We start from the raw sequence: 72,089 nt of genomic DNA on the forward strand, positions 1-72,089 counted from the left end.
AGGAAGTCGGCCGTGCTCTTTCAAAGGAACCATCCTGGCATTTGCCTGAAGCGATTTAGGGAAATCACAGGAAACCTAAATGTGAACTGTCAGGATGGCCGGACGCTGGTTTGAACTGTCGTCATCCTGAATGAGAGTCTCCAATGTGCTAACCACTGCGCCACCTCACTTGGTACTGTTGGTGATGTGGCAACTGGAAACATGGAGGAACAACCACCACTAAAGCAGACTGAGGGACTGAGTCCCTTGAGCGCTGTGGAAGGAGGTTGTCAAAAATCGCATGAAATCAACAGTGCTACCAGCAGCCCAGTTAGCACAATGAGTGTGCGTAAGAAGTTAAAAAGAACGAAGTACTGTGGTCGAGCAACATATTTGTGTACTCAGTGCTATATGACGTTGAGGTGGTGTAAAGAGCCTCGCCACTGGTCAGTGGATGACTGGAAAAGACTGATTCGGACTGATGAATCCCGCTACGTCGTGTGGCAATCCGATGAAAGTGTTTGGGCTCAGCGAACGCCTGGAGGACGTTATCTGCCAACAGTGAAGTACAGAGGTGTTATGCTACTGGGGTATTTTTCGTGGTTAGGGTGTGATCCACTTGTTGTGCTTAAGAAAATGTCGCTTGGAAGGATCCAAACACATTTTGTACCATTGTGTACTGCATACAGTAGGGCAATAGTTCAGAGATGATGGATGTTTGTATCAGCATGATAATGCACCCTGTCATAAAGCAGAATCTGTGAGGTAACGGTTTTTGAACAATACCATTCCTGAAATGGACTCGACTGCCCAGAATCCTGAACTGAACCTTTGGGATGAGTCAGAACATTGGCTTTGTACCAGACCCCAGTGTACCACATTGCTACCTCCTGTGGTTTTGGCTATTGCGAAAGAATTGACTAATATTGCTACACAGACATTCAGACACCACTTTGAAACTATCCCTAGCAGAGTTAAAGCTGTCATAAAAGTGAACTACTAATGCGCAGCATGTGAATGTTCACCAATAGGTCTTGGACCCTTCTGATCACATATTGTATGATGTGCAACCTATAAACAACTACATGCCAAGTTTGACAGGTATTATTATTATTATTATTATTATTATTATTAACATCATCATCATCATTATCATTACTACTTGAATATTCTGCGTTGCTCTGATATGTATTTATTTCAGTTTTATTAGTCCATCCCTCCACTCCTCTCTCTCGCTCTCCTTCCCCCATCCCATTCTCTCTCCACTTTCTTAAGCCATGCTCTCTGTCCATCTGGCCTCGTCTCTGTCCATCTGCTACTCCCCCCTCTCTCTGTCCATCTGCTACTCCCCATGTCTCTGTCTGCCTGCTACTCCCCCTCTCTCTGCCCATCTGCTACTCCTCCCTCTCTCTGTCCATCTGCTACTCCCCCTCTCTCTGTCCATCTGCTACTCCCTTTCTCTTTGCCTGCCACTCCCCCATCTCTCTGTCTGCCTGCTACTCCTCCTCTCTCCGTCCATCTGCTACTCCCCCCTCTCTCTGTCCATCTGCTACTCCTCTTCTCTCTGCCTGCCTGCCACTCCCCCATCTCTCTGTCTGCCTGCTACTCCCCTTCCCTCTGCCCATCTGCTACTCCCCCTCTCTCTGTCCATCTGCTACTCCCCTTCTCTCTGCCTGCCTGCCACTCCCCCATCTCTCTGTCTGCCTGCTACTCCTCCTCTCTCCGTCCATCTGCTACTCCCCCCTCTCTCTGTCCATCTGCTACTCCTCTTCTCTCTGCCTGCCTGCCACTCCCCCATCTCTCTGTCTGCCTGCTACTCCCCTTCTCTCTGCCCATCTGCTACTCCCCCTCTCTCTGTCCATCTGCTACTCCCCTTCTCTCTGCCTGCCTGCCACTCCCCCATCTCTTTGTCTGCCTGCTACTCCTCCTCTCTCTGCCCATCTGCTACTCCCCCCTCTCTCTGTCCATCTGCTACTCCTCTTCTCTCTGCCTGCCTGCCACTCCCCCATCTCTCTGTCTGCCTGCTACTCCCCTTCTCTCTGCCCATCTGCTACTCCCCCTCTCTCTGTCCATCTGCTACTCCCCTTCTCTCTGCCTGCCTGCCACTCCCCCATCTCTCTGTCTGCCTGCTACTCCTCCTTTCGCAATAGCCAAAACCTCAGGAGGTAGCAATGTGGTACACTGGGGTCTGCTACTCCCCCCCTCTCTGTCCATCTGCTACTCCCCCTGTCTCTGTCTGCCTGCTACTCCCCCTCTCTCTGCCCATCTGCTACTCCTCCCTCTCTCTGTCCATCTGCTACTCCCCCTCTCTCTGCCCATCTGCTACTCCCCCTCTCTCTGTCCATCTGCTATTCCCCTTCTCTCTGTCTGCCTGCTACTCGCCCATCTCTCTGTTTGCCTGCTACTCCCCCTCTCTCTGCCCATCTGCTACTCCCCCTCTCTCTGTCCATCTGCTACTCCTCTTCTCTCTTCCTGCCTGCCACTCCCCCATCTCTCTGTCTGCCTGCTACTCCCCCTCTCTCTGCCCATCTGCTACTCCCTCTCTCTCTGTCCATCTGCTATTCCCCTTCTCTCTGCCTGCCTGCCACTCCCCTATCTCTTTGTCTGCCTGCTACTCCTCCTCTCTCTGCCCATCTGCTACTCCCCCTCTCTCTGTCCATCTGCTACTCCCCCTCCCTCTGTCCATCTGCTACTCCCCCTCTCTCTGTCCATCTGTTACTCCCCCCTCTCTCTGGACATCAGCTACTCCCCATCTCTCGGCCATCTCCTCCTCCTCCTCTCTCTGTCCATCTCCTCCTCTTTCCTTTCTGTGCCTATCCCACCTTCTCCCCTCTCCCTGGGCACCTCCTCTTCTTTTTTTTTCTCTGTCCATCTCCTCCCCTCTCTCTCTTTGTATCTGCTCCTTCAATAATACCTCCTGAGCTACAGTCGAGCATTTCCTCATAAACCACACATTTCTCTACTCAGTGCCATATGGTGTTGATGTTACTGGGCAGTGAAAGACAGGAAAAGACTAATCTGAACTCAATCGCGCTATATTCAGCAGCATATGTGGATACTGTCTATTAAATATGTTGCGAATAGGGTTAGTAGCATTGAAGCAATAAATGAAACGTCATGATATCATGACGTCATACCTGATGTGTGTGTTTTACTGAATGTATAATGAAAATGTAGTAAGCGCAATATCTTTTTTCCTTTCATAATTTTGTGGGGGTTGTCAGCAAGAGTCACTTTCGTAATGGTGTGACATTATGTGTAAGGTTGGTTAGAAGTCAATGAGTTCTCTCATTCTGAAATACTCTATACGGTCAATCTGGGTAACTTTTTATCAGTGAGGGTATCTTTGCATCCCTTACCACTTTTGCTTATTTTGTACTAAAAGTAAGAGTTTTCTTATCTTTGTGACTTCTAGTTAGTATTTCAGTTGTCTTTAGTTGTCTTTTCAACTTCCTACAAGCTCTTAGACTTTTGATTATCCTTTAATTGCGTTGGCCATGAAGAGAGCTTCTGCCGACAGTGATTTAAGCTGAACAATGCCAGGGCGACAGAAATACCTTGAGATCTCAAAGCAAAACTGCTCTCCTTTCTTTATACTTCTCATTAACATTTGGTTTCCTTCTGGCGTGATCTAAATTTATCCACAGCATTAGGCCTACAGATAGTTTTCTAAGACTGGTCTAAAGCTACCGAGAATGGCAGTGTAACTTTGAACCAGTATTAAAATTAAAATTTTACTCTAATAGTGGATAGCTAGCAAACAGCTTCGCCTTTCGAAGCACTTGGTAACAATAGATGTAAAATGTTACAATGTCTATCGCAATACGTAATTTATTTTGTAGCCAATATTTTCAAAAAATGGTTTAAAGATGTGAAACGTTACTCCGTTTGACTGTAGTGCGCTTGATAGCTACACATTATGCATCGTGTACATTATGCAACAAATAGTGTGGAAATATGGAACAGACACATTGAAAATTCGATAAGGATGGACTGTCTAAGCGTTGTAATCATTGCTTTGAATCGTGTCATGTAGCACGTATCAACCAAAAACAGCATTTTCACGAATATAATAAAGGTCAAAAGTCAAAGAGTAAATAGCTTTAACACAGAGTAAATATTTTTCCATAATTCGCGTATTATTCTTCAAATCAATAAGTATCTAGTTCTGCACACTTTCTAAAGTAGCTTTTGTTCTTCCTCAAGGTTCAAGCTACCTCCTTAGCAAGTTCCATCGATATCAGCTCAGCAGGTTCAACAAATGGTAAAAATCATGAAAAGAAGTATCAATAATGGCAAAAAAGTCCAACACCGAAAACATAGCGATCAAGACAGCGTATCGGTTACTACATTAGACTTGTAATTTAAGATTTCCTTAAATCGCCCGAAGAAGACCAGCTCGATTCCTTCAAAAGCCGCTTCACTGCCTACATGTTATCCTTCTGAGCTTACACTGTTTACAATCACCTCAATGGCGAGCGGATGTTATCAACAGCGAATTAAGACCATAGAACCTTCAGCTAATCGATACACTTTGCCAGCGGAGAACTGGTATACACGTCGGCTGTGTTCTACTTTAGAGAAATGTCAGTGTGAGGAGGATACACGTTATGTCATCTACAGCTGTGGGAAGCGCTGAGAATTGCTTCACTGCAACTTTCACCTGCAGCAACGCGAACCACACACCGCTCTCTTCCCTGTAATTTTGTGCACTTTGTTTTTCCGCCACGGTCAGGTGAGTGTTTCTTAAGCCAGTAACCACAACGCTGTTTCGTCAGACTGCGCTGGGCAGTAGATTTTGCACGAGTGCTTTCTACCAGAGTAATTACGGACGGGTAAAAGCGGAGCTGCCCTCAAAGGTCAGTAAGAGGTGCAAATGACGGCGCCCAGCTGTAGGGGCGTGGAGCGACGGAGACTGCTGTGTTCCAGGACACAAGAAGGCCGCTGCATGCTCTGAAAAAGAGGCCGGGGGATGGCAACTCATCGTGCAGATGGCCTTCCTCACAACGAAACAAAGAGGGTCACTTATATCTGTTCGGCGCCACTGTCCCTAATTCTGTGTACGCTCCTACAAAACTTTCGTGCTTTGAGAGAGGTATACATAAAGGGGAATCTCTGCCTACGCAAGTTAGTCGATTTGACTCCCAGGGACTAGAGTGTGTCATTCCGTCCCGTATAGCTTCAAATGAAAAAGTAGATTATCTAGATTTTCGATAGTCGTTCGAAGCTGTACCACACTGTTGACTATTAACCGAGAAATGATCATTTGGAGAATCTTTGCAAATATGTGATTGGTTCGAGGAGTTTTGACTAAGAATACAGGACATTGTAGAGCTCGACTAATGCGCATAAAGGAACTGCTGCGAAAGATGTACCCCTATATGAGGTGGAGTGGGGGGGGGGAGGGGGAGATGGAGGAGCAGGGATGATAACACCTTTTTTCCGTGGGAGGAGGAAGGTGAGAAACTACCGAAATACTGTGTTTACCAGTCGCTAAACATAGTATGGTTCAAATATCTCTAAGCACCATGGGACTTAACATCTGAGGTCATCAGTCGCCTAGACTTAGAACTACTTAAATCTAACTAACATAAGGACATCGCACACATCCATGCCCGAGGCAGGATTCGAACTTGCGACCGTAGCAGACGCATGGTTCCGGACTGAAGTGCCTAGAACCGCTAGGCCACAGCGACCGGCTGCCAAACATAGTAAAACGGACCACTTTACACTAGGTGCTGCCCACCACCTTCAATGAATTAAGTGAGAGAGTATACTGTGTATAAATAAAAACTGAAGTCCGGCCGAACAGGTCTCGGAAGGCCCAATGGTACCGGCCGACCGCCGTGTCATCCGCAGCCGACAGGCGTCATTGGATGCGGATATGGTGCGAAATGTGGTCAGCACATCGCTCTCCCGGCCGTTGTCAATTTACGTGACCAGAGCCGCCACTTCTTAGTCTAGTAATTCCTCAGCTGGCCTCACAAGGGCTCAGTGCACCCCGCTTGCCAACAGCGCTCGGTATACTCGGACGGTCACCCATCATAGTGCTAGCCAAGCCCGATAGCGCTTAACTTCGGTGATGTGACGGGAACTTGATACTTTGTATAAGATTAGTACGTTTTTCCCTGTAAGGAAGAAATATTAAAGGACTTGAGTAATTTTTTTAAAATTTACTTACCTAGTGATTTTTGGAAATGGTTGGAAACACGAGATAAATAGTTGAGAACTGAATGTACTCGCTTCTGGAAACTTTCAGAACCCAGAGCAATATGGTATTTTGTCTTGCGAGGGGAATAATAGTGAATAGTGAAACTGCTTTGAGATTTCACGACAAATGACACTGGGAATACTTGCCGCTAATCCGTATTCGTTACGTATTACATGTTCAAGATGCAAAGAGCTGTATGGGGATGGGGTGTTGGGATATGGCGGGGGTGTGGAGGGGAGTGGGGGAGAGGGCTGTCTTTCCCCAGTTACCAGTGTAGAGTGTGTCCTAGGGAAGCTCAGTATGATCTTTAATGTTCTAAGCTATCCGTCTCTGTAGATCACTGGTCAATGTCTCTGACTGCTATGTGGAGGAGCCGGATTCAATTCCTGGCACTGTCATGGGTCTTTGCTTAGCGGGAAGACTGGAACCGAGTGCCTTCTGATGCCAGCTGAGGAGCTACTCCAGTTAGATGTAGCGACTTCAAAGTCTGGGAAGCTGACAACGGCCGGGAGAGCGGTTTGCTGACCCCACGCACTACCGTCCCGTACCCGAAAGACGTCATCGGCAGAGGATAGTACTGAATGGCCCGACAGAGCCAGTAGACAGAGCTTTAGCTTTTTTTAAGTGTTCTCAATACGTATAAAATATTTGTGAGATAGTCAGCATCACTATAAGAATGTTTACCGACGTCGTCGTTTTCCACAGAAAACTATCGTCGCTGTTTGATCATGGGGACAGAATGACTTAGACAGTACTTCCACTATGTGTACCGAATGGTAACTGTCTTTAAAAGTAGGCGAGTGCAAGCCAATCACCATTAAAAAAGAAAGAAGCCGACTGTTACAAAGTTAATGGTAAATTCTTGGAGCCCGTTACATCGTTTAAATATCTGGATGTAATACAAACAAGTGATAGGCAGGCGCCACCTGAAATACCTGCTCGTGCGTGACTGCCAAACAACGGGGACCGAGCAAAGCTGTAAGCATCAACTTACACAGGATGAATAATTAAAACAGCCTGACAACCGTCTTCGGCGTTTCCAAAAAGCGAGAATGTCTATAGACAACTATTCAAAATGAGTCTGAAGAAAACAGAATGGCTCAGGAGTCTATCCTGAAGACAAGTCGGGCAAAATACACTGATGAGCCAAAGAAACTGGTACACATGCCTAATATCATGTAGAGCCCCTACGAGCGCGCATAAGTGCCGCAACACGACGTGGCACGGACAAGACTAATGTCTGAAGTAGCGCTGGAGAGAACTGACCCCATAAATCCTGCAGGGCCGTCCGTATATCCGTAAGAGTACGAAGTGGTGGAGATCTCTTCTGAACAGCACGTTGCAAGGCATCCCAGAAAAGCTCAATAATGTACATGTCTGGTGAGTTTGGTGGCCATCCGAAGTGTTCCTGGAGCAAACTCTGTAGCAATTCTGGACGTGTGGGGTGTCGCATTGTCTTGTTGGAATTGCCCAAGTCCGTCGGAATGCACAAGGGACACGAATGGATGCAGGTGATCACACAGGATGCTTACATACGTGTCACCTGTCAGAGTCGTATCTAGAGGTATCAAGGGTCCCCATATCACTCCAACTGCACATGCCCCGTACCATTACAGAGCTTCTACCAGTTTGAATATTCCCCCGCTGACATGCAGGATCCATGGATTCATGAAGTTGTCTCCATACCCGTACACGTCCATCCGCTCGATACAATCTGAAACGAGACTCGTCCGACCAGGCAACACGTTTCCAATCATAAGAGTCCAATGTCGGTGTTGATGGGCCCAGCGAGGCGTAAAGCTCTGTGTCGTGCAGTTGTCAAGGGTACACGAGTGGACCTTCGGCTCCAAAAGCCCATATCGATGGTGTTTCGTTGAAAGATTCGTACGCTGACACTCGTTGGTGGCCCAGCGTTGAAATCTGCAGTAATTTGCGGAAGTGTCGCACTTCTGTCACGCTGAACGATTGTCTTCAGTCGTCGTTGGTCCCGTTATTGCAAAATCTTTTTCCGGCCGCAGCCATGTCGGGGATTTGATGTTTTTACAGATTCCTGATATTTACTCGTGAAATGGTCGTACGGAAAATCCCTACTTCTTCGCTATCTCGGAGAAGCTGTATCCCATCATTCGTACGCCGAACATAACACCACATTCAAACTCACTTAAATGTTGATAACCTGCCATTGTGGCAGCATAACCGATCTAACAACTGCGCCAGACACTTGTTGTCTTATATAGGCGTTGCCGACCGCAGCACGGTATTCTACCTGTTTACGTGTCTCTGTATTTGAATTCCCAATGCCTATCCGAGTTTCTTTGGCGCTTCAGTGTAGTAAGGTCCTTTAACTGTGTGATTCAGTATTAAAAGATCATCGTGTTAAACTTAACCAAGTAACGTGCAACTGCATGTTAACATTCCCTTACATTAAAACGTTAACTCAAAGATCCTGATCAATGTAAGCAGGTGTTGTACTCTACGTGCTGATAGAAGAAGGCTTTTACGTCACATGACAAAGTGATCTAAACGGCAAACAGGTCATTTCAAGACTAAGCTAAATCACGAAAGAACCTGATCACATCCACACTATTGGAGCCCTCTATCAGGTGACTTCTGGCTCTAGCCAAGTGTATATAGGCGAAACTAGGAGCACAATAAAGGAACGGGTTAAAATCCACTGAACGCCACATGCCTTTAAAAACAATACTAGGTAGTGCAACATCAGGAGAACGGTGGCCAGGATATATTATACCTGTATGATGGAACCACTTCGATCACAGTAGTCTGGCACTTTTATGTCTTTAATGCACCATATATAAATTAAATTACAGGCCAATTTCAGCCTTAGGGCATTTAAAAAGGTTGCAATCTAATACTAACCGCATAGCGAACAGGTAAAAACAGATCTCAACATCGTATGAGTGCTAGTCGAGGAATACATTTACAATACAGCCCTAGAAGCGGTAAAAATATCTAAGAACGAAAGTAGTTTGAATAGAGACTTAGTGGCTTCTCGCCACCAGGAAAGTGAATGTCCGGCCACGGTTCGCGAGGAATACAAACTACCGGGAAGCCATATCTGCCACACAACAATATTTTGGTAAAAATTCCCCCCTCTCCTTTTCTGCCTGTGTTCACTAATTATCCACTGACGATGGCAACTGAAAAACTTTAGCCCAATAGCTCCACTTTTTCATAACAAATGCAGGAAAATACCCCCGTTATAAGTGAACGTGGCACTGATATTTGACAGTATTTAACTTACTGGGGCCACCAGATAATCATAAGGAAGTTTTTAGCAGATGAGTCGAAGCGACGACTGCGTAAGAAGAAATCTGAACAGAAGCACGACGCTGTCTGACAACCAGAACAACGCAACACAACATCGCTCATGTGAAAGAAACACCAAAGAAATATCCGAAAAAATTATACTTAGTACTTACAAGCTATATGTCGTGCACGAATTAAAGTTCCAGACCAATATATGAGTGTTAGGTCCCCGGCACAAATCCGCCCGATGGACTTGTGTCGAGGTCCGGTGAGCTGGCCAGTCTGTGGATGGTTTTTAGGCGGTTTTCCATCTGCCTCGGCGAATGCGGGCTGGTTCCCTTTATTCCGCCTCAGCTACACTATGTCGGCGATTACTGCGAAAGAAGTTCTCCACATGCACGTACACCACCATTACTCTACCACGCAAACATGGGCGTTACACTCGCCTGGTGTGAGACGTTCTCTGGGGGGGGGGGGGGGGGTCCACCGGGGGCCGAACGCACAATAAGCCTGAAAGAGTGGTTCGGCGTGGGGTGGCAGAGGAGTGAAGTGGACTGCGGTAGTCGTCGTGGGGTTGTGGACTACTGCGGCTGCGGCTGGGACGGAGCCTCTCCGTCGTTTCTAGGCCCCTGGTTAACATAAAATACAATACAATACAATATATGAGTGTTGAGTTACACCAGTTGCTTCTCAAAGAATTGGTATTGTGACATTAAGTTTTTCTTTTTTTTTAACTGGTGTCTTATTCAGCCTGTCCATCTAAATGAAAGTCACAGAGCATGCTCAGTTATGCATCAGAAAATTCTGTAACGGCCTTTACATTATGTCAGGGTCGATTATTAGTGCGGAATTTATGGGTCAGTTTTATTTTCGCCATACCGTATAACTTAAAGTACATTATCTTGTGATAGTACCTGTACACCTATTAGTGGACACCTTCATGGTGGCTTCAGTTCTGCTCGCAACATTTGCGAATGATGTGCCCGAATGTCTGTGGAGGAACGCCGGTCCATTCTTCCTTAAAAGCCGAAACGAGAGAAGGTAGAGATGCTGTATGGTGGCGTCTGGAGCGAAGTCGACGCTCTAACCATACCGAAGCTGTTCCGTTGATTTTAATCGGGACTGTGGGCAGGCCTATCCACTTTCTGAATGCTTTTGTCCACATATCATTGCCTGAAAAACACTGCTTTGTGACAGGGAGCACAGTCATGCTGATACAGTCATTCTTTCACATTTAGCTTTTTTGTAAGCAAAAGAAGGGGACCACACCCTAACCACGAAAAACATTCCCATACCTTAACACTACCTTCTCCGTATTTCACTGTTAGCATTACACATGATGGCAGGTAAGGTTCTACAGGTACCCACCAAAACCCAGCTTTAACATCGGATTCTCTGCCTCGTGATGACTGGGTGTTGTGTGATGTCCTTAGGTTAGTTAGATTTAAGTAGTTCTAAGTTCTAGGGGACTGATGACCTCAGAAGTTAAGTCCCATAGTGCTCAACGCCATTTGAACCATTTGATCTCTACTACATCATCTTCCTCATCGCTTCCTTACATCATTGCGTCATAAAATGTGGTACCTTGTGGCAGAGTAACATGTTCCAGCAGAGAGCGAACATCATAGTTTACCTTCTTAATCTTCCGGGACTTATCTGGTTTATTTTGAGCATTGTCATATGCCCATTATAATGCTTGTAGTGCCACTCCTCTCTTCAAAATTGACTGGGGATGATAAGTGTTGTGACAGTGTCTGACGAACTTCAGTGCATAACGTCGCCAACAGTCTATCTGGACAGCTTTAGAAGGGCTGAAATGACCCTGATGCAGTTTATTACTGAACTGACCTCCAATGACTAGTCCACGTTCCAAGTGCATCCTGTTGTTGCTGCTTCTCTGCTGACAACACAGTACTCACCGCTCCCTTTCATATTGGCGGGTCCGCCTGTCGTGACATCTGGTGGTCCGTTCCGTATTACGTAAGGGTACCCGGATACTTTTGGTCAGATAGTGCATACATCCTTGTTCGTGTCACACTCAGTTGTTGTGTATCATTTCCCGGTACGTCAGCCGGCCGATGTGGCCGAGCGGTTCTAGGCGCTTCAGTCTGGAACCGCGCGACCGCTATGGTCTCAGGTACGTATCCTGCCTCGGGCATGGATGTGTGTGATGTCCTTAGGTTAGTTAGGTTTAAGCAGTTCTAAGTTCTAGGAGACTGATGACCTCAGATGTTAAGTCACGTACTGCTCAGAGCCATTTGAACCAGCCGCTTCGTCATTCCAGAAGTCGTTTACCAAAATGGTTGAGATTACGCAGTTGCACTGTTGCGCTCTGCGTCTACATCTGCATGTTTACTCCACAGGCCACCGCGCGGTGCGTTGGGCAGCACACTTCCAGTACCATTCTCACTTCCCTTCTGCCCTGTTCCACTCTCAAATGGTGCAAGGGAAGAACGATCCTTGGTAAGCCTCGGTATGAGCTCTAATTTCTCATATTTTTTCGTCATAGTCATTTAGTGAGATTTGAATGGGAGGAATAAATACGTTGAGCGCGTCTTCCTAGAATCTACGCTCTCGCTGGGGATTTTAACACTGAACTTCTGCGTGATGCACAGCATCACTCGGTTGCCAAACGAACCCACTATGAAACACTCCGCTCTTCACTGAATCTTCTCTATCTCCCTCATAATTCTGCGGATTGGTCGAAAGAAGTATTTAGTAAATCACTCAATTCATGAATGAGTTACATTTCCTCAGGGTTCGCCCAGTATATCTCAGTCTCGGATCTGGTTTTCCTACTGCATCTCCTCACTCGGTTACCAAACGAACCCACTATGAAACACTCCGCTCTTCACTGAATCTTCTCTATCTCCCTCATAATTCTGCGGATTGGTCGAAAGAAGTATTTAGTAAATCACTCAATTCATGAATGAGTTACATTTCCTCAGGGTTCGCCCAGTATATCTCAGTCTCGGATCTGGTTTTCCTACTGCAAGTTTCACATGGTCGTCTCCTACAGTCCACTGGAGACGGGTACGCCAGATTATTACTCCTAGGCATTTTACGCTCGCTACTGTTTTCAGCGATTTATCGATAACTGTGTAATCGAGAACTTGTCTCTCTCACCTCTAATTTGTCCACAACACGTTACACTAATTTTAGTTGAGTCACTATATCAGGGTCCTCCAAACTGTGCTCCTGGGGCGCTAGCGCCCGCGATCGCCCGACGCCAGCGCCCCGGGAGAATTCGTATGTTGTTGCAGTGGCCGAGCCGTATCGCTTAGCTGACCGTGCGATCCTCCCGCAGTGCCTCGCCATGACACTGCACGCGCGCTTCGTACGAAAGACAGACCGCAGCGCCACCATCGGTCAAAAGCATTGATACTACACAAAGCCGTTAGTCAACAGTCGTTAGGTTACAGCGGATCGAGATGGAATGTCAACAGCAACAGGAAAAAAAAAGCGGCGCGTCCGCACCATTTAAACCCGATTGGGAAATTAATTTCTTTTGTACTGCAGTCGAAAATCATGCCAAATGTTTAGTATGTCATCGGAACCTCATTTATTTAAAAAAAGTACTCGTTTGAACGGCGCTTTAATACCTCTCACAGATATCAGTTCGAAAATTTGTCGCAAGAGGAACACCAGTCAAAGCTTGAAGAACCGAAACAAAATTTCAAGCAGCGTTACACTGAAGTATTTCCTATCGTGTGACTCTTTATTATTTATAAAGATGATAAATGAAACTATATTTTATAATATGATATGTCACTTAGCAATGTGCCAGTTATCGGATATCAGATTGTCAGCAACAAGGAACATTCCTTTACGGTTAATTTTTATATTTGGGTTGCATTAAATCGCACAGCACAGACATAAGAAAAAAATTCAGGTGCGTTATTTTTTGCCACTTTCTAAAAAGCAGCCACAAACGCTCTCTCGGACAGCAAAGCGTCATTACGAGTCATCCTTTGTTTTTGTGCATTTGTGTTTTGATGGATGGGAAAACATATGTTGTAGCTACATCTATGTTTTCAATTCATTAAGACGCAAATATTCCAACAGATAAAAATTTATTTTGTGATTACATTTCGCTGTCTTTGCTAGCGTCGATGAACGCTTTCCTGGGGAACTGGGGGGAAAACTCACCTTAGACCAATCTTTTTTTGTTAGTTTTTGTTTGGGTTTCAATGAATGAAACAATTAATTGTTAAAATGATAAAGGTGTTTTAAAAACAGGATTGTACAAAATTAATTGTAAGGTTTTTTTGCCGTGGTACGGGCAGGAAATAGATGGGCAAAGTTTTCGCGTAAATTACAAATGCTCGCTGAGAATTGCGAAAGCAGGGAAACCCTTTGCGGCTGGGAATCTCATCAAGGACTGCCTGGTCGACTCGGAGGCTTGTATTTGCCCAGCAGACCTCACGGAAAGAATTGCTCTTTCGCCTCAAACTATTGCCTCAGATATGTAGCAGCAATTAATGGAGAGACCGGCAAACTTCGTTTCATTTTCTATCGTTCTTGACGAGTCCACAGACGTTGCGGACATATCTCAGCTCCTCATATTCATTATGGGTGTCGACGAAAATCTGTGTGTCACAGTAGAATTTCTCGACCTTATGTCATTAAAAGACGCAACCACGGGTTTGGATATTTTTCTGGCCGTGGAAAATATGTCCGAGTCAACGGGTTTAAAATGGGAACGCGTTACCAGTGTAACAACGGATGGAGCCCCCGCGCAACGAAGTGTATGTACTGGATTCCTGGGTTACGTCAGGTCAAAAATGGCTGAAGTCGGCTGTCCCTTATTCGCAGCTGTCCATTGTCAGATACACCAGGTGGCACTTTGTGCGAAGATTGTCAACAAAAAATGTAATGGACACATCTTTTTTAGCATGGACTCACACATCGCCAATGTCGTAACGGAACATCCGGACATCCCCTACCACGCCGAAGTAAGATGGCTGAATAGAGGGAGGGGTGCTTCATCGGTTTTACTACTTGAGGGACGAAATCAATACCTTTTTGGAAATGAAAGGACGTCCAGTAGAATACTTCGAGATCCTAAGGGGGTGGTGAATTTGCCTTTTTAAAGTGATATAACTGGTTATTTAAATACTTAGAACATTTCACTCCAAGGCGAGAATCACACTGTTGTTATTTTGTGCAACGATTCAAGCATTTAAAAAAAAGTATTTTGTGGGAAAAATAGTTGTGCGAGGACAATTGTCGACACTTCCCTGCATAAGACAGCGTTAAAGAAGATGTCGATTTTTCGGATTATGTTCAAATCGTTTGCGAATTACAAGAAGAGTTTGAAAACAGATTTTTGGAGACAAGCGAGATTCAATATATATTTGTTCACCCGTGTTCCCTTCGGGCTGAGGACGTCTGACAAGTGTTCCAACTAGAGCTGATTGACCTGCAGTGCGATATCAGCCTGAAGGACCGATATTTTATGTGTAAAAATTTGGATGACTTCCACAGCTATTTTCCACGAGAGAAGTATCCTCTTTTACACAAGCACACGGCCGAACTTCTCTCAATGTTTTATGAGCGCTTTCTCGCTTTTAAAACTTGCTAAAAATAAGAACCATTCACTACTTAGCGATAAAAATTTTACTAATTCTTTGAGGCTAGCAGTCCCCCGGAATATTGTACCAAACCTAGACAAAATCATTTCCTCGAAAAAGAAAAACGTGTATAATGTTAATAGTCTATTGACTGTAAGGATTAAAGGTCTATATGAACTTAATACTATTTTTTAAATAAGTGTCCAAACTTGGCCAATTAAAATTATTGCGTACAAAACAGCAAACTAAGGATCCGATGTCTTAACTCTAAAAAGGGATACAAAAAGCTGTAGCACGAAGTACAACTAAAAATAATTACCTGTAACTAATACCAGTAAGAATGAGACGCTATATCCCTTACGTAAAATTATTTCTAAAATAGAACAACTATGACACTTCCTTGGGTGGCTCAGTTGGTAGAGCACTTGCCCGCGAAAGGCAAAGGTCCCGAGTTCGCGTCTCGGTCCGGGACACAGTTTTAATCTGCCAAGAAGTTTCATATCAGTGCACACTCCGCTGCAGAGTGAAAATCTCATTCTGGAAACATCCCCCATACTGTGGCCTTGCCATGTCTCCGCAATATCCTTTCTTTCAGGAGTGCTAGTTCTGCAAGGTTCGCAGGACAGCTTCTGTAAAGTTTGGAAGGTAGGAGACGAGGTACTGGCAGAAGTAAAACTGTGGGGACGGGGCGTCAGTGGTGCTTGGGTAGCTCAGTTGGTAGAGCACTTGCCCGCGAAAGGCAAAGGTCCCGAGTTCGAGTCTCGGTCCACCACACAGTTTTAATCTGCCAGGAAGTTTCATATCAGTGCACACTCCGCTGCAGAGTGAAAATCTCATTCTGGAAACATCCCCCAGGCTGTAGCCTTGCCATGTCTCCGAAATATCCTTTCTTTCACGAGTGCTAGTTCTGCAAGGTTCGCAAGAGAGCTTCTGTAAAGTTTGGAAGATAGGAGACGAGGTACTGGCAGAAGTAAAGCTGTTGGGACGGGGCGTCAGTGGTGCTTGGGTAGCTCAGTTGGTAGAGCACTTGCCCGCAAAGGCTAAGGTCCCGAGTTCGAATCTCGGTCCACCACACAGTTTTAATCTGCCGGGAAGTTTCATATCAGCGCACACTCCGCTGCAGAGTGAAAATCTCATTCTGGAAACATCCCCCATACTGTGGCCTTGCCATGTCTCCGTAATATCCTTTCTTTCAGGAGTGCTAGTTCTGCAAGGTTCGCAAGAGAGCTTCTGTAAAGTTTGGAAGGTAGGAGACGAGGTACTGGCAGAAGTAAAGCTGTGGGGACGGGGCGTCAGTGGTGCTTGGGTAGCTCAGTTGGTAGAGCACTTGCCCCCGAAAGGCAAAGGTCCCGAGTTCGAGTCTCGGTCCGGTACACGGTTTTAATCTGCCAGGAAGTTTCATATCAGCGCACACTCCGCTGCAGAGCGAAAATCTCATTCTGGAAACATCCCGCATACTGTGACATTGCCATGTCTCCGAAATATCCTTTCTTTCACGAGTGCTAGTTCTGCAAGGTTCGCAAGAGAGCTTCTGTAAAGTTTGGAAGGTAGGAGACGAGGTACTGGCAGAAGTAAAGCTGTGGGGACGGGGCGTCAGTGGTGCTTGGGTAGCTCAGTTGGTAGCCGGCACGGTAGCTCAGCGTGTTCTGTCGGAGAGCCGGTTGGCCTCTGTAATACAAAACTGAGTGGAAGGATCAACCACCGAACTTGAACAGGATGTCTTGCGACGTCCGCAACGACCAAACACAACGATCAATAACGGAAAAAAAAGTTGGTAGAGCACTTGCCCCCGAAAGGCAAAGGTCCCGAGTTCGAATCTCGGTCCAGCACACAGTTTTAATCTGCCAGGAAGTTTCATATCAGCGCACACTCCGCTGCAGTGTGAAAATCTCATTCTGGATCTATGACACTAGTTCATTTAAGGAATTGATATATTTTACAGAAGACGCCTACTACACATATGACGAGTGTGCATGTGCAATACTAATAGAATCAACTTGTGAGTCAGAAAACTACTAAGTTGTTCTTCGATTCTTGTTTTGGATATTGCGTTCTGAAGCTTTGATTAGTAATTCTGCCACACGAACGCTAATTGTTACCTAAACATTAAATGGTTTGCTTGTTTTACCGCTCATCGACCACTTTTACAGAGCTGCGCTTCCTCTGTTATTTTGTTTACGTTGGATCTCACCGCGGGACAGACCAGAGCAGGGGAGTTCTGTGTCGTCTCTCTCCCTCCTATGGCGTCACTAACGACACACGGTCGCGGACGGGGCGCTGAACTACACTGCCTTGCGCCCGCGGAGACTGCACTACATAATGCGTCGACTCTCTCCCTATTTTGTTACGTACACTAGGTGTTTCACAATTCCTATTACAATATTCTAGTAATTGATGAAGGGACTTAGTATGTAAAAATTTAGTAACACGTACCGGAAAATGTACCGTTTGGACACAAAATAAATGTGAAGATCGGATCACTTTCAAATATCCCTCTTCACGTTACACGCACCGCGGAGACAATAATCTCTGACCTTTGTGTTCTTATAACATGGCACTTCCAATAATAGGTCAAACCACTCTCGATTACAGATGTATGTCAATTTGCGAAATTTTTGAAAGTGGACGTGCTCACATTAAACAGTTTTGGTATCTGGTTCTCAGCTGATTTTATGTGTCATCTTTGGTTCTCTTCGGAGTGTGATTGATGTCTCTGGATTTTCCTGTACGAATAAACCTGAAACTTTCAAGGACTGTAAAAGTTCGGTGGATCACTAACTACGAAATAATAAAGGTTCACACTTTTAACTTCTGTATTCTTGAACACTTAAAATACCTGGTCGACGTATAAAACTTCTGTTTGCTCTCAAGGGGTTCAAACTGCATACAGAATGTCTCTCTTCTTTACAGACAGCATAATAAGACTGCCTCTTACAACTATTCTTCCCGCCAAACAAGAAAGGACAGCAATTACATTTCTAGGTAAAGAATCTAATTATTTACATAATTGGCAAAGACAGTGTTGAAATTAACTTGTAGTCTTTACGTAAGGATTAACAAAATTTATTGGAAGCATTGCAAATGAGTTTACATAATTCACAGTTATGTTTTTATTGACAACGAACGCAAGCAGTAACGTGCAAAATACATTTACGTACATTTTTGTGAGGTTATTGTCTTACAAATAAAATTATCGATACCCAACCACAACACCACTACCATACGTAACATGCTTACTCCAATGCCAGCCTCTACGGTTCATAATATCCCATGACTCACCTAGCAACAAGTTGAAGTAGAGGAACAGCGGTGTTGTCTGAAATGTAATTCAGTGAAACTCTAATACAAAGAAGTCTGAGACCAGAAGCTCTTACGCAAGAGTAAATAGATACTCATAAATCGTAAGAAAGATAAAAGTAAATCTTTAACCCACATCCTATACTTTCGACTGATGTAAACACTGCATTGCGCTACAAATGGTTGTATGCAACATTACAGATGTATATTCAAACGGCTCAAAACAAAATTATTGTAGGGAATCGAATAATTACTGTAATAATTATCATCTTAGTAGGACACTGAAGATGCCCAAACAAAAAAAAAAAAAAAGAAAAAAAATTGATTTACAAGCAATAGTTGTTACCTATGAGATAAGGATCGATCAAGCTAGTGATAAGACATTTTCTCCTTTTGTTAGTATTACATCATTTAATCAGTCAATACTTTCTACTAACTAGGCAATAGGTATTCAGCGTACTTCAGGATGAATGGGAGCATGGTGAATAGCTATCGTCGAGTTTTTGGAAGAACTGATAATTCATTCATGATTCATTCGCATGTCGTGTTCTGTAAATGCCGTTGTGAAGGAGAACCTTCGATGATAAGGAAAGAGTGAAGTTATACGTGGCTACTTCAAAAAATAAGTTACATATTATTATGGCAGTCCAAGTAACTTTTTCTGGATGCTGCACTAGACTTCAAAGTGACGCAGATACATGGCAACACTTTTCAACATAGTCACCAAGTCTCTGTGAACAACGGGCGGAAAATCCTGCCAGTCGTTCAATCCCTCGATTATAGAAATCCCTTCATGGATACGGAACTGTTCGAGGGCAACTGTGTGAACGTCTTCATCGTTGGAAAATCCCCCTCCCCCCTCACGCCAGGTGTTCTTACAGCTCGCCCAAAAGATGGAAACCGCATGGCACAAAATCTGGACTTCCCGATCTGCATACCGTGCGATGTGGCGCTGTGGTTGGCACACTGGACTCTCATTCGGGAGGACGACGGTTCAAACCTATGCTCGGCACATCCTTATTTAGGTTTTCCGTGATTTGCCTAAATCGCTTGAGGAAAATGCCGGGATGATCCCTTCGAAAGGGCACAGCCAATTTCCTTCCCTATCTTTCCCCAATCCGAGCTCGTGCTCTGTCTCTAATGACCTCGTTGTCGACGCGGCGTTAAATGCAAACATCCTCCTCCGCTCTCCTCCCGATCAACACCACCCACGCACTCTTGGCACCATTTTGCTACAGCTGTAAGCGACACTGCATTTGGTCGATGTACCGCAAGACTTTCAAGGAGAATCTTTGTGCAGTTTAAGCGTTTTCGCCCGTACTTCAGCTTTCGAGTTCGTTTCCAGTTACTGCCAGATTGCACTCCCACCTTACGATGCACTATTCCGTACCGCAGTAGACTTGTGTCTGGAGACAATGCGTTACACTTGTTGTGGTATAGTCTCAGCGTGGAAAGACATGTGTAACGACTTCGTACATTCCCTGCGTACATGAACTGCAGGTAGCTTCTTTTGGGTATGCCACCAATAAATTATGACAAGTACTATTTGCTTTAGGAGAACAGCAACTGCTGTACTTAGAAACAAACCTCTGCTCTTCGTGTTAAACCATTCAACTGTTGTTCTTCATACTACTTCGTAATAAGCATTTGCGTGACTTTACTGTTTTCAGATACCTTCACCTCCTGCGTATGTAATAAAAAGATGTTAACAACCGTTTATATCTTTAGGTCGAAATATTCTTATATGTTATAGGAGCGAGTAATAAGGTACATATTTGTTTTTTTTTTCAGTATTCTGGGACTTCCACTTTCCTGCCCGATGTTTACTAGGAAACTTTTATAGACGTTTGTCCCAGAATATAGAACTCCATTGTGAATCCAAGACGAGAACGCATTGTCTGTATGAACATTACTGTGAATTTTATAGTTCATCATAAATTCACTTGCACTGCCACAGAGTCGCCGCTCTAGTTTGTCCATAAGATGCTCGTAGGGGTTTAGGTCGAGTCTTGGAGCAGGCCAGTCAGTAGGTCCACGTGACTTTCCTCCAGCAGCGACGAATTGGTCTTTATTTGTATGCAGGAGTGTTCTCACCTGATACAGAATAAAGGCAGTTTCTACAAAGTGAGGAAGACGCTACCGTCTCGAATGTTTTTATAAACACCTGCCTCTACTTGTCAACCAATCTGAAACCAATGGTCCGAGCCAAACACAGGGCAGGCAGCCGTGCCGCCACAAGACGTCACCGAATTTTACAGTCATCACACACATACATTGATATAAACACAGCTGTCAAAGCATTCGCTAGAGTTATACACACCGATCACGTTGCCTCGTCATCTCATAAATTCTGCATCCGCTGCTCCACACACCAATTACGGCGTTGTTTGCACTGTTCTAAGCGACGCTGTTGATTCTTGTGATGAGTGACTTCCTGGCAGCTCCACGACCATGAATACCGATTAATGTCGCCCCTCAGCGGATAATTGTGTCACTGACCTCTATAGGTACACCAGCTGCAGCACAAGTCCTCAACTACGTCTGTTCGTATGATAGACATTAGAGCTCCTTGATCCTTCCAGTGCGCCCCGTTACTGAATCATTAAAGCGCTGTCTTCCGCACGGCCTTGTTCCGTTATTTACAACGTCGCAGCTTACGAACTCTTTTCCTCCTATAGCTTTGTTCACGTTCGACTCCACCTCCGTATCCGAGGTTAAGAAAGCCCTCCTGTGCGGAGGTAGCCCCATCGAATCCCGGAGGAGGTAGAAATGTTCGCCGCCAGTATTTGACCGGCAAGCGGAGGAGAGGCGGTAGTATGAAGTTCCTTATCACCTGACTTTGCGCCATTGTCCTGGATTAAATTCCAGACCTCACCGTAATCTCTCTTACAGTGTGGGTAGTATGTAACACGGATGGTGGTGTAGGGACGTCAAACTTGAAGCCCCCCACCTTCCCACCACTCACCCTCACCCCACCATCTCCTTTCTATTCGAGAAGGGTAGACCAGATTTCAGTATCATATTTCATCTTCTCCCTCCTTAAGACTGACACTAACCACAACACTCATACTTCGACAAGGGAAGGCGCAGTTGTGCGCAAGAAAAGAGAGGCCTTCAAATTAGAAATCTTTACCTGCCCTTTTCGCTGGAAAGAAGGAACTGTCTAGCAGCACACTTACAGAAAGTCCTGTGATACTGATCAGCATATCTCTGTATACTTTACAACCCTATCTACATTAAATGTCGGAGGGTACATTTGACCAATATTATCTACATCTACATCTACATCTATACTCCGCAAGCCACCTGACGGTGTGTGGCGAAGGGTACTTTGAGTACCTCTATTGGTTCTCCCTTCTATTCCAGTCTGGTACAGTTCGTGGAAAGAAAGATTGTCGGTATACCTCTAGGGGGGCCCTAATCTCTCTGATTTTATCCTCATGGTCTCTTCGCGAGATATACGTAGGAGGGAGCAATATACTGCTTGACTACTCGGTGAAGGTATGTTCTCGAAACTTCAACAAAAGCCCGTACCGAGCTACTGAGCGTCTCTCCTGCAGAGTCTTCCACTGGAGTTTATCTATCATCTCCGTAACGCTTTCCCGATTACTAAATGATCCTGCAACGAAGCGCGCTGCTCTCCGTTGGATCTTCTCTATCTCCTCTATCAACTCCATCTGGTACGGATCCCACACTGGTGAGCAATATTCAAGCAGTGGGCGAACAAGTGTACTGTAACCTACTTCCTTTGTTTTCGGATTGCATTTCCTTAGGATTCTTCCAATGAATCTCAGTCTGGCATCTGCTTTACCGACGATCAACTTTATATGATCATTCCATTTTAAATCACTCCTAATTCCTACTCCCAGATAATTTATGAAATCAACTGCTTCCAGTTGCTGACCTGCTATATTGTAGCTAAATGATAAAGGATCTTTCTTTCTATGTATTCGCAGTACATTACACTTGTCTACATTGAGATTCAGTCGCCATTCCCTGCACCATGCGTCAATTCGTTGCAGATCCTCCTGCATTTCAGTACAATTTTCCATTGTTACAACCTCTCGATATACCACAGCATCATCCGCAAAAAGCCTCAGTGAACTTCCGATGTTATCCACAAGGTCATTTATGTATATTGTGAATAGCAACGGTCCTACGACACTCCCCTGCGGCACACTTGAAATCACTCTTACTTCGGAAGACTTCTCTCCATTGAGAATGACATGCTGCGTTCTGTTATCCAGGAACTCTTCAATTCAATCACACAATTGGTCTGATAGTCCATATGCTCTTACTTTGTTCATTAAACGACTGTGGGGAGCTGTATCAAACGCCTTGCGGAAGTCAAGAAACACGGCATCTACCTGGGAACCCGTGTCTATGGCCCTCTGAGTCTCGTGGACGAATAGCGCGAGCTGGGTTTCACACGATCGTCTTTTTCGAAACCCATGCTGATTCCTACAGAGTAGATTTCTAGTTTCCAGAAAAGTCATTATACTCAAATATAACACGTCTTGCAAAATTCTGGTCGTGCGGTAGCGTTCTCGCTTCCCACGCCCGGGTTCCCGTGTTCGATTCCCGGCGGAGTCATGGATTTTCTCTGCCTCGTGATGACTGGGTGTTGTGTGATGTCCTTAGGTTAGTTAGGTTTAAGTAGTTCTAGGTTCTAGGGAACTGATGACTATAGATATTAAGTCCCATAGTGCTCAGAGCCTTTTTTTTTTTTTTTTTTTTTTTTTTGCTAAATTCTACAACTGATCGCCGTTAGAGATATGGGTCTCTAGTTCTGCACATCTGTTCGACGTCCCTTCTTGAAAACGGGGATGACGGGTGCCCTTTTCCAATCCTTTGTAACGCTGCGCTCTTCTAGAGACCTACGGTACAATGCTGCAAGAAGGGGGGCAAGTTCCTTCGCGTACTCTGTGTAATATCGAACTGGCATCCCATTAGGTCCAGGGGCGTTTCCTCTTTTGAGCGATTTTAATTGTTTCTCTATTCCTCTGCCGTCTATTTCGATATCTACCATTTTGTTATCTGTGCGACAATCTACAGAGGGAACTACAGTGCAGTCTTCCTCTGTGAAACAGCTTTGGAAAAGACATTTAGTGTTTCGGCCTTTAGTCTGTCATCCTCTGTTTCAGTACCATTTTGGTCACAGAGTGTCTGGACATTTTGTTTTGATCCACCTATCGCTTTGACATAAGACCAAAATTTCTTAGGATTTTCTGCCAAGTCAGTACAGAGAACTTTACTTATCTGTTCCTTTCCTCTTGCATGAAAAAATTACTGTGTGTACACTGGGCGGTTAGAAGTAAAGTACAGCTACTCACAGAGGTCCAGTATGATCTGTAATTACACGGGTCTGCCACATAAAAATTGTTTCAAATTTATTAAGTGATTTTATAGTGTTTTTTATAGTGTTTTCAACGCCGATTTATGGAAAAACAGTGAAAAATTCCATCAAGTACAGTTATTTGACAAACTGCTTGTCTAGGTTTAGCTTTTTTCGATATATCAACACTCTAGTAAGCTTGAATTTTGGTTTTTAGGATCTCCATAAAATGTTATTTAGCCGTTTTTATACTAGATATACGTAAAATAAAGAGTTATTAGGAGAAACCAGCAGTATTTTCATGTCAGTGCCTGTCTGTCGCGCTGCCCCTTCCCCCGCCATCACCAAGCAGTGAGCTTCTGCTATTGTCCTTCAGTTCACAGTACCTCTTCATTCTGTGCTGTTCACGTGTTGTTGTTACTAGTGCTTTAAAGTAGTGATTGTTTTCTTGTATTGTGAACTTGTTTTATGGACAATGGCTACCAGAGGATGTATAAACTCGACAGATTGCTTCTGCTACATTTGTGGTAACTATACCGTTAAAAAGCAACAAAGAAACATTTTGATTTTGTTGAAAAAGTATATTTCGCCTATTTTGGTATAAAGTTAGGCGATCAAGATAATCCTTGGGCCCCACACAAAGTTTGTTCAGTGTGTGTAGAAGAGCTGAGGCAATGGTTTCAACGTAAAAAGCAGTCCTCACGTTTTGGAATACCAGTGGTTTGGAGGGAGCCCAAAAATCATAGTGATGACTGCTATATTTGTTCTTGCAACGTACGAGGCTTCAATTTGAAAAACAAAAAGGATATTTCTTACTGGTGTTTTGAAGAGATGTTCCTGGACTTATGGCACGTTTCAAAATAGAATATGCTCCTCACATCTTGACTACTTCCTTGCAAACCTTGGTGATGTAAGTGAAGAACAGGGCGAAAGATTCCACCAAGACATCAAAGAAATGGAAAGAAGATATCAAGGAAGATGGAACGTCAACATGATAACGGACTACTGCTTGATGATAAAAAGAGATGATCCTTAACGAGTCCACAGCCGGAAAAGCAATAAAAGAAGCTTCGATGGAAAGCGAAAGCGTTATTGTAAGGACTTATGAGCTTAAAGAGAAATGGAAGTGTACTGGAAATGTAATTTAGTACATGATTTATAAATAAAATAAAATTTTATAACGTTGAAAAAAATGTGATAAATTGCTTGTATATTGTTATTATATCCAAAAATACTCCCTTTTTTGTGAGAAAACCTGACTTGATAGAAAAAAATGGATTGAATTTTTGAAATCAGTGCTGAAAAGTACATAAGTCGGTTACCAAATTTCAAACAACTATCATAAAATATTGTTTTGCCGACCTGTGTTATTGTCTGGAAACGAAACCTGGTAGGTATGCTAAAGAGTTAATGCGAAACCGATTTATGCTGAAAACAAATTAATTTCGATTTTGCCAATTCGGGTGCAAATCTGGCGCAAGAAAGACGTATAGAAATGTTTCCACGCGTAATGGACTGGGAACGTGACGAAGGCGGAAAAGGTCAAACAAGTGAGACAGGCAGAACGTTGATTTTATTATCAACCGCCGCTTACTCGATTAGTTCGATATGAGCACCGGAGACGTCAACGAGATGCTGCATCTGTAAAACGATGTGATCAACAGTTGCTCGCAGCAGTTCCGGTGGAATCTGAGCAATGGTCTTCAGATCAGGTAGAGACTGACCGTGTCCCTTGTAAATGCGTTCTGTTAGATATCCCCAGAGCCACACCCCACATGGATTCAGATGAGGTGATCTTGCGGGCCGTGCATCTGGAAAGCTTCTGGAGACAACAAGTTAGTGGAACGTTGCATTAAGGAGATATTAACACTGGCCGAGCGACATGAGGTGTTGCCCCGTCTTCGATGAAAACAGTGGTCTCCACACTCTTCCAAAGCAGGAATCACATGCTGTGCAAGGACGTCCTGGTAATATACAGATGTCACGGTACCCCTGATTGGCTCTCTTTGTGAATTCATTTCAAAGAAGAACTGATCGAGAATAAAGGTGCTTGTGAATCCACACCACACAGTAACATACGGCGAATGCAGTGGCTCTTCGCACACAAAACCTGGTTTAACCGTACCCTAAATTCGGCAGTTCTCTGTGCCGGCCGCTGTGGCCGAGCGGTTCTAGGCGCTTCAGTCCGGAACCACGCGGCTGCTACGGTCGCAAGTTCGAATTCTGCATCGGCAATGGATGTGTGTGATGTCCTTACGTTAGTTAGGTTTAAGTAGTTCTAACAAGGGAACCTACCCATCGCACCCCCCTCAGATTTAGTTATAAGTTGGCACAGTGGATAGACCTTGAAAAACTGAACACAAATCAATCGAGAAAACAGAAAGAAGTTGTGTGGAACTATGAAAAAATAAGCAAAATATACAAACTGAGTAGTCCATGCCCAATATAGGCAACATCAAGGAGAGCGTGAACCCAGGAGCGCCGTGGTCCCGTGGTTAGCGTGAGCAGCTGCAGACCGAGAGGTCCTTGGTTCAAGTCTTCCTTCGAGTGAAAAGTTTACTTTCTTTATTTTCGCATAGTTATGATCTGCCTGTTCGTTCATTGACGTCTCTGTTCACTGTAATAAGTTTAGTGTCTGTGTTTTGCGAGCGCACCGCAAAACCGTGCGATTAGTAGACGAAAGGACGTGCCTCTCCAATGGGAACCGAAAACATTTGATCGCTTGGTCATAGGTTAACCGATTCCTCACAGGAAAACACGTCTGATATATTCTATACGCCCCTGGCGACGGCATGTGCGTCACATGACAGGAATATGTTGTCGACCCACCTAACTTGTACACTTGGCGAATGGGTAAAAGGAATCTTCTAGCTTGCCCGATTTAGGTTTTCTTGTGGATGTGATAATCACTCCCAAAAAGGTGATGAAAACATAAGTGTTTGTCACGTAAACTAAAAATAAAAAAATTAAACTTTCCACTCGAGGGAAGACTTGAACCAAAGACTTCTCGTTCCGCAGCTGCTCACGCTAACCACGGGACCACGGCGCTCCTGAGCACAAGCTCTCCTTGATGTTGCCTATATTGTGCATGGACTACTCAGTTTGTATATTTTGCTTATTTTTTCATAGTTCCACACAACTTCTTCCTGTTTTCTAGATTGATCTGTGTTCAGTTTTTCAAGGCCTATCCACTGTGCCAACTTATAACTAAATCTGAGGGGGGTGCGATGGAGAGGTTCCCTTGTAAGTCTAGGGGACTGATGACATCAGATGTTAAGACCCATAGTGATTAGAGCCATTTCAATCATTTTCGGCAGTTCTGTGTATTTAGCGCATCCTGTAGCGTAAAATGTGCCTCGGCACTCCATACAATATTTCCCGGCCACATGTCATGAACTTCGATCCGAGTCAGAAACAAGACAGGAAATTCAGAACGTTGCTGCAGATCATGAGGTTTCAGCTGCAACACTGTCTGAATCTCGTACGGGTACCAATGTAAAATAGATCACAAACTTTATGTACTCTTAACCACGGCCGGTCGTGGTGGCCGAGCGGTTCTAGGCGCTACAGTCTGGAACCGCGCGACCGCTACTGTCGCAGGTTCGAATCCTGCCTCGGGCATGGATGTGTGTGATGTCGTTAGGTTAGTTAGGTTTAAGTAGTTCTGAGTTCTAGGGGACTGATGACCTCAGATGTTAAGTCCCATAGTGCTCAGAGCCATTTGAACCATTTTTTTTCTTAAGCACGGGATGGACAGTTCTCGTCTACCAGGGACACGCCCTGTGTGCTCAGTTACAGCAACAGCAACCTCGTCGACAACTTACACCGGGATAGGACGCCTTCCTCTGCCAGGTGCCATACCAAGCTCGTCCGAGTTTCAGAATTTCATTGTCATCTTTTTTAAACATTTAATCCATTGAGCATCCTCTCAAACCTTTCAGTCGCTGATACTCTTTCAGTACCGCGCTATAATTTTTGCCGTTTGCATGAAACAGCTTCACTAACTGTGAAACGTCTTCCTTTACACAAACAGTGTACAGTGCCAGATTTGCACCCGGTGACTACAACTGCAACTAGTTTGTTTGACAGCTTAAATCAGTTCCTCATTAACGTATTAGCATATCGTTATCTCCCCCTCCCCCCCTCCTTCCTAATTCCAGTTATTGTCCACAATAAGCAAAGTCTTTCATGAAAAATTTGAGAGGAGCGAAATTTACAAAAACTTCCTAGTTTACTTAGCTTTTCGTTTAGAGTTGGCTCCAGTTCTTCTTGTCTAGGAGACTGATTCTTGAAGCTGAAACTCTCACATTTTAGGTTCTCATGGTTGAATTGATCTAAATAAATTTGAAGACTGTTGTTGCAGAATTTTTTGTTTTTACGTTAATATATTTTGTCATATTTTAGTATGTCATACAAATCTTTTGAACTTTCACATTAACAAACCGTAATTACATTGTTTGCCCAAAATACAAAAATACGTCCGATCACATCAGAGGCATGCTTACTACTACTTCACTCTGCGGTAATAACCATATTTCAAAGGGTTTTCAGGGTTTTCTTGACAAATGAATTTCTGTTACTTTCGATTACTATTTCATAAATGAATCCAGAAATAAACATATTAAACAGTAGATTGCGTAATTAGTAATAGAAATTTTAAGTGTGCCAAATGATTCGTAAATTCAAATATCCCAAAAAAATAATTTTAACTGTACGTTCAGTTTGTAACATCGAAAATAAAGTAATAACTTTTCATAAATTTTAGTTTCAAATATATCGTGTATAAAATTATATGAAAGTTTTCAGAAAAGCCGCTGAGATAATATTGACCTGTCCAAAATTCGAAAACTAATTCTGGTATCAACAACTACTGTTGAGAAAAAAGTAACGCTAGCGGTGGATGTCCCGTTACAATGTCTACCAGGTTTCCCTGCCATAGAATAATTACAGCCCATCTGCTACATTCCTGTACACAATAGCATCGTCAGCGCACAATCATATTCTACATTGACCCTTAAGATATAACCAAATTTATTAACTTTTGATATTTTAAACATTTTTCAGATTTAAAACATTTTGGTTCTAACCGACTGAAAGTGTTAAATGGTAAAAATTGAGACATTTCCTAAACATATAAATCATCTGCATCTAAAGATGGAATATAATTTTATTGTTTTTCTGGATAACAATTTTTCATACATTTGTTATTTGATTTAGCATGTCTTATTTTTTGAGAAATTCTGCATTAAACATCCTTTTTAAGTTATAAAATCATATCATAACCTTATAATAAATCTAAGTCAACTTTGTCATTTTTAACATAGACTCTCAATATAAAGCAAGTGCTGTAAAATCCCAATATAGATCATGTTTATATGATTTAATACATGTATCTCTGAAATTTTCACAAATACCTGCTAGAATGTAAAATAAGATGTATTATATGATGTGGTATATACATCTAAATTTTGGCACTTCGATAGTGTTTAGCTTTTACATCTTTTTGATTAAGTCTTGAATAAAAATATTTATTTTTTTACCCATTCACATATTCATAAGGATAAACTTCTATTTTAGTCATAAATCTAATTGTTCACCTTCAAAATACTAAAGTATTTTGCTGTTTCCCTAAATTGTTTTTTGTAGGATTAGAAGATAATTTATCAATATTTGAGGTCATAAATTGATATCTTTTGATGGGACTGGTTGTTTATTAACTATGGGACAATTTTTTAAATTTCTCACTTTGCAGGTTTGATGAAGTCCTTTTATTCAACATCATTAGCATTATTATTGATATTGTACTCAGATTTCTTATAAAATCGATTAATTGTTGTTTGTTAAATTTCTAATTATTCCTTAGGTTTTTTGGTTTAACAGATTCATAAAGTTCCTTTAAAGATACTTTTACTCAATGCCTTATCCTTGTTATTAATATTGTCAACAGGATTTTCAGATAATATCGATTAATTTTTCCTTATTAGTCTAGATCAATTTTTTGAAGTTTTTGTTTTACAGATTGCTCAGATTTCTTTTGTATTTTTATATCTTAGTTTTCTCTTCTTCCTTTCTTTCATATTAATGTAATCATAAATTCCCATAGATCTTTTGTAGTCACGTATGAATAACCGTTTTCTTTTCTACAATTTCTAAACCAGCATAAACTAATACATATTTTTCATTACAATAATTTTCTAACTTTTGACATAGTGCAGTTTTGGAGTACATTTTGTTTTGCTTTTATTTACATAGAAAAAATTTGGATTTAAGAAATTTAAGCATCTATACCTGAAATGTACCTTTTAGATTCTTAATTAAAATTTCAGTCAATAATATAGATGGATGAGGTTTGACAAACTTATTTAAAAAGAGAAAAATTAATTAGATTTTCTATTTTTAAATAAAATGTGGATTTGGTTATTGGTATATATTAAACACAATCTTGGAGAGCTTACTGATAAAGAAATTTTTTTATTTTTTAAATAAAATGGAAATATTGTTAGTTGGTTTAATTAAAGTTGATTTTGGATATCTTATTTATAAAGAAAACTTTATTAGATTTTTATTTTTTAAATAACTGAAAATTTTGTTCATCCATATAGTGATGTTTTAATTGGGGGAAACAACAAAACTGAAATCTTTGCTTCAAATATGGGAATTTTTTAAAAAATGTGCTCTTTTGTCCAGAATTGGCATATAGATACTACTTAATAGGTTTATAGTTTTTATACCTGTTTTGTGGATATAAAACATTTTGAGGTTATTGTGAGAAAAGCAGACCTTTCACCAACAAAGGTACACAATGAAATGCCTTGTTATCAGTAAGAGATAGTTTCAAGATTGCAAGAGTATGGTTCATCGATATTGTCAAGGACAGTGGAAAGAGAATTGTTTACCAGTGCAATGATATGATGGCGACCTTGTAGAAAATCACACCTGTTATGGCTGTGAAGTGGTAGCAGTGGACCAACACTCAAACATTGGTAAGCTGATGACTGGAAAAAGGTAATTAATATATGGAAACTTCATTAGAATTCATTATGTTAAATGTTTGAACTTATACCTTTTATTCATCTTCCAAATGAAGAATGCCAGCAAAACATGATATTTTGGCATTTGCATAACATAGTGTATTGCTTTTATTTCAAAGTTTATTTATTCCCCAATTCATTGAATTTGATTTCAGGTGGGTCTCAGCGACAAGTCAATGTTTTCTGTTGAGGCAGAAACAAGTCAATACATCAAATGAAGAGAAGGAGAAGAATTACACTACTGTGTAAAGCAGGCAGTGAAACATCCAACTACAGTGATGATCTGCTGTGTGTTTTCTTTGTATGGTTGATGGCAGTTATACATTATAGAAATAACTATGTGGTGTGAACAACACATTAAAGCATTACAACCTGACTAATGCCTCAAATACGAGAATGATGCGATGAAACTAAATTGATGTTCATGCAAGATGGAACCCCCTGCTGTAATACAAGAAATATAATGGAATTTTTGAGCAAGACTAATGCAAAAGTGCTTGATTAGCATGGAAACAGCTCATAAATGAATCCCACTGAGAATCTCACATAATAACCAAGAACAAAATCAGGAAAGACAAACACATCCATAAAAACTGATTTGTTTGAACAGCTTATACAAATCTGGTTTCATGATGGGGATATGAAGAATCAGTCTCAAATGTTAACTGAGAGTGCATCCAGGCTAATCAAAGCACTTACTAAAGCCAAACATAAGCTTAATAAGTGTTGAGGAAGATAACATGATCAGTGTTAACAAGTAATGATTACAAAGCCAAAATAACCATGTTGAAATGAATACTTTAGTGCTTACTTTAATATCGACGCCTATATCGACGCCTACATTGTTGCAAAAAGGCATGGGGCTAAAAAACAACACCCTGAGAAAGCAGTATAGAATTTCATTTTTTGGCCTAAATAAGGCAATGTACTAAACGAACAATATCAAGCCTATAACTGCCAAAAACTAGTAGAAACCAACCTCAGGGAAGATCAGTTTGGATTCCATAGAAATATTGGAACACGTGAGGCAATACTGACCCTACGACTTATCTTAGATGCTAGATTAAGGAAAGGCAAACCTACGTTTATAGCATTTGTAGTCTTAGAGAAAGCTTTTTACAGTGTTGACTGGAATACTCTCTTTCACATTATTTACAATTTGCACAGAAACCAGATGGCAGTTATAAAGAGTCGAGGGGCACGAAGGGGAAGCAGAGATTGGGAAGAGAGTGAGACAGGATTGTAGCCTCTCCCCAATGTTATTCAATCTGTATATTGAGCAAGCAGTGAAGGAAACAAGAGATAAATTTGGACTAGGTATTGAAATCCACGGAGAAGAAATAAAAACTTTGAGGTTCGCCGATGACATTTTAATTCTGCCAGAGACAGCAAAGGACTTGGAAGAGCAGTTGAACGGAATGGATTGTGTCTTGAAAGGAGTATATAAGGTGAACATCAACAAAAGCAAAACGAGGATAATAGAATGTAGTCGAGTTGCCTCGAGTGATGCTGAGGGAATTAGATTAGGAAATGAGACACTTAAAGTAGTAAAGGGGTTTTGCTATTTGGGGAGCAAAATAACTGATGATGGTCGAAGTAGAGAGGATATAAAATGTACATTGGCAATGGCATGGAAAGCGTTTCTGAAGAAGAGAAATTTGTTAACACGAGTATAGATTTAAGTGTCAGGAAGTCGTTTCTGAAAGTATTTGTATGGAGTGTAGCCATGTATGGAAGTGAAACATGGATGATAAATAGTTTGGACAAGAAGAGAATAAAAGCTTTTGAAACAGGGTGCTACAGAGGAATGCTGAAGATCAGATGGGTAGATCACATAACTAATAAGGAGGTATTGAATAGGATTGGGGAGAAGAGGAGTTTGTGGCACAACTTGACAAGAAGAAGAGACCGGTTGGTAGGACATGTTCTGAGGCATCAAGGGATCACCAATTTAGCATTGGAGGGCAGCGTGGAGGGTAAAAATCGTAGAGGGAGACCAAGAGATGAATACACTAAGCTGATTCGTAAGGATGTAGGTTGCAGTAGATACTGGGAGAAGAAGAAGCTTGCACAGGATAGAGTAGCATGAAGAGCTGCATCAAACCAGTCTCAGGACTGAAGACCACAACAACAACAACAACTGCCAAAACACATAATGGCTAAAATACTAAGCTAAGTTGTCAAGAAAAGAACACAAACAAGCTAATAGACAATCTGAATTACTGCCAGCTGCTAGAAGAATGCAGTTAATACATGACACATGAAGCATTAGTGTGAACTCTTAAATTAACTCTTACAATATTAATTTCACACATAAATTTTGTGGAAAGTGCGTAAAACACATGTAGCATACTAAGCAGGCAGTTGACATTTCATCCCAGGCATAAATGACAGTATAAACAAAAACAAATCAGAACAAGCGCCATTTTAGTGAGAAGAAGTTAATAGACACACAGTATTTATGTTAAATGTCGTATTGTTATTTTCATGTTTAAAATGTCCATCAGAACATAAAAAGGTGTCACCTCAAGGTGCATAATTTTATAGAGGAAGAAGATAGCATTATTTTTACACTAGAAAAATTATAACTGAATTTTTGGCAGGTTAATATTGTTGTATTCCATTTAACACAGCCCTACTCGATATCATGTATAAAAAATGAACTTTTGGGGAAGGCTGCTAGATTTCTCGATTGGAACTATGGTTTCAAAGTACTCTAAGACGTTTGCAGACTGCGTATCCATAATCAAGTATTTAGTTACACCAAATGCTCCGAAAGAAGAAATGTAAAAACACACAACACAATCAAAACACAAAACAAAGTACCAAAGAAACAAAGCACAATTTTAGGAGGAATGAAGGCGTTTTGACAAGATCGCAATGTCTCAATCAAGCTATATATTTTCGTACTACACAAATAAAAGTTCTCAACTCTCCAAAAACGAGATGTAAACGCGACCAAACCTTCCACACACAGAGCTGAAAATTCGATACCTCGAAAATACGATCCCTGCACCAAGGACCTCTGATTCTGAATGAAGATTTTGAGTACAAACAAAACCCACACACAGGTTACTCATCATACTATGCAATTATGATTGCAGATCTCTGATCAATATACAGTTACTGAAACAAAATAATATGCTAAGCAGGTAAGGTAGTGATAGTTGACAGAAATAAATACGCATTCAAAAACAAAAAGGACTCTAACACCGAAACCTAAAAGTGGATGTCAGCTAGTGGATCTTAAAACAGTATTGTAATACCAGAAGCTGACAGTGCTTATATGTACTGTGTGTCAGATACTGGATTTTACGTAGTATTTTTACAGCTGTAGTTGACAGTATGTATGTGCAGAGGGTGACGTCAGCTACTGGATGTAACAGCTATTGTCCCTTGAGGATGTTCTGATGTGTTTAATATAGACAATTTGCCTCGTCATAAAGCAGTGGGCATTTGAAACGACGTCATTCTGGATTTTGGTGAGTTAATTGCTTGCTTGTGCTGCCTTTGGGATGTTGTACTACTCGTATGGGGCACATTAAATTTATTTACAGAAGATAGTTTGCAGCTGTATACAATGTGGGCTATATTCATTCTTTGTTTGTGTTCACAGTATAAGTAGAACACGTGAGAATCAATATCCAATATTTGTTCTGCCTTCTGGCGTTGTAAGTTGCTTAACCCAATTTGTTTCTACTTGTTAAACATTAAACATTAAATTTATTTATAGGAGATAGTTTGCAGTTGTATACAATGTGGGCAATATTCATTCTTTGTTTGTGTTCACAGTATAACTAGAACACGTGGGAATCAACATCCAATATCTGTTCTGTCATCTGGCGTTCCAAGTTGCTTAACCCAATTGGTTTCTACTTGTTAAAAATTATTGTGGGGGTTAACGTCAAATAGGCTGATTTTCCTGGTCTCTTCAAAATGTCTGATCATGTAAAATCACGCATTTGGATGAGGAATCTCAGAATTTGTATTCGTTTTCAACAGTATGTATCATGTACTCATGTAATTTGGGATACTTACGTACTTATTTTACACTTCTCACATTTTTATTCAAATTTGTAGATGTATTCAGTTAAGAATTACATTCTCAGATGAACTACATTTGGCTTTCACTGCATGTCATTACCTTCAGCAGTAGCAGTACTTCCTTATGTTTTATCACATCTTCAGTTAGCCAGGAAAGTCTACAGCAGTTGAACCTCAAGGCATGCAGTTGTTGAAGACTGCGTTTGCACTGTATGAACTGTAAGGTACAACTCACTCCAATTTTTAGACAGCACAAGTTTGTTCATGAAAGAGCTGTGGATTTTCGGTTGGCCAAATCCTTGTATTTTCAATGGTTCAAATGGCTCTGAGCACTAGGCGACCTAACTTCTGAGGTCATCAGTCGCCTAGAACTTAGAACTAATTAAACCTAACTAACCTAAGGACATCACACACATCCATGCCTGACGCAGGATTCGAACCTGCGACCGTAGCGGTCGCTCGGTTCCAGACTGTAGCGCCTAGAACCGCACGGCCACTCCGGCCGGCCCTTGTATTTTGATTGTTCATATATTCACTAAGGTAAAAGTATTTTACATCCCATTTACGAAGAAAATGTGGTACAGTTCTGCGATTCCATTGATGTCAACAAATGACTGATTCCCTATATTCTTCCATGAATGGCAACAAATGACCGATACCGTGTAGCTCAGAGTACGGTAGACGAATTTCTGTATTGAATGTCTTCAGTTACTGCTCACTAGCACCATGAAGTAAAGGAAATTTTAATTCTGCGTAGCTGTCCTTAGCAGTACCATAGGCAATCTGAGACTGTACATACAGTTTCCTCAAGCTTTTCAAAGGAGAACGCGCTATCACGTCAGCTACCATTGTTAGTCGAAATGACTGGTCTACCAGTTTTCTTCTTGTCTGCAACTAATCAGTATTCCTGGAAATGGGTGATCAACCGCGGCAATGTTGCATGTTTCAGCACTGCAGTATCTGGATGCTTCCCAGAACGTCCATACAAACGACTGGCAAGGTACTGTTCAGCAATAAAAACTAGTTTCTCATGGGAAAATGACAAGTTTACAAATGCACGAACTGTGCCATCCTATAGACATCATGTGACCTGTATCCGTTTCATCTGAGTCTTCGTTTGTTATTTGTAATACCTGTCATGCCATGATGACGTGGTTGATGGAATAAATGCAATGCACTTCCAATTTACAGATATATTTTTTCAGTTGCGCAACTTTTCGATTGCACTGCACCGTGAATAATTACACTGTTGGTCATAAAGACTGTAACAGAACGAAATATTACAATTAACGATACTTTTACTTATAGTGTGTGTACAGTATGGCAGAAAGAATAAATGATAAAATTTTCGAGGGCATACACGGTGTGAAATTTTGTACACTGGCTCTAATTCGGCAGGGCATTGAGTCACACTGAGGTTGTATGAAAGATGCGATTACTTCATTCCATGTTGCATCTGCTCTGTGTCAGAGGTGACTACTCATAGAGGATGGCGAGTGGCGATATTTCATTGTCACGTCAACCCAGACACATATGTTTTCAGTGTGCGAGAGATGTGTAGAAGGTGTTGGCCACGGGAACAGCCGATCATTCTTATTATCGAGGTCGGTCTTGCGTTATTTTGTTGAAAGATGAACGTCGTTACGACGTGAAAGACCGGGAACAGTCGCTGGTCTGTGTAACTACTGCTGTCCAAATTTCCGACTGGTTATTGTGTCACATTCCCAGCTGCATCCCACACCATCACGCCAGATACTGGGTACATATGGAGATGGGGAATGCGCTATGGCAACTTTCATACTCCTTGGAGACTCCACGCATGGATACATACTGTTATGGACCAGACTTAAGGGTACACAGCAAATACCAAGAGAGGCGCCACCACAGAGGCACAACCACTCGCCTGGCGCTTCTCATTTGCAAGGAGCAGCCTCCAGACGGCGCTCACAAATTCCGACCACACTCTGCTTCTGCGCCTCGTCCATCTGCGCGTCGTACTCGTCCTCTGACAGTGTTGCCAGCCACGAAAGGGAGCACTCCTAACCACGGATTGCCTCCCCTGCACTGGCGTAATGGAAGTCTTTCCACTGACAGGTACCAAAACACGATGCACAATGGACACTTAGACACTTGTGGTCCTGCAGTTAGACGATCCTATGGTCAGCCAGCTCAGTTCAGTCCCTGGAATTACTCTACAGCAGTGGTTACCTACCTTCCTTAGACCAAAACCCTTGTGTGCAATTAGACATTTGAAAATACCCCTGAATTTCCCTGCCATATGTTGCCCCCCACCCCCTCCTCCACATTATCACAAACTTCAGCAACTAACTGAACTGTAGAACGAAAGACTTTTCTTGGAGCACTTTTATTTTTAAAAATATGCAAAATGTATTATATTTAGTTCGTGTGTGTGTGTGTGTGTGTGTGTGTGTGTGTGTGTGTGTGTGTGTGTATGTGTGTGTGTGTGTGTGTGTGTGTGTGTTAGAATGATTGCCAAAGAAATTCAAAAAATGGTTCAAATTACTCTGAGCCCTATGCGACTTAACGTCTGAGGTCATCAGTCGCCTAGGACTTAGAACTAATTAAACCAAACTAACCTAAGGACATCACACACATCCATGCCCGAGGCAGGATTCGAACCTGCGACTGTAGCGGTCGCTCGGCTCCAGACTGTAGCGCCTAGAACCGCACGGCCTCTCCGGCCGGCGCCAAGGATATTAGTGGTGCATTGTAAATGCTACCCACAACTCCTTCTCAGATAAGACAGCTAAAGATCCACAGTGAGGGTAGACACTTGCTACGAAACATACAGGGCTATTACAAATGATTGAAGCGATTTCATAAATTCACTGTAGCTCCATTCATTGACATATGGTCACGACACACTACAGATACGTAGAAAAACTCATAAAGTTTTGTTCGGCTGAAGCCGCACTTCAGGTTTCTGCCGCCAGAGCGCTCGAGAGCGCAGTGAGACAAACTGGCGACAGGAGCCGAGAAAGCGTATGTCGTGCTTGAAATGCACTCACGTCAGTCAGTCATAACAGTGCAACAACACTTCAGGACGAAGTTCAACAAAGATCCACCAACTGCTAACTCCATTCGGCGATGGTATGCGCAGTTTAAAGCTTCTGGATGCCTATGTAAGGGGAAATCAACGGGTCGGCCTGCAGTGAGCGAAGAAACGGTTGAACGCGTGCAGGCAAGTTTCACGCATAACCCGTGGAAGTCGACGAATAAAGCAAGCAGGGAGCTAAACGTACCACAGGATGGTGCTCCACCGCACTTCCATCACGATGTTCGGCATTTCTTAAACAGGCGATTGGAAAACCGATGGATCGGTCGTGGTGGAGATCATGATCAGCAATTCATGTCATGGCCTCCACGCTCTCCCGACTTAACCCCATGCGATTTCTTTCTGTGGGGTTATGTGAAAGATTCAGTGTTTAAACCTCCTCTACCAAGAAACGTGCCAGAACTGCGAGCTCGCATCAACGATGCTTTCGAACTCATTGATGGGGACATGCTGCGTCGAGTGTGGGAGGAACTTGATCATCGGCTTGATGTCTGCCGAATCACTAAAGGGGCACATATCGAACATTTGTGAATGCCTAAAAAAACTTTTTGAGTTTTTGTATGTGTGTGCAAAGCATTGTGAAAATATCTCAAATAATAAATTTATTGTAGAGCTGTGAAATCGCTTCAATCATTTGTAATAACCCTGTACTTCTCTTGCGTTACACCTCTCTATTGTGGCACTTTTTGACCTTAAAGTCAACCAAGTTAAAATGTGTGCATGATACTCGCTATTCATAAATCACTTGATTGCTGCACTCCTCACTTCTGAACTGGCAAAAATTGGAAGACAGAAATTGGTAGACTTCAGGCTGTTAATGCTATGTCTGACCACAGCCACTAGTACAAGTCGTGCTGTCTATTCATTCATTTATCTGTTTCGAAGCGAATAATGAGACAATTTCTGAGCTATTGCAAGTACCATCTACAACTTGGATAAGACTTTTCTTGAGATATTTGGCATTTGCTACGTATACGTTTAACTTTTATCGCAAGTGATGTACGGAACAAAACACAACATACGTGTGTAGTGGGTGGATTGTGTGAGGGACCTGTAACGTCCACCACATTAATGCTACTAACTTTTGTGATCAATATTAGTCTTACAAAATTGTGATAATAGTAAAGATCTTTTGAAAATAATTTAGATTAGTGGATGAAAGAGAATCGAATCGTTTAGTCTCCATCCCTTAGACAATTTCACTTTACCCCTCAGGGGTAATTACCCCCAGGCTGTGAACCACTGCTCTATAGACTACAATTCTACTAGTTCCTTTGTAAAGACGACAGCCCAAATTATCAGTTGCTGTTTATGGAGTAATAAGACAGACAACTGGCTGCACAATTACATTCACTCATAGTGAAAATATCATAGACTATCAAAAGACAGTGAAGTTATTTAGGTTTCACTGTAGTAGGTGTAAGAGACTCTTAACAAAGATTAATGCTTATTTCTTATTGCATTGCTACATCTCTGCTTTAGTGACGCGTTGCCAAGGAAGTGTGTAAGAAGTAAGTGTGCAAGCCGCCACCTTTCATCGAATAGTAGTAGGAATTAAGTTTTCTGCTAATGAGGATGTTTGAGCTGAATTGCTAATAACATTCAGTTACAATATTCTGAATAAGTACATTTTGGAACTGTACTCCTGTGTCCACTGGTGTTGGAAATTTGTGGTAAGGTCTTATGGGACCAATTTGATGAGGTCATCGGTCCCTAAGCCTACACACTACTTAATCTAACTTAAACGCTGTAGATATCACACACAACCATGTCCGAGGGAGGACTCGAACCTCCGACGGGGGGAGCCGCACGGATCGTGACAAGACGCCCCAGACCGCGCGGCTCCACCGGTGTCGTTCGGTGTGCCACTATCGGCGCGCCATTCGTTCTGCTGCTTCGTCAACAAGGCCCACGAAAAAGGCGGGTCGTAGCGCATACGTTACAGCACGTGACACTGCAGGTCTTATGAGTGCCGGCAGCCGTCTACGGCGGGGCGCTGAGTAGCTATTTCAGACGAGTTTAATAATTTTTAAATTCGTGTTTCAATTCATGCAAGTTCTTGATAGCACACGACAAAATTAACACCTTTTGTGGGTACCTTTTTAATTAAATATTGATTTCTCGTAGATCCTGCACGGAGCCGAGCGTTCGCGAACTGTGGCGGACAAGCCGACTAGTGTGACGTCACAAGTTCGTTGCAGGGCCCCGCCCCGCTGGTCAACGCAAACACGGACCAAGTGAAAGAGTTGCAAGAGAAAGTCATAGGGAATCCGTAATAATGGTCATCTTGATGACAATCTATGTTGCTCCAGAAGTAATTGCACTGACCGCGTGGATACTTGTTTTGTTGCAAACGTTACCTGACTCAAGGTACAAGTCGATCCTGTGTGGCAGAGAGGAATACGTGTCTTTCCTCGCAGAGGCTATAGTCCAATTCGTGAATGACGGCTGCGAGCGAACGTCGACTGACGGATAGGGACTGCTTTGTTGCCATTTGCAATTGACGGGAAGTGGTATGTGCAAACTCGTGCTTTGCACATGAAGAAAGTATGTAAACTGCAAATTATGTCTCTCGCTTGCTTATTTACAATTTCTCGCTTACTACCATCAACAGCCGTGAAAACTCGAAGACAAACGGAATAAAAATTCACTAGATAACTCGCTACGATCGCCTTTAATGCTCGCGATCGCTAAGATGTTCAAAGCTGAACGCTCAGAACAGTACTGAACGCTTATTGGCTATCGGAGGATGCGATGAGCCTAAGGCCCATATTACCGTCAAAGTTCTTTGATCAAAGATTTTGTCAGACTTCTTTGACCAAAAGTTTTCACAGGAGCCATTACACTATTATTAAATTTTCGTCATAACTGATCGATAATGGAAACCAAACAATTACTCGTCTGTGCAGCGGAAGCAGCATTTAATGTAATATTAGTGGAGAGCGCATTGCTGAAAACGAAAAAGAAAATGAAAAGGAAATTATTCTGGGTGAAACCAGAACGTAATCATTTGCAACATGCGTAACGATAGACAAAAAGTTTTTAGTTTTTCTTCTAACTTAACGGATTTGCCAACACATTATAACTATTGGTTAATGTGGACAGCATGGGGGCGTGACCACCTCTGGCACCAGTATGGATATGACAATGATGTGTGCTGTAAATGATACCATCAATCTCATGTTGAGGCAATAACCCCCATTCTTCCTTCAGAGCTGCTCACAAGTCTTGGAGAGTGGTTTCTGGATGGTGACGTGATGCAACCCGTCTCCCTAGTACATCCCAGACATGCTCTATGGGATTCAAATTGGAGAACGAGCAGCCAACGCCATGCATGCAGTACCTTCCGTTTCGAAGAAAACATCAATAACCCGTGCCCTGTGAGGTCGAGCGCTACCGTCCAGCCGGCCCTTGTGGCCGAGCGGCTCTAGGCGCTTCAGTCTGGAACCGCGCGACCACTACGGTCGCAGGTTCGAATCCTGCTGCGGGCTTAGATGTGTGTGATGTCCTTAGGTTAGTTAGGTTTAAGTAGTTCTAAGTTCTAGGCGACTGATGACCTCAGATGTTAAGTCCCATAGTGCTCAGAGCCATTTGAACCATTTTTTTGTTACCGTCCATATGTACGAAGTCTGGGCCCACTGAACCTCGCAACGACCGTGCATGAGATCCCAAGATCTCCTCACGGTACCTGAGAGCAGTTAAATCTTACTGATTCATTCGTACAATTTCATGAAGAGGTGTTCGAGTGGTCAACGTAATCCCTACCCACACCGTTAGGGATACTCCTCGATATCGTCCTCTATGTTTGGGTCCCGAAATCGCGTTCCACGTGCCGTCCAGATGCGAATGCGTCGTGAATCGCTCCCAAGACTAAATTGGGACTCATCTGTGAAAAAACATTAGCCCGCCATTCGACCTTCATGTGGCGTGTTGACTACTCCAATCTATGCTGAAGCCTTCTGTACACCGTTTGCCTCGATACAAGATGTCCAGGGGCTCTTGAGGTCTGATGCCAGTTGCAGTCCAGTAGTAAGGCGGTACCATCGAGACCTTACAACCAAATAATGGTCCACCCTTTGTGATGGGACACGTGGTCGGCCCTGTCCTGGTCTCCGGGATACAGTTTCGGTCTCTATAAACTGTCGCCTTATCCGAGAAACAACAGAGCAATTCACATTAAGCCACCAGGCCACATCAGTTTGTTACTCTCCTGCTTCCATTCTTTCTATGGCCCTCCACAGCAGAGAGTCTGTAAGCGTCTTGTCTATGCTATACTGCACCGTCTGTGGCTGTGTACACAGCGATTGTTGATGTGGCACAACCCTGCAAACATTACCCCACTTGGTGCGCTGACGTCACTGCTGACGTGGTTACCCTGTCATCAGAACGCCATCTTCCGTACAGAACACGATCGTAACGGCATCTGTTGACAGTTTGTATGATCACGTCATGAGTTAGACACAGGACGGGGAAATAGCAATTTGTTGCTTAAATTTTGTACGCCAGTGTATAAATCGCTTACGGAGGAATTTATCAAGATAACCACAACAAATTTAGGGTGATAAATAAATGCATTTACTTCATTTATGTCCACTTTCTTGATGCATTACTGAAACGTCCGCTTTGGAAAATTATTAATGACTGCTGATTAACCCTCTTACGTTATTTGATTTTCAAGCAGCTGAGAAAAACTGGACGTACTCAGATATTTCTCTCTTTACTTATTCTGATCAACACTAAACCGACACAATATTTTTAGCGCAACTGAATCTGACTTTCAATAATCCCTACAAAAGAATAACCCTGACTAACAATAACCTATACCTTTCATGAATCACTTACCTCTCAAAAATCTTCGTTACTCGAACCACTGCAATACAGCGAGCGCCAATAATGCCAGCCAAATAAAAGATTCTAACTACTGAAGGCACTAACTACTGATAGGCATCGTTAGCAAATGAAAGATTTTGGTAGAGAACAAACAATGTATTTACCTTAATAGTGTTCAAAAGTCGTAATATATATATATATATATATATATATATATATATATATATATATATATATATATATATATATCAGTTCATGACATCTAGTCTTACAAATTTCCTTTTTCTGACGGACACACGTCCAGATCGTCCGCTTTCAAAACTCTGCCAACTCTGCCATCTCTCTCCCCTTATCCACCACTGCTGGCGGTTCACCTCCAACAGCGCAACGCTACGCGCTGTTCACATCCAACTGCCCAACACTACAATAGAGAATATTCCAACAACGCCAACCAGCCACAGACCGCACACAGCAGTCAGTGATTTTCATACAGAGCGCTACGTGGCGTTACCAACATAAAAACCTAAACAGCGTACTTACATTACTCATTTTTTGCATAGCGAGTAGGCCAATAAAATATGATCTGAAAACATACGAAAAAAGTTCACTTAACAGTCCTCCAAAATGATCTGTGCATTTTCTAATGCACTGGTCATTACATTTCCACCATTGTGTATCACATCTCGGTCATTTACGATTCCCTCTGCGCTGCTAACGACCACTTCGACCTACTTCTCATTCTGTTAAGCATACTGACCACGTATTGACCATATGCATCAATAATACGAGTCACTGGACACTGTTCGGGGCCTTGTCTGTGACACTACTTCCTCCGTAGTGTAGGCTTACTTAATGAGCTTCTCCAAATTAATGTAATTTTTTACCTTTTTCTTGAGCCTGCGGTTCGTAAACGTTGAAGTGGTGCTCAAGGCAACTGGCAGATTTGACATACTTCATCAATGCTTGTCACAGCCTGTAAGCAATAAAATGCTATAATTGGTTTACACGACACTGCTAATCATTTCGAGAAATATTCAAAACTTTCTACAATGGTGCTTTAAAAGTTCCTTGGTAAAAGAAATTTATGAGCTAAATATACGGAATATCAAGATTACTTACGTTGTAAGCGTCTTCTGTTCGTGGCTGAGGATCGTATTTGGAACAATCGTCATAAAAATTGGCGCAGCCCTCATCCGCTTTTGTTGTTTTGTTCAGAAATCCCATTAATTGAAGCCATTACACAGTTGGTCTGTAAACATCCTGAGCCTCCTACAAACATGAATGTATGTAAGCAATGTATTTTCATTTCGTAAAATAAATGTAGCTTCAATAAATTTCAGTTCTGTGTATTTAGTTTAAACTTCTCCGCCGTATGCTAAGTCCTTAGTCCATTCGGCATTTTTCTTACATCGTGTATTGTGCATTCACTCATGAATAGTACTGATTGCTGCAGCAATTTCTTTATGACACTCAAATCTCTTGTTGCGGTTCCTGTAAGCCATGTGTTTTGTGTTATGAAGAATTTCATACTCTTCATATTTCGAAATAAGTAATGCGGTTGTGGCTACACACCATGAAAACTTTTCTGCTGCTTTATACGTTATAACATGAAGCGTAATTACTCAGACGTGAATACAATTTGTCGAACTTCAATGAAAGCTTGGCCAACGCTCCAACTTTGAACAAAGATATTTGATCAATGATATTTTTGATCAAAGGTTCCCTTTTACACTGTTGAAGATTTGACCAAATGGCTTTGATCAAACCTCTTCCGAAGAAAGTTTTAGCTTGTAATACGGGCCTAAACTCGACCGCTCATTCGTGAATACAAGTGTAGTCGCTCTGGGCTGTTTAGATGCTGGATGGCATAGGCCGTAGAGTATGGCTGTACTGACACCATAGACCCAATCGTATGCTTCTCGAGGAAGTCCGTCAATGCGAGCAACAATATCGGGGGACGAGTCCGTCACGAGCGGTTAGACGTTTCTTTCATACTTGAGGCTTAACACGATCTGCTGACAATGCATTTGGTGCCACTTTCGAATGAAAAACCCGCTGCGTGATCTTTCCTTATAAACAGAATGTAGACTGCATTATACCTATCCCTTCTGTGCGGTTTCGCTGAAGAGTATTTTAAGAAATACGCTGTTTATAATTTACAACGGAATTTATCGTATTTGGTGTCGTGACTGGAGAGCGCTTTAATTATATACTGAAATGCTTGAGACAAAGCATTGGTGAAGGATTTGATGGAACAACTCTCTTGTTCATGTTCTGTAAAAGGCTGACCTCCAAACACACATTGATAGAAAGCTATACAGCAGGCTGTATACTCGAGCCATAAAGCTAAGAAGAAACGACGGAGTTATGTTTCCTTGTAGGGGTTAATTCTCTTCATGAAATCTGTAATTTGCGTTTCTCGTTTGACGCGGAACGATGACGTCAAAGTTTCGTCGCTCTTGCGAGAAAAATAACCCGCTGTTTTAAGTCTTTTGGGAACTACTGAAACCTCTACGAACAAGACATAAAGTGCCGTTGTGAAGTTTAATGTCAGGCAATGAAAAGGAAATGTCGTTCCTCGAGAAGTATACGAAAGCTGCTTCGGTGCAGGTGTCATGTTCTCTTGACAGGAAGAGGCGCTAAAGTTTATTGCACGTGACTTCCATCTAACTTAGTTTCTCTACGAAAAATTATACGAACAACATGGAATCTTATATTATTTTGCAGTTAGAGCATAACTGTTAAAAAGAGAGAGTAACAACCTGTCGAGAGCTTACTCATTGCAGGTTCCATGATCTACTCCAGTAATTAGTCATCTCAAAATATTATGCCCACGTGTGGACTATTTTTGAGAAGAAACTGAAATTTGAAATTGCCCATTCTGTTTTCAACAGGCTATAGCACTCATTGAAGATAGTAGGTTGCAAATCGAAGTTCCCGCTTTGTAATCTCGTTCTGTTCGCTGAAGGAATACGCATCGTCCATTTAAAAGTGGAATTTTGTGCAAAAGATGTGAAAGTGCTCGAAGTGCATCGGAAGATTAATGGAGATAATGGAGGAAACACTACGAGCAAAGGAATGGTAAAAAAAGAAATCAAGGTGTTCAAAGATGGTCGTACTAGTGTTTATCGTAATCACAAAGCACGAAGTAGGCGACCATTTTACTTCACGTTAAAAGTTGGTGCAGCAAGTGAAGCAAATGATCGACAAAAAGAAGTCTCATATTTCGCTGGCGCCAGCGGCCAAATCTTTTAAGAGAGAGTGAATTATCGGAGCCGATAGTTTCTGTTTAGTAGGTTAAGACTGTTGCAGTGGACTGATGTTGTATAGGGCAGTAGGTATAAGGATAGTGTCAACACAACACATCATAACAGTGCAGCTGCAAGGGTGTCAATAACAAACTCACGCACTCGAAAGAGTAGAAATCTATGTAAAATCCTAAAAGATTAACATGTGGAGAAGAAACGAAGCACTCAGAACCAGAAGTTGTTAAGTCACTGGTTCAATACTTCAGAGGAAAGCTAATTAAAGTTTCGAAAAGTAGTTTGAAATACCAAAATATCAACACAAATGAATGAAATTTGTATACTGGGTCAGTTTGGAGGTACACTATATTATATTGAATATTTCTCGTCTTTTTCACATGTTTAGCATGCGAGACAGTTGTTTATTTTATTGTGACTTAACAACCATTGACTTCAAATCTGACTTAACAGCTGCTGATCCTTAATGTTTGGATTTTTCTACAATAAAATATTAGAGCAAGTTATCATAGTTACCTCATATGATTTCATTTTCATCATTCTAATCTGTTCTCTGGATTTTTCGAATACTGACAATAAAAGTATAAATTGAAGAAACTGGATACATTATATCATTCGATCTCTACTGTCTCGGTCGGGGCACACATTTTCGCCGGCCGGATTGGCCGAGCGGTTCTAGGCGCTACAGCCTGGAACTGCGCGACCGCTACAGTCGCAGGTTCGAATCCTGCCTCGGGTATGGATGTGTGTGATGTCCTTACGTTAGTTAGGTTTAAGTAGTTCAAAGTTCTAGGGGACTGATGACCTCAGAAGTTAAGTCCCATAGTGCTCAGAGCCATTTGAACTGTTTGATCTCTACTACATCATTTTCCTCATCGCTTCCTTACATCATTGCGTCATAAAATGTGGTACCTTGTGGCAGAGTAACATGTTCCAGCAGAGAGCGAACATCATAGTTTGCCTTCTTAATCTTCCAGGACTTATCTGGTTTATTTTGAGCATTGTCTTATGCCCATTATAATGCTTGTAGTGCCACTCCTCTCTTCAAAATTGACTGGGGACGATAAGTGTTGTGACAGTGTCTGACGAACTTCAGTGCGTATCTTCTTCTGAAGCGCACGTCCCAGACTGAAGAAAATTTAGGAACACTTCCTTGAAGTTAGAAACTTCAACAAATAGAGTGCCATCACGTCCCCATTATCAGTGAGCGATAGTCTGACATAAACAACATCCACGGGATTCTTATGCAGTGAATCTCTGATCAGTTTGACCCATGTGGGAGGAACTAAGACTTCGTCTGCTGCTCGATTTTTCTTCTCAGTATTGCCAAAACTTCTGTCAGCGTGCGTGAGGGAGTGGCCTGGAATGGGGTAGTACAGATAAACTTTCTGGATACGTACCTGAGCAAGATGCAAACCGAATTCAAACTCATATCTGTTTTTGCACTGTGGTGCACATTTGTCCATGAAAATATATAACTCTTTGACAGACTGATCAACTTTGTTCTCAATATATCATTTCAGACAGCTAATAATTATTTCATTTGGCAATATTCCACAAAATGTTTCAGAGAACATAGATGTAGTTGCCTCGTTGGAAGCCAGGTTACATACACTTAAACTATGCAGCCATAGTTGTCTTTCATAGTATTCTTTCCCAGTGTTTGTTACCGGTAGAGGCAAATATTTTTTTTATAATCAAAACAAATTCCTGTCTAGAAGCATTTTTCTCAGATGCCTCCTTCACTTACCGCAAGTTCAACTTTCTGGAAGGTTGGCAGCCCTGCAGCCGGGAGGCTAGCACGAGTTTTGGTGTTCTCGTAAAGATAAGTCATTTTAGATTATAATAAAATTTAGTTTAGTACTGATTACGTGGTAAATACGTGTATTAGTGAGCTTTTTAAGCATACTATTAAAGGTTTCATTTTCTTTACGTAATGTAGCAGGAAACGCGAAAAGATCATACAGTAGGCTTATAGTCGTATTTTCTGTTTACATTTTGCCGCAGCAAATCTATAGAATTTCGTTTAGTTGTTCTTTGCTCTCTCCAGCAATTTAACTATAGCTTACCTCTTCATTATTTAACTCACATTTCCGGAAAGTAGCATAAAGTTTAAGTTGTTGTTTCAAAAACTTCGCACTGTTGTTTTTGTTTACATACAGTTGCGTATAGGCAAAATTTGTGGAATCATATTTTCGTGTTTATATGTAATATAACTGACTTATTCTTAATAAACTATTACGTTTATCATCAGTGAAAAGTGCCTGACTTGCCGTAGAATTGTTAGGTCGGGGCTTTGGTGTGACGGGTGCTGTAGTTTTTTCCATGTGGGTGACTGTAGAGGCGTGGGAGTAGGGAAAGTAAATGACACTCATCACTGGTTTTGTAGGATGTGTAGTAGAGATAGAAAGATACTAGAACAGGAGAGGAAAATTGCCGCCCTTCAGGCCGAGTTAGACAAGGCCACGGGAGATGACAGGTTAAGGAGGGAGAAGGGTAAAGATTGGTGGGAAGTGGCAACAGGCAACAGGAGAAACAGGCCTAGAGCTTTGTCTGACAGCTTCGTGGTGAAAGTGGAAAATAAATTTGATCTGTTGCTTCAGTTACAAGTTGGTGAGCCTCAAGCAGTTGTAGGTGTAGACAGGGCACAGAAAATTGAAAAGTAGGAATGTAGGGAAATCAGTAAAGAGAAAGAAAGTGTTGTTGTTAGGTATTTCCGTGGAAGATGTGTTGGCCAACTTTTGCAGGATGAACTAGGATCAGAATACCAGGTCACCAATTTTTTTAAACCTAGTGCTGGTCTGGAGCAGGTGACAGAGGATTTAGGATCACTTTGCCAAGATTTCACTAAGAAAGACACTGTGGTTATAGTGGGTGGGCCAGGTAATAGTATTGATAGAGATCCTGGGTGCAGTATATAAAGTGTGACCTGGAAAAGATTGCATTAGCATTGAAGCATACTACCATTGAGTTTTTATCTGTTCCTGGGCGCCATCACCGACCTCATTTGAACTCTTCTGTCAGGAGACTTAATTTGGAGTTGGAATGGCTGCTTATGTCGGGTTCAGGGTCACACACTGGTGTGGTTCCTGTTGATTCTCTCAGTAGGTGGGATTATACTATTCGAGGCCTTCACCTTGGCAGGACATGGAAGGGTAAACTGGCTGGGAAAATAGCAGGAAAGTTAAAGGGGGAGGCACTGTCATGAATGATAAAATACCAGTGATTATAGGGTTCAAAAAAGACCCTTTTTTATTGTAGGGAGGACAGAAAGAAACCAGGTTTTAAGAGAGGTTAGGATTGAAGCAAACCTTCAGTTTGAGAAAGAAACCAAGAACCATAATTCTGGCTTTTTACATCAGCTGTTGGTTAAAAATTTTCAACAATCAGCAGAAATTCCAACTCTGCCCAGTTTTAATTCAGTCAATGTGAAATGTCAGCTATCTTTATTGCATCAAAATATTCGAGGACTGAGATATAAAATCCTCAAACCCAACTGGCGTAATCTGCCTCTCTGAACATCATGTGTTACAGGATTTAGGTTAGCATCTCACTTTTGTGGAGCAGAAATGGAGAAAGGAGAAGTTGCCACATTCATCAGGAACTGTCATAAATTTAGGAACATAGATATTCATAAATTTTGCCTAAAACATCGTAAGCAAGCATGTACAACAGAAGTAGAATTTCATAAAAAATTCTTCATGATATTGAGTGTATATCCAGCACCTGCAGGTAATTTTAATTTGTTCATAAACCACCTTGAAACTGTACCGGTCCATTTAACAACCAAAAACAAAAAAATAGTGGTTGCTTAATTCCCACTGTAGAGTACCCACTAGGGTAGCCAATTGCTCACAAACAGCCATTGATAATATCACAGGTCTGCGACATAAGAATTGTTTCAAATTTATTAAATGATTTTTATAGTGTTTTCCAAGCTGATTACGGGAAAAATAGTGATAGAATTCCATCACGTACTGTTATTTCATAAACTATTTGTCTAGTTTTAGCGTTTTTCGATATTTCAGCACTCTAGTGAGTTTGAATTTTGGTTTTTAGGATCTCCAAAAACTGTCATTTAGCCGTTTTTATACCAGATATACGTAAAATAAAGAGTAATTAGGAGAAACCAGCAGTATTTTCATGTCAGTGCCTGTCTGTCGCGCTGCCCCCCCCCCTCCTCCCCGCCCAATCACCAATCAGTCAGCTTCTGCTATTGTCCTTCTGTACACAGTACCGCTTCGCTCTGAGCTGTTCACGTGTCCCCTGGTGGCCAATCTTTTTATGGAGGATTTTGAGGAGAGAGCACTCGACTCTGCCACTTTTAAACCGACAGTATTTTGGCGGTACGTTGACGACACTTTTATAGTGTGGCCTCATGGTCTGGACCGTCTCCAAGAATTTTTACGTCACATGAACTCCGTACATGAAAACATAAAATTTACCATGGAGATAGAGAGAGATGGTTGTCTGCCATTTTTAGACGTCTTGGTGCGATGGAAGAGTGATGGCACACTTGGTCACTTGGTGTACAGAAAGCCCACTCATACAGACCTGTATCTACAAGCCACTAGTTGCCACCATCCAGCACAAACAATGGGCGTTCTCAAAACCTTGGTCCACTGTGCCCATACTATCTCTGACAGTCTTCATGCGGAACTGGAACACCTGCAAAAAGTATTTTTGAAGAATGGCTTTTCACCTAGGCAAGTGAACAGAGTGATGAAGACCTACAAACGACGGAACAAGGAAGAGGAAGAGGCCTTCAGGTCGACTGTTTATCTACCATTTATTGGGAATATTTCTTCACAGATAGGCAGAATATTGAGAAAGTATCAAGTAAGAGTCATCTTTCGCCCTCCTTCCAAAATTTCATCACTGGTGGGATCCGTTAAAGACGATCTGGGCCTGCGTAAACCAGGTGTTTACAAAATTCCGTGTGAATGCGGCAAATCATATATAGGGCAAACAACACGAACTGTGCAGGAACGCATTGTGGAACACCAACGGCATACTCGCCTTCTCCAACCCACCAAGTCCGCAATCGCCGAACATTGTATTTCCACAGACCATTCCATGAATTACAACGACACAAAAATTTTGGCCCATACATCAAACTTTTGGAGCTCGATTATCAATGAATCTGTGGAAATAAGATTGTCTGACAACGAGACTCTCATCAATCGAGATAGCGGTTATCAGTTGAACTCTGCTTGGAATCCTGTTATTGAGAAACTTCGTAGTCGACGTAGTTATCTGCATAAAGATGGAAATCGACCTGACACCGATACTCCAGGCTTTCGCAGTGGAGGGCGCGAGGCGCAGCGCACGGAGCCGTAATGAACTCGCACACTGAGCAGCGCATGCGCAATGTCACCTCAGAAGGCTTTAAATAGCGGAGCTCAGCGCGTACTCGCCAGTACTACTACAGTGGCATTCACCTGAAGATGGCCAGAAGACTCTGCGCCGAAATATCGTGGCAGGAAGTTACTGATATCCGGCAGTTCTCCCGTGTTTTTATGGAACAAAAAGGATATTTCTTACCCTAACATTCAATCAGCCATTCATCCTGTTCCACATGGACCTGAAGTACCAATACCCTCTCCTCCAGGTTCTTTGGATGATATAGATGATCACGAGCCATTGACTCAGCAAGGTGATAGTGAAGAAGACAGAGATTGCTGCGATCCTGGTACAACCGATCCCATTCCATTCTCACAATCTGAAGTGAGCGATTTAGTTAGAGACCTAGGTCTTTCTAAAGAGTCGGCAGAGGTTTTAGGATCTAGACTGAAAGATAAACATATGTACATCATTTTCTTGTTATCGATCGAACGAAAAGGAGTTTGTATCTTACTTCTCTCAAGAAGGTGACCTGATGTTTTGCAGGGATGTTCCTGAACTTATGGCACGTTTCAAAATAGAATATGAGTGGGGACTTTTTATTGATTCTTCAAAAAGAAGCCTTAAAGCAGTACTTCTACACACACTCGGTTCGCTTAAAAGAATGTTACGAAAACCTTGAACTGGTTTTCAGCAAACTCTGCTATTCAGACCACAAATGGACACTATGTGGTGATATAAAAGTGATTTCAATGCTGCTTGGTCAACAAAGTGGCTATACACAGTTCCTTCCTTTCTCTGTGAACAGGACAGTAGAGACAGAAAACAACATTACATAAAAAAAGTTTGGCCCTTGAGAAAAACCTTACAGGTAGGGGTTAAAAATGTTAAGAGGAAAAGACTTGTGGATCCCAAATATGTGTTACTTCAACCACTTCACATTAAGTTGGGGCTGATGAAACAATTTGTTAAGGCATTGCCAAAAGAAGGGGAGTGTTACAGATATCTTTGTGGACAGTTTCCTCGTTTATCCGAGGCAAAGCTGAAGGAAGGAATCATTGTTGGATCAGATATTAGAAAACTAATGACAGATACCAACTTTGTGGACAAAATGGAAAAAAAAGAAAAGGCAGCATGGACATCTTTTAAATTAGTCCAAGCTACAATCGTCGCAGACATGCTCGACAACTTTAAGAAGCTGGGTTGTAACGTGAGCATTAAAGTTCATTTTCTCCACTCACATCTTGACTAATTCCCTGCAAAACTTGGTGATGTAAGTGAAGAGCAGGGCGAAAGATTTCACCAAGACATCAAAGAAATGGAAAGAAGATATCAAGGAAGATGTAACGTGAACATGATAGCGGACTACTGCTGTACGATAAAAAGAGATGATCCTCAATGAGACCACAGTCGGAAAGCAATAAAAGAAGCTTCGACAGAAAGCGAAAGCGTTATTATAAGGACTTATGAGCTTAAACAGAAATAGAAGTGTACTGGAAATGTAGTTTAGAGCGTGATTTATAAATAAAATAGAACTTTATAACGTTGGAAAAATGTGATAAATTGCTTAAATTTTGTTATTATATTCAAAAATACTCCATTTTTTGTGAGAAAACCTGAGGTGATAGGAAAAATGGATTGCATTTTTGAAATCAGCGCTGAAAAGTAGATAAAAGTCAGTCAACAAATTTCAAATAACTTTCAAAAAATATTTTTTGCAGGCCTGTGTATCTTTATGGAAAAGTACCATGAACAAAATTATATTACAAAACCAATAGTCAATGGCCTCTCAGACCATGACATGCAGTTCCTTCTATTAAGTGTTAATACTGAACAAGATATAAGATCTGTTAAATCGGAACTCAAGAGCGTAATCAATAAGTCAAAAATTGATTATTTTAGAACACTCCCCAGCGACATTCACTGCAATGATGTTTACAGTGCTCATGGCATGAGTGAAAAATATAAAACTTTTGATAGTAAAGTGTTTACCTTATTTGAACACTGCTTTCCCCCAAAACTAACCAAGGTTAGAGCAGTCTACAAGGAAGCCATGGATTACTCAAGGAATAGAGGTAAAACGAAAAGAAAACTGTATCTGGCAAACCGAAACAGTTCTGCTGTTGATGCTATAGCACATTACAAGAAATACTACAAAATATTAAAGACTGTAATACAGACATCAAAGCAAATATGTTACAAGGAAAAGATAATCATATCAGATAACAAAATAAAGACAATATGGGATATAGTGAAGGAGGAGACTGGTAGAACCAGACATGAAGAGGGGCAAATGGCATTAAGAGTAAATGAACATTGGTGACAGATGTGTATAGCGTTGCAGAACTTCTTAACAAACATTTTATAACTGTTACTGAAAAGATGGGGTTGTCAGGTCATGTAGATGCTGCCAAGGGATACCTCAGACCTTACATTTCAAGTAACTTCCATAATATGAATTTGACCTTCACTGCCCCAGTAGAAGTAATGCCCATCATAAAATCTTTAAAATCAAAAACATCCAGTGGGCATGATGAAATATCAACAAAGTTAATTAAAGAATGTGATTCTGAGTTAAGTAACATACTAAGCTATCTGTGTAACCAGTCGTTCATCAGTAAAATATTTCCTGAATGGTTGAAATATGGTGAAGTTAAGCTACTGTTTAAGAAGGGAGATAAAGAAATAGCGTCAAATTTCTGTCCAATTTCACTTTTGCCTGCATTCTCAAAACATTTAGGAAAGGTTATGTACAATCAGCTTTATAACCATCTTATCATAAATAATACTGTCAAAGTCGCAGTTCGAATTTCTAAAGGGTTCTGATATTGAGAAGGCTATCGTCACTTCTAATGAATTAAGTAATTCATTAGAAAAAAAAACTGCAGGCAACTGGTACATTTTGTGACCTGTCAAAGGCATTTGACTGTGTAAAGCACAATATCTTTTTAAGTAAATTAGAATATTATGGTGTAACAGGAAATTCTGCAAAATGGTTAAAATCTTATATCTCCCACAGGAAACAAAGGGTATTATTAGGAAAGAGACATGCATTAAGCTATCAGGCATCATCCAACTGGAAACTAATTACATGTACGGTCCCACAAGGTTCTATCTTAAGGCCCTTACTTTTTCTTGTGTATATCAATGACCTTTCATCAGTAACATTACCAGATACCAAGCTTGTTTTGTTTGCCGATGATACATACATTGTAATAAATAGCAAATTAAATGTAGTCTTAGAAAGATCGGCTAGTAAAATATTTGTGGTCGTTAATCACTGGTTCCTAGCCAATTCTTTTTCGAAAAAAAAACACACTACATGCAGTTCAGAACTTGTAAGGTGTGTCCCACGAGTATATGCCTGATATATGATGACAAGCACATAGAAGACGTGGTCAGTGTTAAATTCTTGTTATTACAGCTTGATAATAAATTCAACTGGGAGGAGCACACCACAGAACTGCTGAAGAATGTAAACAAATCTGTATTTGCAATGCGAATTCTGTCAGGCATAGGGGATATAAAAATAGCACTCCATAATGTCATATGAGATTATTTTATGGAGTAATTCATCAAGCGAAGCTAAAGTTATTTGGGCACCGAAACGTGCAATAAGAGTTATATGTGGTGTGAACCCAAGAACATCCTGCAAAAGCCTGTTTAGTGAACTATGGATACTAACTAATGCTTCCCAACATATTTATTCCTTAATGAAATTTGTCATTAAAAATATATCACTTTTTCAAACCAACAGCTCAGTTCATGGAATCAATACTAGAAATAAGAATAATCTTCATAAGGATTTAAAGTCACTTACTGTTGCACAAAAAGTTGTCCATTATTGAGGAACACACAATTTCGATAACTTGCGAGCAGCCATGAAATGCCTAACAGCCAATGAAATTCAGTTTAAGAGAAGCCTAAAGGATTTATTGGTGGCCAAATCCTTTCACTCCATTGATGATTTTCTGAGTAGAACCAAATGATTTGTGTGTGTGTGTGTGTGTGTGTGTGTGTGTGTGTGTGTGTAAAGTACAATCTAACTTCTGCACCATTTCAGTGCAGAAGGTGATCATTGTAAATAAGTATTGTAGTAGATCTATTATATGTTTATTACCTTATAAAAAATATTTTTTTAAAATTTTAAATTCACTGCATTAATGCAGTCTTAGTAAATGAGTGTTGTAAACTGATCCTATCCTATAGTGTTCATTAAAAAAATTACGATCATTCCACTTGGTACCTGTTGAAGGTACATTAGCTTATTTGTTTTAGTTATAAATATCTGTCATGTATTATTGTTTTTCTGACATGTTCTACATCCTGGAGGACGTCCTCACTATGGATCAATTGGAATGAAAGTCGATCTAATCTAATCTAATCTGCGAGTGTTATTTTTTTCCAACGTAACAGTAGCTTTAGCTCACCCACTACATGCAGCATTGCACTGTGCTCCCGTTTTAGCCTAATCATGACAAATATCTGTTTTCGGCTGACCAATTTTCAAATGAAAATAGTGTTGGAATACATCATTAAACAACCAACATTTTACATTTCTCTTAAACTCAGGATTTTGTCAGTTAAGTCTCTATACAACTGAGACACAGTCAGTTGAGAAGACAGATATTTCACAGTCAATAAAATTCTTTTCGACTATTGACCGCATTGTCAATATTTACAATCGTCCAACGTTTCAGCCTCTATTGCAAGTGGCCTTTCTCAGGGCTGAGGCCACACATTTCGCAGTTATACTTTTGTAGGGACAATAATGTCTCTCCACGGCTGTCAGATCAAACCTGGTTGTCAAAGTTGTCATTTTTGGTCGATGTCTGATCCCCCATGAACTTTAAAGTTCAGAGAAAGTATAACCTAGTCTGTGATCTCTACAGAATCATCCAAGAATATCTGAAGAAGCTGTCACTGTATGAAGCGCAACCGGAAAGAGAAAACTTCTCTCGTTTTCGTTAGTTTAAAGACTTCTGTGCTACAATTTCCGAAGAAGTCAATCTCAGTTTTCCAAAAAAAAAAAAAATATTCGTGACCTGAAGAGGCATCTTTTGGCGAGTAATATTCTTTTATTTCAGAATCCGCTTGACTGGAACCTTCATGATGTGCCAGTTGAGCTACAGTTGAAGCTCACTGATTTGCAAACAAATGACTTGTTGAAAAAGAAGCACAGAGAACGAAAACCTGTCAATTTTACCACTGCCTACCTGTTGTTGAGTTCCCGAAACTGAATAAATTTGCCGCTGGTATGGCACTGTGTTTGGAACAACTTGCGTCTGTGAGCAAACGTTTTCGTAAAAGAGGTATGTTAAGTCACCACATCATATTGAATGATGAATATTTGAAAGCAGTTCTCTTGATTGGATGGAGCAATACAAAACGAAATATTGATGATATCTTGAAAGCCAAACGTCTGTTTCACAAATCTCACTAACGTTCTTTCGCTGCTTAGTTTGATGGACTCATCAGTTATGTACACAGCAACTATGGTGTAACAATGTTTTTCCTAATGTCATATTTTTTGATACTTTTTTTAGTAAATAAATATTTTGGCTGCATGCCGTTCGACGATGAGTAACACAGAATGCTGAACTTGGTTTGTCATCTTTTTCCAGAACTTTCGCTCTGGCTTGCAAGTATTATACAGAACAATAAAGCGGCCGGCGCTCGCCATTTTGTCAGTTATGCAGCCCGCTGTGAAAAAGTTTGCTGACCTCTGTTCTAGAAGAGGGGGGAGGGTGGAGGGGAAGTGTGAAATTTCAAACTCCAAAAGATGTTCTCTCCAGGAATTAGGATCTTCTCAACTTTACGTGGTACATCACAGCGCTATATACAGCCGTAGAGCTACAAATAAAGCAGTCCATTTTGTATGGCAGCACAATAATGCACCAAGCTGGAGAGGAAACAATTGACTTCATTCAGTCCTCGGCTGTTAAAAATCGATTCTACAGGCCATTGAAAGTGGTCTGAACAATTTCTCGCTTTCGACTGGCGGGATAGAGGCCCTAGGGTACACTTCACGTTACCAGGCCAAAAAGTGTATTTTTCAAAACACATTTTCTTCCACTTCATTTATTGTTAGTCATTAAAAAATAGCAAGCATAAACGTCATGAAGTGAGTCCATTAACGTGATCAAATTGTTTTGTACTCAAAGGTAGTTCTGTAGATGGCACCGCATCTAATAAGCCTTTCTCGAAGTTAACAGCCCGTTCCTTCACTTCTAGGAGTATCAATGTTTATTATTTCTATGATGTCAAACAGGCTTTTTTTCAGTCGCTCTGACTTTTTTTCTATTTCAGATTTTTAATTTTCTTTTCACACCACATCAAGAGGTCTTTGTTGTTGATATTTTCTAGGTTTATTTCATAACTCGTTGGATACCTACGATTTAATCATATCAAGGTGAAATTAGAGCATGTTGAATCAAAAGGTGGAGTCAATATTCATATTAATAACAAAAGAAGACTTACTTTTCGTACACAGTTGAATATACTTACTGTTTGGATCCCAAAGTAATCTATCTTAAAAATACTAACTAAAGAACTATCTATCGTTTGATGTAGATTAAGTTTTGTAAATTTCTTGTAGAATTTAATTCCTGGGACATAACACATTTTCAAACTCGCCGAATCTGCTAGGTCATAAATTGCAGTTTCTACATTTTGCCCTCTCTGAAAGAAATTTCTACAAGACTGTTTGCTTACCAAACTTCACATCTGATCACGTTAATGGGTTTATTACATTACTTTCATTCGTTCTATTTGTTAATGTTTCCTGGCATAACTAAAATTAAACGAAATGTGTTTTGAAAGCTACATTTTTGGGTTGGTTACCTAAATTGTAGCCCAGGCGTGAGCTACTTACACTATTGCTGAGACTGATAGCCCCATCAACGCCGTTAGCATTTCCTTTCTTTTGGCGCACAAACAAACGGTGGCAGTTGGCTCCAAGAAGTGGAGTTCCGAATGCATCACAGACAAAAAGGGCTAAAACTGCGTGGAAAAGTGTTTATTGGCGTTCATTGAAGCATACGTATCGCATATTAGTGGCGATGGCTCGTGGAGCGTATGAAGTTAAAACGAATAACGTGAAGTACAGGATCACATCCGCGTACATCTGCGGCTCAGTGTGATTGGAGTTAGAGAGTTAGTTACTATGCTCATTAAGAGACATTTGGCAGACTGGGATAATTGGTTGTGAAAGTAATCGGAACTGATTTGTAAAGAACAGTGAGTGAACTGTGCAGCCCTCCGAAGCAATTATTTATTTATATGCTACAGGTTTCATTAGAAGTGAGTCACATGAATTGGTAGCGTCGCGGAACCGTGTGACCGCTACGGTCGCAGGTTCAAATCCTGCCTCGTGCATGGATGTGTGTGATGTCCTTAGGTTAGTTAGGTATAAGTAGTTCTAAGTTCTAAGGGACTGATGACTTCAGTAGTTAAGTCCCATAGTGCTCAGAGCCATTTGAACCATTTTGGTAGCGTCACAGCCACTAATTCCCTCTACACCTACATTTACATTTATACTCTGAAGACCACTGTCAAGTGCTCAGCAGAGAGTACGTCCCTCTGTATCAATTATTAGGATTTCTTCTTGTTTCATTCAAGTATGGAGTGCGAGAAGAATGACTGTTTAAATGCCTCTGAAAATGCTAATCTTGTCCTCACGATTCCTGTGGGAACTATACATAGAGGTTTATAGCACATTTCTAGAGTCGTCATTTAAAGACAGATCTTGAAACTCGGAAAGTAAGCTTTCTCAGGATGGTGTACATCCATTTTCAAGAGTCTGCCAGTTCATCAGCACTGCGACACTCTCACAAGTCAAACCAATCTGTGACCATTCATGGTGCCTTTCTCTCTATACTTCTCTCTATATATACAGGGTGAGTCACCTAACATTACCACTGGCTATATTTCGTAAACCACATCAAATACTGCCTCAATGCAGTCAGCTTCTAACAGTAATACTTGTCTTACTGTGTTTAACTTTTAATGTAAGATTATACACCGAGGTGCGAAAAATCGTGGGATAGCAACAGGAACATACTGAGGTGGCTGCAGCCTCATGTAAGGAGTGGGACAAGGGGGACGCTACCCCATATTCCATTGTTGCCAAGTCTACACGACGCCATCTTGGATGACGTCATCGCCGCCATCTTGGATACATCTGGCAACAATGGAATGTGGGGTAGCATCCCCCTTGTCCCACTACTCGTGTACACAAGGTGTAAAGGCGCAATGCATTGGCAGAGCTGTCATTTGTACTCAGATGGGTCATGAGAAGAAGTGTCCAACGTGCTTATAGCTGCACGACAAGAATTAACAGACGCTGAATGCGGAATGATAATCGGAGCTAGCCACATGGGACATTCCATTTCAGAAATCGTCAGGGAATTCAGTATTCCGAGATCCACATCTTCAAGAGTGTGCCGAGAACACCAAATATCAGGCATTACCTCTCACCATAGGCAACGCAGAGGCCAAAGGCCTTCACTTACAGGCCGAGAGCAGCGGCGTTTATGAAGAGCTGTCAGTGCTGACAGGCAAGCATCACTGCGTGAAATAACCGCAGAAACCGTTATAGGACGTACGACGAATGTATCCTTTAGGAAAGTGCAGCGAAATTTGGCGTTAATGGGCTATGGCAGCAAACGACCGTCGCCACTACCTTTGCTAACAGCAGCGCGTCTGCTAGTATCATGACCCTAGATGGATGGAAAACCGTGGCCTGGTCAGATGAGTCCCAGTTTCAGCTGATAAGATCTGGCGCAGGTCCCATGAAGCCACTGAGTCAAGTTGTGAATAGGCATTGTGTTTTCTAGTGGTGGCTCCATAATGGTTTATATGTAGGTCGTTTATGGTTATAGTCAGCTACTTAGAGACCATTTGATACCATTCACGGACTTCATGTTCCCAGACAAGTATGTCATAACACCACGACACAACCGTTCGAGACTGGTTCCAAGAACATTCTTGACAGTTCGGGCGAATGATTTGGCCACCCACATCGCCTGACATGAATCCCATAGAACATTTATGGGATATAAACGAGAGGTGAGTTCGTGCACAAAATCCTGGCTGGCTCTGATCACTATGGGACTTAACTGCTGAGGTCAAGCCGGCCGCAGTGGCCGTGCGGTTCTAGGCACTTCAGTCCGGAACAGCGTGACTACTATGGTCGCAGGTTCGAATCCTGCCTCGGGAATGGATGTGTGTGATGTCCTTAGGTTAGTTAGGTTTAAGTAGTCCTAAGTTCTAGGGGACTGATGACTTCAGATGTTGAGTCCCATAGTGCTCAGAGCCGTTTGAACCATTTTTTTGCTGAGGCAGTCCTCTAGAACTTAGAACTATTTAAACCTAACTAACCTAAGGACATCACACACACCCATGCCCGAGGTAGGATTCGAACCTGCGACCATAGCGGTCGCGCGGCTCCAGACTGTAGCGCCTAGAACCGCTCGGCCACTCCGGCCGGCTGACAAAGCTGCAGCTGTTGGTCGTTCTCAAAGCTCAAACTGAATGTACAAGACGTGCCTACGGCCAGATCTATAATGGTTTTGTTGGCGGCACTTCCAAAAATAAAACCGTTGCCAGTTGCGTGGAAGGACAGGGGACAAAGCCCACCTGCTGAGACGTAAGAGGTGATTACGTCTTTTTACCGACAGAGATTTACTGCTCTGGCTCAGCTCCAAACGTCGGAAAGGTGATCCTTACTGTATCCATACGCCTCCACGGTGAAGAACTGATGTTTAAAACTTGAGCAGTTTTTAATGACATAAGCCTTAATCTAAGGAAGAAACTTCTGAGAATGTACGTTTGGATTTTCTTTTTTTTAAAAAAAGAAAATTTGTGGTAAGTTCTGTGGGACCAAACTTCAGAGGTCATCGGTCCCTAAGCTTACACGCTACTTAATGTAACATAAACTAACTTACGCTAAAGACAACACACACCCATGCCCGAGGGAGGACTTGAACCTCCGACATGGAGGAGCCGCGCGAATCGTTGCAAGGCGCCTTAAACCGCACGGCTACCCCGCGCGGTGGTACGTTTGGAGCACAGCATTCTATGGTAGTGCAACACGGACTGTGGTAAAACTGGAACAGAAGGGAATCGAACCATTTGAGATGTGGTTCTACACAAGAATGATAAAAATCAGGTGGACTGAGGAGGTTCTCTGCGGAATTGCCGAGGAAAGGAATATATGGAGAACACTGACAAGAAAAAGGGACAGGATGATAAGACACCTGTTAAGACGTCAGGGAATAGCTTTCATGGTATTAGAGGAAGCTGTAGAGGTTGGTTGGTTGGTTGATTTGGGAGAGGGGGACCAAACAGCGAGTCATCGGTCCGATCGAGTTAGGGAAGGATGGAGTCGGCCGTGCCCTTTCAAAGGAAGCATCCCTGCATTTGTCTGAAGCTATTTAGGGAAATCACGGAAAACCTAAATCAGGATGGTGGGACGCGGGTTTGAACCGCCGTCCTCCCGAATGCGAGTCCAGTTTGCTAACCACTGCGCCGCCTCGCTCGGCGCAGTAGAACTAAAAACTGTAGGGGAAGACAGACACTGGAAAATGTACACCAAATAATTGAGGATGTAGGCTGTAAGAATTACTCCGATATGAAATGGTTAGTACACAAGAGGATTTCGTTGCTGGTCACACCAAACAAGACAGAAGACTGGTGACTAAGAAACAGTAAAAAGAAAGCATGGATGTCATTCGAACATTCAGCCGCTTACCGTGAGCTACCAAACACACAGGGGATGGAGAGTAATATTGCTACGCCTAATACGGTGCGGGAAAACCGTTGGCGCTCTAAATAGGTTCAAGTCGTTTAGGAGTGAATAAATATAGGCCATGTATGAATTTCGATGGGCTTTTATATTCTCTATTCCTGCAAAATAGTGAAAGTCAAGATAACGATGATGGAGGTGGAAGCAATCACAAATCATTCTCTCCAAAACAGACCACAGAGGATCAATAATACTGAGACCTGGTGACTGCGATGGGCAGGGAAGATGCGATATTTCATCCTTGTGCTCACAAATCCAGTTCTGAACGATGCGAGCTGTGTGCAAATGGGAACAAACATCGTACCATGGGATGGACCTGATCAGCCAAATTGGTCACATGATCCTTGGCAGTAATGCGACCATCCAAAGAAACTACGGGGCCCATGAAATGCCGCGATACAGTTTGCCACATCATCATCGAAACCTTGCCTTGTTCCAGTCTTGGAACGTAAGTTCGGTCAGAAGTTGGAAACAGTGTGAAACGAGACTCTCTGACCAAAAACCTTTCTTCCGTATTTCCATAGTCCAGGTTTTATGGCTTCGGCATCACGGTTTCCCGTTTCGGGGATATGAGTCAGTGTTGAGTGGTTTCGGAATTCTAGCTCACCCTGCAGTTCCCTGCTTATGCAGTTCCCTTCGTGTTGTTTCGGCGGTGACAGGTTTTGCGAGTGTGACATTCAGTTCACAGTGACATTTTAGCTGTGGTCCTCTTATTTTTCGTCACAGTCATCTTCAATGACCGTCCGTCACCCTCATTCACCAGACACTTTCATCCGCGTTGTGAGTTAACGGATGATGTTTTTTTCGTTTTCCCTGTATGCGGCATAAATCTTCGATATGGTACGTCTTGAAACATCAAACACTTGGGCTACCTCCGTTGCGGGAACATCCTACATATGAGTACCAACAAGTTGCCGACATTCGAAGGTAGTAACCTCCGACACAATGCAATCACAGATACGCAGAACAGTGTTGTGACCACGACTGCTACTTGTAACGTATTAATGGCATTGCACAGGCTCCATTCGCGGTCAAATATAAGAGCGCTTTCTACAGGCTTGGCTAGTATCTGCATTTATATTCAAGCATCCATTTACCACAGAGTTTCCCTATCATAGTGCACCCTCTCTAGATAATGGGCCACGCAGTAATCTCTCGTGGTGAACGAAACTAGGTAATGGTCGGTCGGTACGTACAAAATGTAGCGCGTATGTACGGGTGGTGGTCGGTCGGTTCGTACAAATGTAGCGCCTATGTACGTATCCTGATGAGACTGCAATAAAGCTGCGTGCTGATTTTGTGGAGGCAGCCATAAAAGCTGTGTCTACCCATACGAAGTGCATCCGTGTCTACATGATCAATCTGGCCCCTAAGCGTCCGCTACCAACAGCAGCATGAAACCGCAGTACCGTGACGCGCAAAGAACGTAGAGAAGCGAACACCTGGAATGGAATCTGGAGCAAACGTCTCAGTTTCTCTTTGCCGACGAGTAGAAAATTTGTCTAATGCCTGATGATTATATTGGAAGACAACAATGACGATAGATATGATGGATGAAGATGAAATAAATGTTTATTAAAATTGTTGGCCGCATTGCGAGAGCAGCTAAAGATAGGTCGAAGGGTGAAAGAGCAGAAACAACAACTTGGCCATCACAGAATTCACAACATTGATCGAATCTCAAAAGATCTGCATCGAAGACCTGACTATGGATGCAATAACAAAACATTTCGTACTGAAAAAAAGGAAGATGAGCTGCTACAGATACATCGTTGTCAGATGTGGAACAGACTTTTGCATCCCGTCGACTACGATGTCATTACAGACGGGGCACAAACTAGGGCGCTGACAGATAGGGAAGCTAATAGCCGGCACCCTTTTAAAATGAGACATCCGAGAATTGTCTGGTGTAAATTTGCATACCGTTTGTAATGATCCAGTTCTTTCTGATGATGAAAAAATAATTAGAACTAGGTAAATATGGCAACAATTCAGAATCCTGTAATTCTGATACTGTTGTACTTAAAAGCCATACAAAGCAAGAATTTCGTGTAGATGTACAGGAACAAATAACGAGAATATATATTCTACATCTTGCACAGACAGACATATTTTTGAGGAATTTTGTATAGATACTGTCTTCAGGCACAAACAACTACCGAGCGAGATGTTGATGTGGTTAAGACACTTGTCCCACGTTTGGGAGGACGCCATTCAAATCACTCTCCGGTTTCGTAGATTTAGATTCTAGGTAGTTTTCCTAATCGTTTAAGACAAACGTTGGAATGGTTCCTCTGCAACGGACTCAACGTAATTCTTTCGTCGTCGTACCTCTCTCCGCGTTTGTGGTCCTTTCTAATGAGCAAACCACAAACAGCAGGTTAGGCGTTACTCTTCTTTTTCTTTTTCACGATTTGAAACATGTCGAAGGACGTACGCTGACCTACAGAATCAGAAATATCAGTATGCGCAGTTGGAGATAAAATAGTTTGTGGCCGAAAGGGGAAATGATAAGTAAATTAAACTAAATATTCCAGAAATCCAACCAAGAACAAACGCCAGCAAGAGTAACATAGAAGTATATATCCTCAGTGTAGCAAGGCAGCTTATATCACTTAATGAAGGCAAGTCCTCCGCTCGTGATTGCATACCAGTGAGGTTGCTGTCAGAGTATGCTGATGCAGTAGCTCCGTACTTAGCGATCATATACAACCGCTCGCTCGTCGAAAGATCCGTACCTACAGGCTGGAAAGCTGCACAAGTCGCACCAATACCAAAGAAGAAAACAGGAGTAATTACAGACCAATAGCACTAACGTCGATCTGCATTAGAATTATGGAACATATTCTGTGTTCGAACTTTATGAGTTATCTCGAAGAAAACGATTTACTGACGAAAAACCAACACGGATTCAGAAAATATCCTTCTTGTGAAGCTAGCTTTTTATTCTCACGAAGGAATGAGTGCTATTGACAGGATTGTCAAACTGATTCCAAATTCTTAGATTTCCAGAAAGCTTTCGACACCGTACCTCACAAGCGACTTCTAACCGAATTTCGTGCCGATGGACTATCGTCTCAGTTGCGCGACTGAATTCGTGATTTCCTATCACAGTTCGTAATAACTAACGGAGAGTCGGCGAGTACAACAGAAGTAATATCTGGCGTTTTACAAGGAAGTGCTACAGCCCCTCTGGCTTTCCGGATACGTAAACTATTTAGGAGACAATCTGAGCAGCCCTCGTGGGGTGTTTGCAGATGACGGTGTCATTTACCATCGTATAATGTTGTCAGATGATCAAAAGAAATTGCAAAAAGATTTAGACAATATATCTGTATGGTACGAAAAGTAACAGTTGACCCTAAATACCGAAAAGCATGAAGTCATCCACAAGTGTACCAAAAGGAATCCGTTAAATTTCGGTAGAACGATACATCACACAAATCCAGACTATGTAAATTCAATTTAGGGATTACAGTTATGAATAATTTATGTTGGAACGATCATACAGATAAGGTTGGGGTTAAAGCAGACGATAAACGACGATTTATTGTGAGTACACTGAGAAAGTGCAACAGGTCTACTAAAGAGACTCCCTACATTACTCTTGTACGCCCTCTTCTGTCGCATTCGGGAGGACGACGGTTCAATCCCACGTCTGGCGATCCTGATTTAAGTTTTCCGTGATTCCCTAAATCGCTTCAGGCGAATGCTGGGATGGTTCCTTTAACAGGGCACGGCCGACTTCCTTCCCCATCTTTCCCTAATCCAATGAGACCGATGACCTCGCTGTTTGGTCTCTTTCCCCCAAATCTGTCCAGTCCTCTTCTGGATTATTGCTGTGCAATGCGGGATAGGATCGACGGAGGACATCGAAAAAGTCCAAAGAAGGGTAATTTCTTTTGTACTATCGCGAAATAAGGGAGAGAGCGCCACGGATGTGATACGCGAATTGGGGTGGCAACCATTAAAAATGGCTCTGAGCACTATGGGACTTAACATCTGAGGTCATCAGTCCCCTAGAACTTAGAACTACTTAAACCTTACTAACCTAAGGACATCACACACATCCTTGCCCGAGGCAGGATTCGAACCTGCGACCGTAGCGGTCGCGCGGTTCCAGACTGAAGCGCCTAGAACCGCTCGGCCACACTGGCCGGCAATAATTACAGCCAAGGCTTTTTTCGTTGCTACAGGATCTTCTCACTAAATTGAAATCACCAACTTTCTCCTCAGACTGAAAATATTTTGTTGGTGCCCACCTACATATGGAGGAATGACGTAATAAAATACGTGAAATCAGAGCTCGCACATTAAGGTTTAAGAGTTCCTTTTTCCCGTGCGCTTTACGAGAGTGGAACAATAGAGAAATAGCTTGAAGGTGGTTCGATAAACCCTCTGCCAGGCACTTACTTGTCAATTCTAGAGTAATCACATAGACGTAGATGTAGAATTCCTTTGAATTATTAGAGCGACAGTTGAAATCAGTTAACTAATTCTGCTCAGTGATATCTATATCCTTTACACTCATCCTTAGGTGTGAAAAACGCCATTTGTCGTCGATGTACTAAGGTTGTGACGCAACCTGCAGCGCAGCGTCCTCCAGTGGATCGGCCGCTGGTCCTCATAGCTCCTCGCCGTGACGCCGCGTCCTTCAGCCACGGTGCACAGAGACCGTTCTGGCTGAGCGGCCACGGCTGCTTCAGTTTTTCTGGGAATTCCTCAGGGATCGCCTGGGAAGGGAGGCGAGCTGACCGGCTCCTCAAGGTCGCGTCTACAGCAAGGCGCTGGCTCAGCCGTCGCTTGCTTTTATGCGAGCACGCGTTTAGGAGAGAAGACAGCGAGGATGGTGTCTGGCATCTCTGTGGACGAGGAGGTACGATGACAAGAGATATGAAGGACATGTAGATCCAAATTGCTGAACCCTGTGATACGGGAGATGGTCTAGCACTGAAAGCTAACATTTGAAATGTAATTACATCATAGAATTATTCTGAAACATAACTACAAGGGCTATTCGTAAAATAAAGTCCAGCCAGTGGCGGAATGGAAACCACATCGTACATCAAAAATGTTTTATTTGCAACATTCAGCTAGACTTTCCAGTTACTTCTCTATATAGTTGCCACTCCGACTTAAACATTTATCGTGGCGTTGTACGAACTTTCCAATACCTTCGTCATAGAAGGCAGCCGACTCTGCTTTCGCCAATTCTCTATGGAGTCCGTCCCTGGTACCTGAGTGGTCAACGCGACAGAATGTCATACCCTACGGCCCGGGTTCGATTCCCGGCCGAGTCGAAGATTTTCTCCGCTCAAGGACAGGGTGTTGTGTTGTCCTTATCAGCATCATTTCATCCCCATCGACGTGCAAGTCGCTGAAGTGGCGTCAACTCTAAAAACTTGCACCAGACGAACGGTCTACCCGACGGGAGGCCCTAGCCACACTGCATTTCCATTTCCAGTTCTCTGTGGTGCTCTGCAGCTCATTGTCTGTGACAAAATGTTGCCTTCATAGCCAGCTGTTCATGAGAGCGGAGATGAAAATCAACGGGAGCCACGACCGGGATGCATAGCGCTCTATCAAACACTTCCTATCGAAAACGCTGCAGGAGCGTCATCGTTGCCCATGCAGTATGTTGCCAAGGACCGTCATGAAGATGGAATTGAATGGCAGTTGCGTTATGTGGCTGCGTGAAATCAGACGAAATCTCTCGGCAGCCACACATACTTGGCGGGAGGCCAATTTTCTAGGCATTTTGAAAAGTGCGACGTGACGCGATAGATGCGCATACTGGAGACACTGCTCAACACGTCTGTGCAAAGCTTCATAGGTTTTTCACTGCTTTTTCGCACCCGGTCGGATCTCGCTTTCCGAAAAGCCATCGTATCTTGTATAGAGTGTTGTAGAGGAGGTATTATTGGTCACAACTAGAAGAAAAGTTACTATAATCCATGTGGAAGGTAATACCTTTTTAGATATAATTGTCCTCTCTTTCCCACCAGTCTCGTGGTGCGTGTGGATGAGCCATATTTTACGGCGATATTTGGCGGCAATAACGTTGCCGTCAACGTTGCTACGATGTGACTGGTATAAACGGCAATTTTTCGGTATCCCTGGGCAATACTACTGACGTTGCTGGCTGCTGCAGGTTAGTTGCTGACGTATTCCGAGTGATTGACGGTGTTGTCCACCGAGAGTGGAGAATATTTCGTAGTGCAGGGCGACATGTATTTCTGTCCTTACCTGTAAATGCTTCCCTCTCGTTCGCACCTTCGTTTCTTACTTCTCTCACCGAAATCGCAGCAGTCAGGTGTCTGAGTGAAAACAATATCGTTTCCCTTTTGTTTGAAAGTTGGCGGGCGTACATGTACCCACGCATGTTGTAGTCGTTTGTTGTGGACAGCAGTAGAGTAGTGGACAAACAAGAGAACTATCAACTATATAAATCCAATTCATCTACGACCAGAGTTTAGTGACGTAGAAAATAATGTAGCCTATGGAAAAACCACAGTTCGAAAAAAAAAAAAAGAAATTTGGTGAGCCGCGCGGCTCGTTTTCGTGCCGTTTATTGCTTGACATCTTGTCTTTGCGATTGAGAGGTGGCATGCATTTAGATGCACACAGTGACTTGCCCCCTCTCATATTTATATCTTACTCTGAGTTATTCGATTTGGAGAAGTATGGCCGAGTATTGTCATTACAAGTCTAATATTGAGAACTCAGAAGATATGAATATTTTCCTCTCTAATTGCATGCAGTGAAAAGTTGCTATTCCTTCACACGTAGACTTCCCACGCAGCATCTCTCGTCATCCGGGTGGTCTGGTGACAGGCGGGTTCTGCTGATCTTGAAAGGGTTATGCCGACGGATGTGAGGGAGTCGAGTAGATGCTGTCCAGATGCCGACATTGTCATAAGAGCGGGGACGACTCGCCCACAGGGGCCTGAAGGAGCGGCTGGGGCTAGAGATTCCGTTACTTCGCAGAAACTTAGTGAAAACACTTTCTGACGGGCTACCAGCGAGGCGTGGGAATGACTTGTGTTCCCAGGAAGTCTTGGCGTGCAAATTCCCGTGTTTTCTGCAAAATCATAACTGTGATTGGCTTCCTCAGGGGATAGCTCCATGACGTAGCAAAATCGGTGCAGAAATTGGCGCCAAGTATCTCCATTGGTGGAATTGTAGTGCTTTTGCAATAGAGTGGAATTTTCCGCCGCTTTTCGAGCTGCTAATTGACACGTTTAACCACGGCCACTATCGTGGGGGCGGGAATGTTCTGTGTTCGGCTTGTACAGGTGCTCATGAGGGAGTCGGCTCTCGCCTTTCGGTTGGACTAGGTTACAAGACACAGATCTCGCTCCTCTGGACAGCCTGCCTTCCGTTGGCTGTCTATGTGGTGTCACCGCCAGACACCACACTTGCTAGGTGGTAGCCTTTAAATTGGCCGCGGTCCGTTAGTATACGTCGGACCCGCGTGTCGCCACTATCAGTGATTCCAGACCGAGAGCCGCCACACAGCAGGTCTAGACTAGAGAGACTCCCTAGCACATTCGACTTTGCTAGCGATGGTTCACTGTTTACATACGCTCTCATTTGGCGAGACGACAGTTTAGCATAGCCTTCAGCTACGCCATACAACCAGACCAGGATAATTTGTTTCGGGCTATACTCGCGACATTATCATCACCACGTCGGGACGTCGAAGCAACCAGCCTTCGCCTCCGGTATGCCAGATCGTGTCCCTGCAGTTAAGAAGACAGCTTGGTAATGTATGTCCGCAGCACCAGCAGATTAGGGAATTTAGCTATGTGATAATCAGAGCTCAGCAGAGCACGCCTGTTTCCGTCTTTTCTAACGTGGTTCTGTCTTGGGTATTCATTGTCTGAGTTCTCACTACTGTAGCAGCAATCAATGTTGGGTTGGCTGAGTGTTTCTCTTAAGATATGACTTGCAAGGAATAGGCTCCACATACCATTTGGTCATAAATTTCACAATCTAGTTTATGGACAACTTCACCTTCACAGCATTTATTTGAGTATCCAATTTGACGTATTGTAGTAAATGTTTCATGTGTTTTGTTTATTATTTTGAGTTTAGTGATAATAAATCATATTGTTATTTTGGACAGAACTTTCATTCTGTTGATCGGTAGAGCAACCCTTTCATTTATCACTACGTTAATGAAACTTTCCTTTATCAAATTAATTTCTATCAAATTAAATTATTGTAGGAGCCAAACTCTTTTCCACTCCACTTGCAGGGTCGATTACAGTCAGTTCGCGTTTCTTCTTAATCCATGTGCAACAACAAAAGTCGCAGTTAGAAAAGGGGGGGCTTAAAGCATCATTTCCATATGAAGATTCTAGAAGAATTTAGTGTTAAATACACTGCAACCCCCTCACCTCGCCCGGTACTGCCGTCCCGTTTCTTGTTCGATTTACTGGCGTCACTAAGTTGCTGGACTGTCTGCCCGTGAGTGGCAGCAGCAGCAGCGCTTATCGATGAAAGCACTGTCGTACTATCTTTGGAGCGACCGCTAGTATTTCTGGGTCATCGTGTGTCGGGAGTTTAGGGGGGACGGAGCAGCAGTGAGGTCCGGACAGCCATGACTCGCCCGACCGTGGTCGGCACACGTGACTTCAGTGGGGACGACCGTGGTTGGGCGTTCGGTCGGTCGTCTCATCGGACGACGTGTGTGTGGTCGCCGACCGCTTCCAGGTTCTCTGTGTGTCTTGAGTTGTGATTCCTCCTAGTTCTTCCACAGTGACTTCTTTTAGTTTGTTCGAGTCGTTTGTGGAAGTGGTTTCGCGGAACCGTGTGTAGCTTGTGTGGTTTTGACTGAGCAGTTATTTTAATGCTGTCTGCGTGCTGAATTGAGGAAGTCAGTCGGTTGGGACAGAGCAGAGAGGAACTCTCCGCTGCGCGAGGCCAGGCCGGGACCGCTGCGGCATGCACGCGCTGTCGGATCGTGAGGCGCTAGCTGTGAGAGCGACGAAGTTTGTTACCCACCGAACCTGGACGGTGAAGTTGAGTGATCAGTTAACCTGTTTGAAACCTCAACTATTGTGACATCTCTTCCTTCATTTGCGGGTTGTTGTTCACTGGACCGTTCAGGCTAGCAGCGACGTATGATGCGTTGGAGTCGGCGAAATCTTGCAGCCGTCTTCCTATATTGTGGTTAATTATTAAATTGACTGTTACTTGCCAGTGAAGTGCACCAGCGGTATTTTCTACCACGTGGCCGTTAATGCCCCAGTTACCTGCCCTGGTCGTTAGCGTCGTTTACTGGGAGTATGCCTTTTGCTCTCCATGTTGATGCTCTCCGGCACGGCGTGTAGTTCGACAGCCTTTTAAGTTGTTTCATTCATATTTTGTGTTGTGTCTAGACAAGACAGCCTAGACACAGTGAGAGGAAGCCGAAAGGCACGCGCTTAAACTCACGCAGGCTGGCGTGAGGTCTGAAACAGGATACGTAATGAATGCTATAGAGAAAAGTACGTAGCTTCTGGAATACTTAACTTTAATCCACATTTGTAGAACATCGCTCTTGATGATACATTAATAGACTCTCAATATCACTTGAATACGGCGCCTTGCTAGGTCGTAGCAAATGTAGCTGAAGGCTATGCTAACTATCGTCTCGGCAAATGAGAGCGTAGTTGTCAGTGAACCATGGCTAGCAACGTCGGCTGTACAACTGGGGCGAGTGCTAGTACGTCTCTCTAGACCTGCCGTGTGGTGGCGCTCGGTCTGCAATTACTGACAGTGGCGACACACGGGTCCGTCGTATACTAGCGGACCGCGGCCAATTTAAAAGCTACCACCTAGCAAGTGTGGTGTCTGGCGGTGACACCACATTTTGCTTAGAGTGGTTGTTGTTCCCTTGGCTGTTTTTAGATGCCAATTTCTGAAGACCTAGTGCTGTTCGTATCCTCGTCCTCGGCCGATATTTTGCATCGTTGTGCCGTTGGTCGGACGGAAAGAAATCGGTTAAATTGTTGCTCGGTTCTTGGGCCGTCCCTGGTTTCAGTTG

General features: G+C 42.5%; 1 non-coding gene across 1 annotated transcript; it reads left to right on the forward strand.

The window, feature by feature from the left end:
* Positions 1–16,329: 16,329 nt before the first annotated feature.
* On the forward strand, positions 16,330–16,404 carry Trnas-cga (transfer RNA serine (anticodon CGA)). The gene has a single exon. It is a non-coding gene; the product is annotated as a tRNA-Ser (tRNA).
* Positions 16,405–72,089: the final 55,685 nt, after the last annotated feature.

This window comes from Schistocerca cancellata, chromosome 1 (assembly GCF_023864275.1).
Source record: "Schistocerca cancellata isolate TAMUIC-IGC-003103 chromosome 1, iqSchCanc2.1, whole genome shotgun sequence".
Lineage (NCBI taxonomy): Eukaryota > Metazoa > Arthropoda > Insecta > Orthoptera > Acrididae > Schistocerca > Schistocerca cancellata.